The sequence below is a fragment of the Carassius carassius genome, chromosome 18 (genome assembly GCF_963082965.1).
Source record: "Carassius carassius chromosome 18, fCarCar2.1, whole genome shotgun sequence".
Taxonomy (NCBI): domain Eukaryota; kingdom Metazoa; phylum Chordata; class Actinopteri; order Cypriniformes; family Cyprinidae; genus Carassius; species Carassius carassius.
The window spans coordinates 21,761,565-21,833,653 of NC_081772.1; the positions used below are offsets into that span (position 1 = coordinate 21,761,565).

Here is a 72,089-nt window from a genome sequence, read left to right on the forward strand (position 1 = left end):
GCTTTTTTACGTGTGTTGTTTTTTTTTGTTTTTTTTATGAATTTGCCACATTGAAAACTATAGAAAAATGTATATTTTTGTATAGGCCCATTAGGCTTGTATTATAGAACTGAATGATATGGTTCCAATCAGCCACACTGTATATAGTGTCGGGTTGCATTCAGTGACAGGAACTCTACTTTGGTGATCTAAAGTAGATGTAATGTGGGGTGTTTACAAAAGCCATTTATTGAAACAGACTATGTGAGTAGTGTGGTGTAGAAGCGTAGAACAAAGTTCCATCGCTTGCTTAGATCATGGAGCAGGTTTTTTAAGTTGGAGCCTTTTTGGCTCCAAGACTGCAGTTATTTAGGAATAATGAATAATAATAATTATAATAAAAAGGTTATTAATGAAATAATAATAATTTAAAATAAGAAATACAAAAGGTTAAATCATTTTACATAATATTAAAAATGAATTTAAATAATTGAAATTAAATAGATTAACATATATATATACATACACAGGTGCTGGTCATATAATTAGAATATCATCAAAAAGTTTAACTGAAACTTGTATATTATATTCATTCATTACACACAGACTGATATATTTCAAAGGTTTATTTCTTTTAAGTTTGATGATTATAACTGACAACTAAGGAAAATCCCAAATTCAGTATCTCAGAAAATTAGAATAATACTTAAGACCAATACAAAGAAAGGATTTTTAGAAATCTTGGCCAACTGAAAAGTATGAACATAAAAAGTATGAGCTTGTACAGCACTCAATACTTAGTTGGTGCTCCTTTTGCCTGAATTACTGCAGCAGTGCAGTGTGGCATGGAGTCGATCAGTCTGTGGCACTGCTCAGGTGTTATGAGAGCCCAGGTTGCTCTGATAGTGGCCTTCAGCTCTTCTGCATTGTTGGGTCTCACATAGCACATCTTCCTCTTCACAATACCCCATGATTTTCTATGGGGTTAAGGTCAGGCGAGTTTGCTGGCTAATTAAGAACAGGGATACCATGGTCCTTAAACCAGGTACTGGTAGCTTTGGCACTGTGTGCAGGTGCCAAGTCCTGCTGGAAAATGAAATCTGCATCTCCATAAAGTTGGTCAGCAGCAGGAAGCATGAAGTGCTCTAAAACTTCCTGGTATAGGGCTGCGTTGACCTTAACCTCAGAAAACACAGTGGACCAACACCAGCAGATGACATGGTACCGCAAACCATCACTGACTGTGGAAACTTTACACTGTACTTCGAGCTGACCCCAGCTGCAGTCCACTTTTTGTGAATCTCCCCCACATTTTTGAATGGGTTTTGTTTCACAATCCTCTCCAGAGTGCGGTTATCCCTATTGCTTGTACACTTTTTTTCTACCACATCTTTTCCTTCCCTTCGCCTCTCTATTAATATGCTAGGACATAGAGCTCTGTGAATAGCCAGCCTCTTTTGCAATGACCTTTTGTGTCTTGCCCTCCTTGTGCAAGGTTTCAAAGGTCATCTTTTGGACAACTGTCAAGTCAGCAGTCTTTACCATGATTTTGTAGCCTACAGAACTAGACTAAAAGACCATTTAAAGGCCTTTGCAGGTGTTTTGAGTTAATTAGCTGATTAGAGTATGGCACCAGGTGTCTTCAATATTGAACCAGACACAAGATCAAGTTCACAAGAACGAGACTAGACTAGATTTTAACAATTTTTTAAGAAATCTTCAATGATGAAAAACATGCCTGGAAAAAAATAGGCTGCAGGTGCATTTGAAATGTTTTAACTAATGCCATCTCAGTTCTGCTTTCTGAGTATGAATTATAATATGCAAAAACAGACAATACTCAAGCACTGTAAAATATTTTTCCACAAGCTCAACTAAATGACTTCTCCTTTGTATGATTTCATGAGTCTTTTCAGACCTATAGAATTGTATTTGCAGGCTATGAGTTTTTAAAATGTTTGACTTCTTATCTGAATTTTTTTCCCACAAACTGATCACTGAAATAAAAAAAACAGTTACTTCTTAGTCTTATTAAGTGCAACCATTATCAAAGTAGGCTATACTCTCAATATTCAAATCTAAACGCAAACACAAACCAAAATTTTCTTCAAGCATGATAGAGAGCTAAGAGTTGGTTATAATAAATACACATTATATTATATTGTGCATACTAATTACAGCCTAGATATTGTATACAGCCAAATTTTCATGCATCAGGTAGCCGCAGCCACTGTCAAACTGTTGGTACTAAAATTGCATTTGAATGCGCGCACAACCTTTTTAGTTTGACTTTCGATTTCACAAGGACTAAAGGAGCTCAGTGCGCATTGCATTCTACGATTTGTCGGACACAGTGCATGTCCACAAATCTTTTTAATTAGATCACATGGAAGTGCAGCTTCAGAGAATGCTCCAGCTCAGCTCTGCTGTTGCCATCTCCACCATCATCTCGCCTTAAGCCACGGTCACACTACAGTTCGGACACTGCGATGATCGTGATATGACAATTCATTGCAACACAATAACAATACTAATGCACCTAAAATGTAAAAACATACAATCTACTCTACTTTCCTGCAGTGCTGCAATTTTAATTTTAAATACTTTTAAATCAGATAGGAGGTCATGCTGTGACATATCGATCTGCCGTTGGTCACATGGTGTTATGCGGTCACATTTGGTGATGCGAATCCCTAGGCCAGAGTTCACCAAGTTTTAACGAAATGTGAAAACTTTTCCCATGGGCTTGCTACAGTGTAGCAGCTTTTTAATCAGAGATGTTTCCTCTTCCACTGCTTCAGCGAGAGAAACTTTAATTGGATACAAAAATCAGCTTTCCTTGGCTAGTTGTTTTGCTGTTTCAGAGACAAAAGTGCCCATGTTCCTCAAAATATGCTGACTCTTGGCGTTCCAGTTGAGCGGTTTGTCTCAAAGAGAAGAACTGTCACCAAGATGCTAATCACTGCAGTAATCAAGACTGGGGACATTACTGAGGAGGGCTAAATGGATCACATCTGACTCGATTTATTAGCTTGGAACAAATGCAGATGAGTGTTACTCAACCTGAGCGTTTTCTTAACATAAGCCATTAGGATTGTGGTAATTATTTCTGTTTAGAAATATATTTTAAATAATCCATTGGATAACTGAGCCCCTCAGCACTGACCTTGGAGCCAGGAAAGATGTTATGACATTTTATTGGACATTATATTGGTAGCCACAAAATTGTAAGATGTCATTTCCTATTATGTAATTTGTCTGGTTAAATATTATTAAAGCATTTTGACACTGTAGTATACTTATGTGGATTTAAATTATTTTAAATGACATGGACTGCAATTTGGAACAAAATGTCAATTATTAAACTTTCAAAATCAAACTCTTTAATTTTCACCTGAACTAATGTGTGTCTTTGCAGTGTCAGTAATTTTCAATGTAATTGCAATGCAAACCAATCACTGAACATCAACTAAAAACAAGGTGTTAGTTGGTGAAAATAGTTCCCTTTCGAGAGTACTCTCGTACTGCGTAAGCTAGCTTACGCTGTGGGAAAAGGTCCCCTTTTCTCGAGAATATGAAGCCAAAAATTATCCTTAATTTTTAAATAATGTAAAACGCAGTGCTGCAGCACAGCAGACCCAAGCGAAGCGGCTCGCGCGCTTATTGGCTGTGCTGCGGCAACTGCAGCAACCTATGGTGAGGCGGCGGAGAGTAACGAACCAATGGGGGCGCTTCGCGCCCATTGGACGTCAGAGCGCGCCAAAATAGGCGTGGCTGGAACTATATAAGCCACCGCTTCACCATAGGGATCAGATTTCATCTCCTTCAGCGATCTCACCTGCACTTCGCTGTCTTCTCCGGAGAAGCCTCTACACGCCGTCGAAAAGCCTCTCAGCGGGATAGCACTGCAACGCAGATCTGAGGACGCCGGCTCGTGCTTCATCTCGACGCCGCCTTCAGCACTCGCTTCCTGCTGCGCCATCCGGCGTGACTATATCCTTTTCAAAGCTAGTGTGTTTGCCGCTGCATCACACTTTTTTCCTCCAGAATTCGAGGCGTTGTTTCAAATGCCTCGGGCCTGCGCTTCCTGCCGAGGCCCTCTGCCCAGCGAGGACCGCCACATCATCTGTGTCTCCTGCCTGGGCCGCGAGCATGCTGAGAGCGCACTCTTCAAGGGCGGCTGCCCTGAGTGCGACGACATGGCTATATCGACCCTGCGGGCTCGATTAGCTCAAACCAGCCACGATGCTCCACCCGCTCCGCCTCTTCTCTCTCAAGTGCCGCGTAAGAAACGCCGCGATCAGAGAATGCCTGAGCATACTGTTACACGCGAGCTCACGCCGGAACACTCCCCGCGTGCCTCGCCCGCTCTCGCTCCTTCGCCTGTCCTCTTCGTGGACGAGCAGCGCCAGTCCCTGCTCACCAGCGCCCCCTTCTCCTTCGGAGCGCCTGAGGCGGAAGAGGACAGACACGACAGCCTTTCTCTCGCCGCGTCCAGTAGTGAGGAATGGTCGGGCTCCATTGCGGACCCCCCCCCTCTACAGCACCCAGCTGCACCGGACAACGCGCCGATATCGACGCGGAGCTTACTCGCGTGCTTACAAGGGCTGTCAGCGACCTTCAGCTCGACTGGTCTCCTCCAGACGAGCCCGCTAAAAGCAGGCTGGATGAATGGTTCCTGCAGGGGCGCCCTTCGGCCCCTCCGCAAAGAAACGCCCCCTTCTTCCCGGAAGTTCACAATGAACTCACGATGTCGTGGAAAGCCCCATTCTCCGCACGCTTGAAGACTTCTGTCTCGTCAGCGCTCTCCTCTGTCGACGGCGCCCGAGACCACGGTTACGAGAGCCTCCCCCCTCTCGAGGAGGCTATTGCTGCACAACTCTGCCCGCCCTCAGCCGCTGGATGGCGGTCGAAGCCTGTGCATCCATCCAAGCCGTGCCGCACCACCTCAGCTCTCGCTGGCCGAGCTTACACCTCCGCTGGTCAAGCCGCTTCGGCTCTACACACCATGGCTGTGCTGCAGGTTTTTCAGGCCAGACTTCTCCGTAACCTGGACGAGTCTGCCCCAGATACCTATGACTTTAAAGATCTCCGCAGCGCTACTGATCTAGCCCTGCGTGCGACAAAGACCACAGCACAAGCGATCGGCCGAAGCATGGCAAGCCTCGCTGTTTTAGAGCGACACCTCTGGCTCACGCTCACGGAGATGAAAGACGCCGACAAATCCGCCTTTCTCGACTCTCCTATCTCGCCTTCCGGCCTCTTTGGCCAGTCGGTTAAGGGTTTCGCTGAACGCTTCACTGAGGCTCAGAAAACGTCGCAGGCAATGAGACACTTCCTGCCGAAACGCTCTAGCTCTGCTGCGGGACGCCGTAGAAACGCGCCGCCCCCTCAGACCTCGAAGCCATCGCAGCCAGACTTACAGTCTCGCCCAGCGACCAAAACCCAGCACCGCTCTCGCTCTACGAGCCGCAAACCGCCAGAGAGACGGGGACCTCGGCCCAGGATTGTGCTGAACCCCGAGCCTCCGAAGCCCTCCTGACCTTCGGGCTGAAAAGACCGTGGTTAAGTCCCGCTGCGGCCGGACCACCACACAAGAAACCTCACATGCTTCCTCCAATCCCCTCACTAAAGGCGGTTGGAGATGTCTATACTGCAGTAAACGAGCCTGTTACAATGCACGCACGCCTGCACACAAACGCCGTTTTTACGGCGACCTCAATAAAGCACAAAAAGAGCTTTTTCTAAGTAGGCAGTGTGCCCACTACACAGTACGCACCCCTACATGTATACACACTCCCCCAAGTGTCACAAAGACTCACTCAGGTCTCCTTTCATGCCCACCTTCCCGCTCGCGCCGGAGGTGCTCTAAATGTAGCGCGCGTGCCCACTTCTCAGTGCGCAACCCTACAAATAAGCGCTGTCACCACAGTGTCACAAGCACAGCATACTCGAGCTACTGGTCCCCTCATAACAGGCGGCCAGTGCCCGAAGCACATTCAACCCATAGCCGCACGAGCCGCTGCATGGCAGGCCATCCCCGGCATATCAGATTGGGTTTTGAATATAATAAAACGAGGTTACTCGCTCCAGTTCGCTCGCAGACCGCCGCGCTTTCGCGCCGTGGTCGAAACGAAAGTGAAAAGCGAAATGACACACGTCCTTCGCGCCGAACTGATAAACCTTCTTGCAAAAGGGGCGATACAAACTGTCCCCCCTGCGCAGCGCGAGTCAGGCTTTTACAGCCGCTACATCTGAGACATAGGCGGTCTCAGACCCATCCTAGATCTCAGACGTTTGAACAAAGCGCTTATGACGCGATCGTTCAAAATGTTAACTACCAAACAAATACTCGCGCAAATTCGCCCGAGGGATTGGTTTTTCTCAGTGGATCTGAAAGACGCTTACTTTCACATTCAAATAGCACCCCATCACACGCCATTCTTGAGATTCGCCTTCGAGGGGCAGACTTATCAGTACATGGTTCTTCCATTCGGCCTCTCCGTAGCGCCCCGTACGTTTACGCGGTGCATAGATGCCGCTCTCGCACCCCTGAGAATGCGGGGAGTGCGAGTATTGAACTACCTCGACGACTGGCTAGTTTTAGCCCATTCTGAGGAACTACTGACGACACACAGATCCTGGATCCTCAGCCATTTAGAATGCCTGGGTCTCACGATCAACACTGTCAAGAGCGCTCTGTCTCCCAGCCAGAGGATTTCCTTTTTGGGGATAGACATAGACTCTGTGACATGTACAGCGCGTCTGACGTCACAGCGCGCTCTCACTATTCAGCATTTAGCCGTGTCGTTCAAAGCCGGGTCTCTTTACCCGCTCAAACGATTTCAGGAAATGCTAGGTCTGATGGCATCAGCCTCTGCGGTTCTCAAACTGGGCCTGCTGCGCATGCGCCCACTACAGCGCTGGCTGAGAGACCGTGTTCCCGCGCGCGCATCAGGGTGACCCACGGCTGCATCGCAGCTCTGGGCCCTTGGAAAATAGCCAACTGGTATCAGTTAGGCGTAAGCACGGGCGCTGTCTCGAAATGGAAAGTAGTCTCGACAGATGCATCCAACCTCGGTTGGGGCGCCCTGTACGAGGGCAGGTCTGCCTCCGGCCTCTGGTCGAGCCCGGAGCGACTGTTACACATAAACTGTCTGGAGATGATAGCGGTCGAACTATCCCTGAAAGCTTTCCTCCCATTTTTAAAGGGCCATCACGTTCTAGTCAGATCAGACAGCATGTCAGTGGTGGCCTACATAAATCGCCAGGGTGGTGTCAGGTCAGAAACCTTGCACACCCTGACCGAGCGTCTTCTGACATGGGCACATTGCAATCTGCGCTCGCTAAAGGCAGCGCATGTACCTGGCATCCTGAACCGGGGCCCGGACATGCTTTCCAGGGCGAATGTTCCCCCTGGGGAGTGGTCTCTTCACCCACAGACGGTTCAGTTGATGTGGAGCATCTTCGGCAGGGCAGAGGTCGACCTCTTCGCCTCAGAAGACAACGCTCATTGCCCAATATATTTTTCAAAGAGCAGGGACGCGCTGGCCCTCGATTGGCCCAGACGCCCGCTTTATGCCTTCCCACCGGTCGCGATGCTGCCGCAGGTCATCGATCGGGTCAGGAAGAGCAGATGTGCTATGCTGCTAGTAGCCCCACTCTGGACGACCCAACCTTGGTTCTCCGAGCTGATGCAGCTGTCCAGTACAGCCCCATGGCCAATACCGCTGCGGAAAGATCTCCTCACGCAGCTGAAGGGCGCGCTCTGGCATCCCCACCCCGAACTTTGGGCCCTTCATGTATGGCCCCTCAACGGGTACCCGGGAACCTCCCTGAGGGAGTGTTAAAGACCATTACGGAAGCCAGAGCGCCCTCAACCAGGCGCCTATACGCGCAGAAATGGTCAGTGTTCTCCACCTGGTGCGGGACACGGAACCTAGACCCTCACTTATGTGACGTGTCGGAGATACTCTCCTTCCTACAGGAGCGTTTAGATGCGGGCAGATCCCCGTCTACGCTCAAAGTGTATGTGGCAGCCATTGCAGCTTCTCATGCTCCGGTGGCCGGCCTATCACTGGGAAAAAACGAACTGGTCATTCGTTTCCTTAAGGGAGCTCGTCGGATGAACCCTCCCCGACCCCCTTCAATCCCTTCCTGGGACCTGTCTACGGTCCTAGAGGCCTTAAAGGGCCCCCCTTTTGAACCGCTTCAGTCTGTCGATATGAAGCTTCTTTCGTTCAAAACCGCTTTTCTACTGGCTCTGGCCTCAGTCAAGCGAGTGGGGGATTTACATGCGCTATCTGTAAGCGCTGACTGTCTCGAGTTTGGGCCTAATGACTCCAGAGTCATTCTCAGACCAAGACACGGCTATGTCCCCAAGGTGCTCTCAACACCGTTCAGAGCGCAGGTCATCTCGCTGTCAGCCCTTTCCTCGCAAAGCGACGAAAGCAACGCGAGCTTCATCTGCCCCGTCAGGGCTCTTAAAACCTATATTGCGCACTCCGCCTTATTCAGGAGGTCGGACCAGCTCTTCATATGCTTTGGTGGGCGCACCCGAGGTCTCGCCACCACGAAGCAAAGCCTATCGCGATGGATAGTAGACACTATCTCGCTGGCTTACAAATCTAAGGGCCTTCACTGCCCGTTCGGCATCAGAGCCCATTCCACCCGAGGTATGGCCTCGTCATGGGCGTGGTCCTGCGGGATACCACTGGATGATATCTGTGCGGCGGCAGGCTGGGCCTCTCCGTCCACATTTATTAGATTCTATAATCTGCAAGTCCCTGCCCTGCAGGCCAGGGTACTTTCTATATAGACGTGCTAAGCCTTATCACGTCCCCCTTTTTTCGTTCCCTATATAAAGCTCACTAAGGTTGGCTGTTGGGACTGGGATTTCTCCTGCTATATAGCCCCGAGCTCTCGCCTTGGGCTGTGACAGGTCGAAGTTCCCGAGCACGCACGGCGTTTTACATTGTGTTCCCATAGCGTAAGCTAGCTTACGCAGTACGAGAGTACTCTCGAAAGGGAACGTACTCGGTTACTAACGTAACCTCGGTTCCCTGAGATGAGGGAACGAGTACTGCGTAACCTGCCGTGCTATGTGCTCGGACCGGGTGATCGCTTCAGTCGATTTAAAACCTGATCCCTATGGTGAAGCGGTGGCTTATATAGTTCCAGCCACGCCTATTTTGGCGCGCTCTGACGTCCAATGGGCGCGAAGCGCCCCCATTGGTTCGTTACTCTCCGCCGCCTCACCATAGGTTGCTGCAGTTGCCGCAGCACAGCCAATAAGCGCGCGAGCCGCTTCGCTTGGGTCTGCTGTGCTGCAGCACTGCGTTTTACATTATTTAAAAATTAAGGATAATTTTTGGCTTCATATTCTCGAGAAAAGGGGACCTTTTCCCATAGCGTAAGCTAGCTTACGCAGTACTCGTTCCCTCATCTCAGGGAACCGAGGTTACGTTAGTAACCGAGTATGTTTTTCTTGCCCTGTTTTATAAAGAAGTTGAATTATTTTAACTTATTTTTTCTCAGATTTGTAGATGCTTATATTTAGTTTGTTACTTCAGTTTTATTTATTTATTTATTTAATTCTACCCCACTATTTAATTTTTTTTATAAACAATTTGTCTCATAAGGCATCATTTACAATGGAGACGTATTTCGCCAATGCTAATTTTCTCCCCATTGCTTTATAAAAACTCATGGTAAGAAACGTGTTTGGCAGAGCTGAAGTGTCTTTTATTATTCAGCAGGAATTTTTAGTTGCCAGAGTAGTATAATAAGTGGTCATGTGCTGTTGGAGTTATTTTTAATGTTATGCTGAGTGATCAGAGCAGTTGTTACTGAATGTGGAAAGCAACAGTGACAGTATGTTCTCTAAATTCAGATTCTTAAATGCATCTACTTTCGAAGGCCAAATAAAGTGCTTTTGCTTTCAACTAGAAACACAAAGCATCTCCCTGACATGGCTGCTTCAACACTAACTGTGGTAACTGAAGCGACGCCCTCTTTCTTTACGCAAATGTTCACATATTGTGATGTAGACATGTGGGGGCGTGTTTGAATTAGCCATTTTAGTGGGTGTGGCAGAGTCTTAACTTTGATAAAAAATTATCTCTTTGGTTTTGAGACTTTAGTCTTTGCAACTTCAGGGATTTTATTTATGCACAATCAGCTTGTAACACTCCAAAGAGAAAGGAAAACTTGAAATCGCATCATATGACCCCTTTAATCAATGATCTAACATTTATCCAGCTGTGATTTAACACCACCTCTCTCTTGTGATTAATTTAGCAGGTAAAGACAAAGCAGCAATAACTGTCTGCTATAAGGAGCATTAATCAAATAGCGCAATTTTTATTTTTATGGTCACAGTAGAAGAAACAAATCCATCAAGATGTTTTTAACCATTGTTTCTAACAAAAATACATATCATAATCCATAATACTTTAGGCCATCTTGAATGGCCTAAAGAATATTCAGCAAACTTTCATTCTTGGGTGGATTATTCATTTAATTTGATATGCCAGTAATAAGAATGGCCATGTATTGAAATATGTATTTATTTCACTAGGAAAAACATGCCTGTTATATTGCATTGCTTATGCATATACTACACTCAAAGCGTTCAGTGGTGCTAAAAGCATGTTCAGGTTTATCTGAAACAGATGAATGCAAATCTGTCAGTGTTTGATTACAATGGCTATTGTATGTATTGCAACAGTTCTGAAATTAAATGTCAGGTGTGTGGTGATAAAAGGTTAACACTCTATTGCATTTGAAAATATCGCACTACCTATACTAAAAAACCTAACTGACAATGTAAACAAAAGCTACATATGAGATACAAATGCATTTGCTAAAGCAACCATGCCATTTTAGCTTGCTTCTACAATCTTTGAGCTCTTTTTACTTGGACTCATATTTAGGTGCACTGCATCTTAAGTGCAATGCTGTATCGGGTGTGCTACCAAGCAAGTTTACTACATTAGAAAAGCTAAAGATATGAGTCAGAATATGTGAAGTTGTTTTATTTTTATTTTTTTAAGATTTAATACAACTGTTTGGGGTCTGTAATTTGTAAAAATAATAAAATAATTATGGTAGAATACATTAATCAAAAGTGAACCTTTACATTATAGCAAAAATAAACAAATAAATACATGCATAGAAAATAAATAAATAAAATTAGATTCTGCTTCAAATAAATGTTGTTCTTTTGAACTTTCTTTTCATCAAAATGTAACAAAAAATATTAAGCACATATCTTAGTTCTGCCAGTTCTTTTTGTTAAGCAGGCTCATATTCTCTCTCCTTTTACAAAGAACTATACATGGCCATTGTCAGTCCTCATGGAGTATCCAGTGCCCTGCTGTGCATTGTAAACACATATCAGCCTGTGGTGTTACGATGCAGTGCCCTTGTCCTTGTGTTCTGGATATCTAGCTAAGATATCTCTACATGCTCAGGTTAGATTATCACTGATGAGGCTTTAGCTGTGTTCCTCCATTCATCATTTCTGGAGAGACAAGCACAAATAAGACCTTGGCAATGTGTACCGCATTATCATTTATTTCCCAGGGGAGGACTAGCCTTCACTGTCTTCCTTTTCCCTTGTGGGAGAAATAAATTTCAGTGAAAAACCAATAAGTATCATCACCTCTGATTTTTTGTTTCTTCTTGAGACTTTTGAAGCACAGAGTGTTATAAAAACACCAGAATGAGGAGATGGACCTGAACTAAAGTTCCCTTTCGAGAGTACTCTCGTACTGCGTAAGCTAGCTTACGCTATGGGAAAAGGTCCCCTTTTCTCGAGAATATGAAGCCAAAAATTATCCTTAATTTTTAATAATGTAAAACGCAGTGCTGCAGCACAGCAGACCTAAGCGAAGCGGCTCGCGCGCTTATTGGCTGTGCTGTGGCAACTGCAGCAACCTATGGTGAGGCGGCGGAGAGGAACGAAGCAATGGGGGCGCTTCGCGCCCATTGGACGTCAGAGCGCGCCAAAATAGGCGTGGCTGGAACTATATAAGCCGCCGCTTTGCCATAGGGATCAGATTTCATCTCCTTCAGCGATCTCACCTGCACTTCGCTGTCTTCTCCGGAGAAGCCTCTACACGCCGTCGAAAAGCCTCTCAGTGGGATAGCACTGCAACGCAGATCTGAGGACGTCGGCTCGTGCTTCATCCCGACGCCTACGAGCCGCAAACCGCCAGAGAGACGGGGACCTCGGCCCAGGATTGTGCTGAACCCCGAGCCTCCGAAGCCCTCCTGACCTTCGTGCTGAAAAGACCGTGGTTAAGTCCCGCTGCGGCCGGACCAACACACAAGAAACCTCACATACTTCCTCCAATCCCCTCACTAAAGGCGGTTGGAGATGTCTATACTGCAGTAAACGAGCCTGTTACAATGCACGCACGCCTGCACACAAACGCCGCTTTCACGGCGACCTCAATAAAGCACAAAAAGAGCTTTTTCTATGTAGGCAGTGTGCCCACTACACAGTACGCACCCCTACATGTATACACACTCCCCCAAGTGTCACAAAAACACACTCGGGACAACATGGCTATATCGACCCTGCGGACCCTCAACACCGTTCAGAGTACAGGTCATCTTGCTGTCAGCCATTTCCTCGCAAGGTGACGAAAGCAACACGAGCTTCATCTGCCCCGTCAGGGCTCTCAAAACCTATATTGCGCGCTCCGCCTCATTCAGGAGGTCGGACCAGCTCTTCATATGCTATGGTGGGCGCACCCGAGGTCTCGCCACCACGAAGCAAAGCCTATCGCGATGGATAGTAGACACTATCTCGCTGGCTTACAAATCTAAGGGCCTTCGCTGCCCGTTCGGCATCAGAGCCCATTCCACCCGAGGTATGGCCTCATCATGGGCGTGGTCCTGCGGGATACCACTGGATGATATCTGTGCGGCGGCAGGCTGGGCCTCTCTGTCCACATTTATTAGATTCTATAATCTGCAAGTCCCTGCCCTGCAGGCCAGGGTACTTTCTATATAGACGTGCTAAGCCTTATCACGTCCCCCTTTTTTCGTTCCCTATATAAAGCTCACTAAGGTTGGCTGTTGGGACTGGGATTTCTCCTGCTATAAAGCCCCGGGCTCTCGCCTCGGGCTGTGACAGGTCGAAGTTCCCGAGCACGCACGGCGTTTTACATTGTGTTCCCATAGCGTAAGCTAGCTTACGCAGTACGAGAGTACTCTCGAAAGGGAACGTACTCGGTTACTAACGTAACCTCGGTTCCCTGAGATGAGGGAACGAGTACTGCGTAACCTGCCGTGCTATGTGCTCGGATCGGGTGATCGCTTCAGTCGATTTAAAACCTGATCCCTATGGCAAAGCGGCGGCTTATATAGTTCCAGCCACGCCTATTCTGGCGCGCTCTGACGTCCAATGGGCGCGAAGCGCCCCCATTGGTTCGTTCCTCTCCGCCGCCTCACCATAGGTTGTTGCAGTTGCCACAGCACAGCCAATAAGCGCGCGAGCCGCTTTGCTTAGGTCTGCTGTGCTGCAGCACTGCGTTTTACATTATTAAACATTAAGGATAATTTTTGGCTTCATATTCTCGAGAAAAGGGGACCTTTTCCCATAGTGTAAGCTAGCTTACGCAGTACTCGTTCCCTCATCTCAGGGAACCGAGGTTACGTTAGTAACCGAGTACGTTTTCTCTGCTCTGAAAAATCTGAATAACTGAAAACAACACAAGATGAAATAGAGAAATTAAATACCTGATGTCAGGTGATTGTGTCATGTGAAATAAATTATCTATATGAAGAATTTCAGTCTGGTGTCAGGCCCCACTATAGCACAGAAATAGCACTAGTTAAATTAAAAGGTATTTTTTTTGTTTTGTTTTGTTTTTGTTTTCTGATACATTTTTACAATTTCCCACCTAAAGGGACTAAACAATTCAATTTGACACTTGGCTGATACTTTATTAGAAACCATAGCATATGGTTTAAAGAGTAGTCAGCCACTCATGTTTTTAGCAAACATGACATGACTTAAATCACCCAACTTACTGTATTAAAATACTGTACTAAAATAACTTTATTTACTTATAATAAATTTACTTATAATAAATAAACTTGTAAAAAAAATGTTTTGAAACAATATTCAGAAATTGCTAGTAAATTTCACAAATAAGTTAAAAGTAGTATTTTCTTGTAAAACACTAATAATCTTAGTTTTATTTTTTTATTACAGTATAGTACAAGCACTTGTACACTAACATGTGATTTCATACACATACAGTTTGAACCAAATCCCAAAGCCCAAACATTCACATTTGAGACTTCATGAAAACGCACACTTCACATGTGGTTTGGTCTCATATTTCGTAATACTTTTTTCTTTTTGGACTGTCAATTACTTTCTCATCTGAAGAAACTTGGGAGAATATGGCTGTGCTTAATGCCAAAGAGAGTATCCTTATAAATCCTTATTGTCCTTATAAATTACTTTATATCTTTCCATACAATAAAGGGAAGGATTATACAACAAGCTTTATTAAATAATACCAAAATGACAGGCACCTTGTGTTTAAAGTGAGATCCCAAGCTGATCTGCTGGGACTGCTGAATCGATGTGCTGTACACACAACTAACACTACATGTGTGTAGTTCATTGATCTTTTTATCTCCCAGACTTTGGCTTGTTGTTATGTGGTATTGGGGTAGACCTTACGTCTCATTTAACGTTCAGAATTCAACAGCTATTCTATTTATCTCGCCGTCCGTTCTGGCTGTCTCTCTCTCTTGCTGTCTGTGTCAGATACACAAAGAGCAAAAAATATTTCTAACATAGTATAGGGTCAGAGTTTCCACCAAAATGACAGATCCTCGTGATTTAAGGCTCTAAGTTTTGCAGACGCCTCTGAAACAGAGTGAAACACGACACTGTGCTCTTATAAGTGAGCAAGCAGCTCATGATCTGACAGTGTTTTCAGTGTTTCAAAGCAGAAACGGTCGAGAAACGGTCACACAGACAAGATCTCAAACAAACAGGCTTTAATAATCCACAGACAGGTATAATCCAGACAGGGCAGGTTGGTGACACACAAAGTATTGCCGAGACCCAACAAACTCAAACTGAAGAGACAGGAACTTAAGTACACAGACCATATGAGGATAAGTAACAAGATACTCAAATCAGATAACATGACAAAAACTCAGTAAAAATGGAGCAAACTAATTCCAAACAAACAGAAACCATGACAGGTTAACAATAAATCATGCTCCACACAAACTCCAATACTTGTAATGAGAATAACACACACACACACACACACACACACATACACATATATATATATATTATTAAGAACAAAAACATTTATCAAATATAATGTTTAAAATTTAATAATAATAATAATAATAATAATAATAATAATAATAATAATAATAACAATAATAATAATAATAATTATAAAGAGTAATAATAATAATAATAATAATAATAATAATAATAATAATAATAATAATTATTATTATTATTATTATTATTATTATTATTATTATTATTATTATTTGTTTATATTTAGTACTTTTTATGTTTTTATTTAATACTTCTACTACTACTACTAATAATAATAATAATAGTTATTATTATTATTATTATTATTGTTGTTATTATTAGTTAATATTTTTTATTTTATTATTATTATTATTATTATTATTATTATTTATAAGGAAGGTTGGCACATGTTAACTTGAAATACTTGGCTGAATTGCAAGAGCTTGCAATTATTAATCAAACTGTTTTAACTCAATATTAAAGTGGAACAACAGATTTTTCTCTGCTGACGTTTGCCAACTTCTCCACACATTTTGTCCACATAAACCAGTCAACCAAGCTCCCATTCAGCCTCCATCCAATCAACAAACTGGTGAACAGAAGCAAGTCTCCACCCTTCTTTTTCAATAATCTGTTTCAAACAGATATGAGTGTCAATACTACATCTCTGCTTCTGTTGCTTGGGAAATGTAATAAATATTGTTTACTTGATCTCAACCTAAGCTCTTCTTCAACCACCAATCGAAACAGCAAAATACCACTGTAACCGAATATAAAACACTTACAACTCACACACTTTTTCACCTTGCTCAACCAATGTACCTTATTTTCTGTGTTGCTCTTGTTGTTGTAGTTGTTTTACAGCACATTTCAAATCTAGCAGACAAGTGGACATGGCGGTCAAACATTATGTGCATTCTGAATGTCAACACAAGAAAACATTAGGCCCTCCAGGATCTTAAAATTGCCATTCGATTCTGTTACATTCTCTTTTCTCTTTGAAAGCTAGTTTCTTCAAAAACATGACATTACTCCTTCACTGTAGCTGTTAAGGTACAATATAGTCCTTTCAAGAAAAGACAATCTCCTGAACCATCCTCATCTTTGAAAAAAATAGGAGATTGCATATGCTTTAAAGAAAGGACATGAGGTACTACTGAATACAGAGATATTAATTTGCAGAAATTCAAAACATAAACACTGTACACAGTATAAGACAAACAGAGCAGAGAAACAACAACATACATAGCCTTATGAGTTTTGTTTTAACTTGCTTCATAAGATTGTGGTTTTCATCTTTGATCGTATGATCTTAAGGCGGCTTTTGAATGTTCCTCATTGTTTTTGTGTAAATAAACTATGCATTCCTAACATGATGTTTTTAGGCGTGTGAACAGGCATTAATTTGACAGTTATCTGTACATTGAACTTTTCAAAAACAAAAAGTGAATATTGCTGTCATTTTAACACAAGTCTACAAACAAACCACATTACTAAGCAAAATGTTTAGAACTACACTTATAATTTACAGGTATTTATATAATTTATTTATTACCATTCAACTCTCTCTCTCTCTCTCTCACACACACACACACACACACACACACCCGAGAGCCCTCATAGCTTTTCTCAAAGCCAGCTAACTAAAGCAGCCATCAGCTTTTTATCAAATCCTGTCAGGGTGATGGAAGAATGCCAAGTACATCCACACAGACTGTCTGTGAGAGAGGGTACTTGCAGTTTACGACCGCCATTCTCATGCATAACAAATCAGCAATACATTTGGAAATTTGTGGGAGTGAGTTCAGTGGAAGCAAGATGCGTTCTAGGCAAACAGATGCTTTATAAAAATATTTATCTTTAAAGACCGTCTGACTCTGGAGTGATTTTCCATGCCAATATTGTAGATGCAAATAAAGTCATCTTTTAAAAACTAATTGCAATCAAGATTTGCTTCTCAAGCAATGGAAAGATGCATTTAAAAGTCTTTTACTTAAAATTATTTTTTTTCTCTTGGTGAATTTTTCATTATCATCTCTGCAACTCGTATTTAGCAGACACTAGCATTCTAAACATATAAAGTTAGTTTACAGTGAAGTAGAATTTTTAATTATTGTGAATTAACTTTTCCAGCAAATCTAGTCCACATAATCTGATGCCAAATGGCACACTATCATGACATTTAATTAAAGATGTAATATTATATCTGGTGACTTATAATAGACAGATATAATGACTTATCATGTGACACTGCATCACTCAAGTAATTTATATTCTAGAACCTGGAATCTGAATTATTTTAGATGTGAACAGTATTTCTGGTTATCACTCTCAACTAAATGTTGTTTTGACATATTCAGCATGTTTATTAGAAAGATGCTGTAAAAATGGTACATTTTAAGCAAAAAAATATTCAAGAACCAGTTTATTTACTTTGACAGTTGCTTTATGGTTTGCCATCTAATGGGACATATTTGTGAATGTAGGCGTGTGTGCATGTGTGTGAGTGGAAAGGCAGCTAAACATTTGCATCAGCATCTTACTTCGGATTTAAAGAGAATGAAATACAGCCTCATGTAAAATTTGTTTATTTGATGCAGGGAACCCCTGATCAACCACTGTTTAAATCTCAGGCTGTTCATAAGTCTAACAGCTCAGCTGTACATCTACTGGCAGACAGTGTCCATGAATTCACATGAGCATATTTGCATCTATGCAGTAGTAAATCTTACAAAGATATTTTCTAGATTAATAAATCCATTAATAATCTGGACTACTGACAGCAACACCACCTTTAGATTCTGCACATTATTTATCACTGCTTGTATTTTGCTATGTTATTTTAATTATTATTATTATTATTATTATTATTTGTTTTTTATTATTATTATTTGTTTTTTTTCCATGGTTCTCCATGTCTATAATCAGAATCTGCACACTTAAACTAAATAAGCGTTCCATATTTACACTAGGGATGAGTGACACCTCTTATTTTGTTTTCAAAATGATACCGATACTTTAAAAGGCCAGTATCAACGATACCGATATTATACTTCTAATCTAATTTTTTTTAATGATTTAAATTATTAAATTAATTATAGTTAAATGGGTAATGGTATCTACTTAACTTTATATTTGAAATGCATATTACAATTCATTAGGTTATGTTTTTTTTACACATGGTTAAAATTTACTTTAGTGGTAACCATGGAAATCTACAAATATGATAGCTGAATGGTCACTTAAGTAAAAAAAATATTCATTTTCATAAGGCACTGCTAGTGACAGGCTGTTACATGAATAATATGCAACCTTTTTATTCTGACCATGGATGATTTATACTAATGTCACAGAATAAAACATGATCAGTATGAACTTGTAATGTTAAATTTAAACAAATACAATTGGCTACAAACTAAAGGCTACAATTTCAGTTTATTTATTGTGATGTAACTCAAACATATATGTTTTTTTTCTTTTTTTTCTGCCATCTGATAAGCATTGTTCTGGGCTGCCATTACCAAAAGCATCTATGCTTTCTTTTCTAATACTTTTGGGAAAAGCAGCCTTGTTTGAATGCACTGTCCGAATTGAGTGTACACTGTATGATTGATTGGTTCTGTCCTGCAACATTTGATCAGGAAATAAGTTCTATCCTACAGTTATTTGCTTACATACTGTAGGTTATTTGTCCACCTCAATGCATATTGTACTTTTTGTTTTGTTTTGTTAAATAAATATAATCACTGGTCAATAAAACACCTTAGTATTGATATTCTTTATTTGAGTATTGATACCTTTTATACTCGCATCAGTATCGATATATCGATACTTCAGGATCGATATACCCATCCCTAATTTACATTTAATTGATAGTATGTTCATTAAAAATACGGGGCACTTTCCACAAATGGGGTTCTAGAAACAGAATAGAATATTCAGAATATTACGGAGTAATATAATAAAGCTAATAAAGCAAAAAAAAAAAAGATGATAATAATACTACTACTACTACTAAAAATAATAATAATGGATAATAATGGATGGATGAGGATAGATGGAATTGTTGGAATAGATGGATGGATGGACAGAAAGGACACAAGGTCTCAGCGTGTTTTTTTAACTCTTTCCCTGCCAGAGTTTTTTTTATTGTTTTGTTTAGTTATCTAAACAAATTTATTTTTTATCATTTTCTCAAAAGTTTAATGGCATCCATAATATTTTGCTGTATGAATATCTGAACATGCAATATGTCAAAAGAAAGAACAGAGACTTTGCTTAATAATAATAGTAAAAAAGTAAACTGTTTTATTCTAGTTTCATGCATTTATTTATTATTATTAATATTATTATTATTATTATTATTGTTTCATTTTTTATTATTTTTTATCGACACTTGAATGAGGGTACATTTCATGAAAAAGAAAAAGAAAATAAAAAATAAGTATTATCTGTCCTGTTTCAATAAGTCACTCTTGAGCTTCCTTCCTGTCCTTTCTTGACTACAATGATCACCTATGAATCCCTTGACTGCCCTGTCGCATCCAAGGAGACCATCTCTGAACTCTGAGTCTTTCCTATCATAGCCAAGTAGGCCGTTCCTGAATCCCTTCCCTGTCTCTGAACTCTCAGTTGGTCCTGACACAACCAAAAAAGTTGTCTCTGAACTCTCTGACCTGTCTACCTGTCATGTTACAGCCACAGAGACTATTGTTGGAGGACAATAAAGTTGTTCTTGGATCTCCTAAACAAGTCTCAGATCAGTTTTTGACAAGCACTCCATAGCTTCATTATAAAACAATGATCTTGCGCTCTTAGAAAAAAGGGTACAAAAGCTGTCACTGGGGCAGTACTAGAGTTGTTCCGATTCCGATACTAGTATCGGAAATATCTCCGATACCACAACAAATTCTGGCATCGGCATCGGCGAGTACATGAACCCATATACCGATCCGATACCATTTTCAAGACCTAGTTATGAACGCTAGCTTTGCCTAACCGCTGCACGGTTCTTCTTCGCTGCTCAGAATGCATTGCAAACACAGGACGTTGTGCTGTAATGCCACAAGCAACCCCTGTGTAGAGCAGCGAAGAAGAAAAGAAAACGCGTTAGCAGCACTGATCTATATATGACTGGATCGCTCATCGCGTTCTAAACTGCCAACAGACAGTGAAGCCGCTTCTATATTATAGATCAGTGGTTAGCAGTATGTCCGCTGTTTAGCAGTATTTCAGACTGGACCAACCAGACAGTAAAACGGCGACTAGGGACCAAGACGGTGCTGAAAATTTTAAAATGTGATGATACCAGCGTCTCTGTAGAACCGGTAGTAAGTTTGAGTATATTCGTTAGCCGCAGCTGCGTTCAGTCGCTTCCGTGTTAGTCTAAGCGCAGGGCTTCAGACTGTAGCCGAATATATATACTAGTGTCTTTGAATATTAAACTGCAAAATACTATTTAAATATTACTCCTGCAAAGTCTACATCTCTGTGGGAGACGGGCGCAGATGCACGGGAGCTCGCTGTTTTGTGGCCTCTGCCGTTTGTCACTATATGAGGACATGAACGCATAAACCATCACTTCATGAGAATTTAACGTTTCATTTGAGAAAACTGTCATATCATAAACACAGACACTCAAAGATCTTCATGGCGAGTAAATTGACAATATATTAAGCTACTGTTGTAGCCTACAGTAGATTTAGCTACGTCTCTATGTAGTAATAATACGTCTCTATTAATAATAATAATTATGCCTAGACGGTTGCTTGTTTTTTACTTGTTTTGTTGTAAAGAGATTATCTGATTAATATAGAATTTTTTATATTCCTAGACTTATTTGTTGCAGTTTTTTATACACCAATATTGTAAAAATAAAATACTAAAATACCTTTTTTAGTTTGCGGTGTTAGATTTTTGGCTGCATTTGAAGTTCTTTTTCGGTTAAGAAATTAAATAATATTACTGTCAAATTCATGTCAGATAATAAAAATACTGTAATAAATACAGTAGTTAACCATGTATTTGTTCATGTTTTATCAAGGGATAAGTCTGGAGCACACCATAAAATAATTCTAGAAATTTACACAGGGCTAGTAGTATATACAGCTGTATATACAGATACACACCCAGGTATCGGATCAGTACTCGGTATCGGCCGATACCCTGAGCCCAGGTATCGGAATCGGTATCGGGAAGAGAAAAAGCGTATCGGAACATCTCTAATCTAAAGGTACACTTTTCTATCTTTTAGGTACTACTATGTACACTTTAGGTATTTAAAGTACCAATATGGACTCTTTAGGTAAAAAGGTGTGCCGAAAAGGTACCACCCAAGTGACAGCTTTTTAAACTTTTTTTTTTCTGAGAATGTGACATGAATCCAATCTGTCATACTAGGGTAAAATGTTAAGTCAAGTGTCTATTGAAAAACATCCAGACGCATCCTAAATATGCTAAATATTGGCTTTCATCCACAATATGCTGCAAAAGACATACGATGCATGCACAATGGTCAAAAACTTCTGTATAGTGCATGTTTACACAGAAAAACAATGGAAACATATTCTGTGTAAATAACCCCTCAGACCATTTTAAAATGTAGCTATTTGCAGTTTCAGTATGTTCCTAAGCATTGTTAGCACATTTCTATAAAGTTGTATAAGGCATTGCTAGTATGTTGTTAGCATGTTTTAGCATGTAGCCAGCTTTGGTAGTGATTGATTAGGGTTGTCAGTAAAAAAAAATAAGACCCATTTAGACCAACAACAGCTATGTAACGCTAAAATAAATATTCTAATTTTATGACAATGGGGTAACAAACAAACAAACCACTATAATGATAACAACAGAACATTTATATCTTTGGAGTAACTTTCTTTCTTTTTTTTTTGGCTGTTGTTCTGGCACACTTCAGCTTTCTCTGCCTGGACAGAAGACCTCCATAAATAATAGATTCCCTTAAACAGCATCAGAGATTCTAATGCAGGTGGATGCAATCTCAGTGAAGACAAAATAAAACGTCTCTTAAGAGTAGCTTTTATCAGAAGAGACATACAGCACATTTATTACCGGGGTAATCTCCTGGGTTAAGCTGAGGTTAAGTGTCTTGCTCAAGGGCACAGTGGTGATTGCTCAATGCTCAGCCATGTTTGGCCTCAAATGAGCAATTTTCCAGTTACCAGCCCTGAACTTTAGCTGGCCTACAACACTAATGGCCTGCACAAATGCAATGGGATAACTTTTTAGCTATTTTAGCTACATGAATTCATGATTGACTAGTAAGTAAGTAACAGGGTTACCTAAATGCAGTGTTGGGAAGGTTACTTTGGAAATGTAATAGGTTACAGATTACAAGTTACCTTGTTTAAAATGTAATAGTAGTGTAACTTTTTCAATTACTTTATTAAAGTAATGTAACTAATTACTTTTGAGTACTTTTTGATTACTTTTATAAATTTGTGAAAATTAAAGAATAATAAATAAAAGCATATACATCAACTTAAATACAGTTATCTAATAAGCATGTGACGTATTCTGTGTAATAAACCCCTGAAATATTGGTGTTTTTTTTAAACTGCTGTCTCTTTGTATATGATGATAGTTTTCTCAAAATAAGTCAAATGCACATGAAGTGACACAGAGCAGTTTTAGGAATTATGAGGAATATTGAGGCGGCAGAGGTTGAAAACACTGCGAGCTTCAGTAGGCCTATGTGTAGTAAATGAAACCATGTCTTTGCCATTAATTTACAGGAGGGGCGGACTGGGAAAAAAATTCAGACTGGAAAATTCAAACTCATACAAACCAGTTCATGGACAAAACTATTTTTTGTATGGACCTGACATAAAAAAAAGGTTTAAATCTTTAATTTGGGGACACGCAAAATAATTAAAAGTTCTCTCCTGAACTGCACCTTCACTTCCATTTTTCTCTTCAGTCTCTTTATTTTGCCCTGTTATCCATCTCTCTTATGACTTTAATACTCAAGATTGAACAAAACTATACTTTACAAACAATACTCTACAATACTACAATTCCTTTATAGAAAAATCCTAATACTGTACACGATTCATGTTTTTCCCTTACAAAAGTTAAACATGCTTTTATTAGCCTATATAAAAGTAAAATAACCTTTTTTTTTTTTTTTTTTTTTTTGCAAATGGATTTGTATTTATTTTTAAATAAATACATTTGTAAAATAATTTTAAATTTTTGGTTACCACAGTTAAACAATAGTAACCATTTTCTCTGGATTTATAGTAAAATATTACAATGTTAATTTTCGTAAGGGTTGTGTTGTTGTCTGTCGTAGCTCCCCCTAAACCTATTAAAAAATATCGATTCTATCGAAAAATCGAAAATAGTATTTTGCGTGATGACTGATGAGCAACGTGCTGCTGCTTGATTAAAAAAACAAAGACAAAAAAGCATCTTTACAGATGAAACTGACCTGAAACCCTGAACAGTAGTTCTGCTTCTCTGCTCCAGCTGTGCGCTTCCACAGACCACTCTATTCTCTCTCTCTCTCTCTCGCATTGATTACTCTGAGTCTGATCCAAACCGTTTGGCGGAGGCGCGGAGAGCCCGCGAGTCATGACTAACACTTCGTGACTTATTAGAGATTTAATTATCAAATGGCGGATTCACAAATGATCGCTTTAGTACATTCGGCAGGCAATTATACAATAATGATATTAAATAGCGGGCCAAATCATCTGCCAGGCCACAGGGAATTGTCCCGGTTCTCCCGGTGTCCAGTCCGCGCCTGATTTCCACAGACACGCAGAATGTGCAAGTCATATATTGCATTTGTGGGGCTTAATATTCACAGACACTAGTCGATGTCATGTTTAGTTTCAAGTGTACTGACCTACTTTTAGTCATCCAAAATGTGGCATATTCCGTCCGAGTTAGGCATTCCGTTTTTATGACTGGATTCTAGGAACCAGACTGTATTTCCGCATCCGGGAAATTATTAGGGCGGTATGTCTCAGAATAGTCAGTGCAATTTGGGAAAGAAATCAGTTAAATCTGTATGTGGATGTGTGTAAATATTCAAATGTAATCCCTTTGTAATCGTTAAAAATTTCATAAGTAACTGTAATTTAATTACTCATTTTTTCTTAGTAACTGTAACTAATTACAGTTACAATAATTTTGTAATTAAATTACGTAACGCCGTTACATGTAACTAGTTACTCCCCAACACTGCCTAAATGACTAGTTGAGTCAAGTCAAGTCACCTTTATTTATATAGCGCTTTAAAAAAAATACATTGCGTCAAAGCAACTGAACAACATTCATTAGGAAAACACTGTGTCGATAATGCAAAATGACAGTTAAAGGCAGTTCATCATTGAATTCAGTGATCTGATTCAGTGATCTGAGTGTCATCTCTGTTTAGTTTAAAAAGTGTCTGTGCATTAATTTGCAATCAAGTCAAAAATATCACTGTAGATGAACTGACCCCGACTAAGCAAGCAAGAGGCGACAGCGGCAAGGAACCGAAACTCCATCGGTGACAGAATTAAGAAAAAAACCTAGGGAGAAACCAGGCTCAGTTGGGGGGCCAGTTCTCCTCTGACCAGACGAAACCAGCAGTTCAATTCCAGGCTGCAGCAAAGTCAGATTGTGCAGAAGAATCATCTGTTTCCTGTGGTCTTGTCCTGGTGGTCATCTGAGACAAGGTCTTTACAGGGGATCTGTATCTGTGGCCCTGGTTGTCCTGGTCTCTGCTGTCTTTCAGGGATGTAGAGGTCCTTTTCTAGGTGCCGATCCACCATCTGGTCTGGATACGTACTGGATCTGGGTGACTGCAGTGACCCTCTGATCTGGATACAGACTGGATCTGGTGGCTACGGTGACCTCGGAATAAGAGAGAAACAGACTAATATTAGCGTAGATGCCATTCTTCTAATGATGTAGCAAGTACATCGGGTGTTATGGGAAGTGTTCCCGGTTCTGGTTTACCTAACGGTGCAGTGTTGAAAGGATCGGGCTAACATGGTCATACTTCCTGGTTCTAGTAAGAACTCTTGCTGGTGCATTTTGGACTAGCTGTAGTTTGTTTACTAAGCGTGCAGAACAACCACCCAATAAAGCATTACAATAATCTAACCTTGAGGTCATAAATGCTTGGATTAACATTTCTGCATTTGACATTGAGAGCATAGGCCGTAATTTAGATATATTTTTGAGATGGATAAATGCAGTTTTACAAATGCTAGAAACGTGGCTTTCTAAGGAAAGATTGCGATCAAATAGCAGACCTAGGTTCCTAACTGATGACGAAGAATTGACAGAGCAGCCATCAAGTCTTAGACAGTGTTCTAGGTTATTACATGCAGAATTTTTAGGTCCTATAATTAACACCTCGTTTTTTTTGTGAATTTAGCAGTAAGAAATTACTTGTCATCCAGTTTTTTATATCGACTATGAATTTCATTAGTTTTTCAAATTGGTGTGTTTCACCGGGCCATGAAGAAATATAGAGCTGAGTATCATCAGCATAACAGTGAAAGCTAACACCATGTTTCCTGATGATATCTCCCAAGGGTAACTGTGACGAGTGGGGCAGGGCCGAGGGACGTGGGAGCGAACAGGTGTAGCTCATCTCCACCGGCCTCGCTCCCACGTCCCTCGGCCCCGCCCCACTCATCACAGTAACATATAAAGCGTGAAGAGTAGCGTCCCTAGTACTGAGCCTTGAGGTACTCCATACTGCACTTGTGATCGATATGATACCTCTTCATTCACTGCTACGAATTGATGGTGGTCATATAATTACGATTTAAACCATGCTAATGCACTTCCATTAATGCCAACAAAGTGTTCAAGTCTTTGCAAAAGAATGTTGTGGTCAATTGTGTCAAATACAGCACTAAGATCCAATCGAACTAATAGAGAGACACAACCACGATCAGAGCAGGTCAATTGTAACTCTGAGAGCAGTCTCAGTACTATGATACGGTCTAAATCCTGACTGGAAATCCTCACATATACCATTTTTCTCTAAGAAGGAATATAATTGTGAGGATACCACCTTTTCTAGTATCTCGGACAGAAAAGGGAGATTTTTAGATTGGTCTATAATTAACTAGTTATTTGGGGTCAAGTTGTGTTTTTTTTTTTTTTGATGAGAGGCTAAATAACAGCCAGTTTGAAGGTTTTGGGGACCTAATGACAATGAGGAATTAATAATAGTCAGAAGAGGATCTATGACTTCTGGAAGCACCTCTTTTAGGAGCTTAGATGGTATAGGCTCTTACATACATGTTGTTGGTTTAGATGATTTAACAAGTTTATACAATTCTTCCCCTCCTATAGTAGAGAATGAGTGGAACTTTTCCTCAGGAGGTCTATAGTGCACTGTCTGATGCGATACTGTAGCTGACGGCTGAATGGTTAAAATTTAATCTCTAATAGTATCGATTTTAGAAGTAAAGTAGTTCATAAAGTCATTACTGCTGTGATGTTGGGAAATGTCAACACTTGTTGAGACTTTATTTTTCCGTTAATTTAGCCACTGTATTGAATAAATACCTTGGGTTATGTTTTTTTTCTTCTAAAAGAGAAGAAAAGCAATCGGATCTAGCAGTTTTTAATGCTTTTCTGTAGGATAGGTTACTTTCCTGCCAAGCAATACGAAATACCTCTATTTTTGTTTTCCTCCAGCTGCGCTCCATTTTTCGGGCTGCTCTCTTTAGGGTGCGAGTATGCTCATTATACCATGGTGTCATACTGGTTTCCTTAACCTTCCTTAACACAAAGGAAGCAACTGTATTTAAAATGCTAGAAAAGAGGGAGTCCATAGTTTCTGTTACATCATCAAATTGTTCAGATGTTTTGGATATGCTAAGGAATTTGGATACATCAGGAAGATAACTTAAAAAGCAGTCTTTTGTGGTAGAAGAGATGGTTCTACCATACTTGTAACAAGAAGTAGAATTTACAATTTTGGTCTTAAATGGATAGTTCACTCAAAATGCAGTCATTATTCACTCTAGTTTCTGTGCAAAGATAAGAGATTTTATTCTTCTTCTCTCCATACAATGAAAGATGTTCTAGACCCCAATTGGATACAGCATCTTCTTTTGTAATTAACGGTAGAGTAGGCGATTTCAAGAAGGCTAGCAATAGAAAGACAGCTTTGAATGTGTAAGATCCCACCCTCCCTAAAAATCCCTATATAAAATCCCTATATAAAAATCACCTTCCCTATAAAGCCTTGCCTCATCCAAAACACATAAATGTGCTCAGGAAGACCAGATACTAACAAGCAACAAGATGCAAGATGGCATTGGTGGATCGCTGAATGTAATGCTGTCAGATTACCTCATGTCTCTGTGAGAAAATCCTACAATACAAAGCACATGATATTGCCATAATAAAAGCTTCTATTCTCACTCAGTCTGCAATAGCGTAATAGGACGCACTCATGACGTATCATGTCTGCGCGAACAGGGTGCGAGGAGGTATGCAAATACATACATTAAAAGACAGGCAGAATGGCCTATCATGGCACTCAGACCAAGGGATATGATTGGACAAACATGTTATGGTACTACGCTTTCCACAGACAATATAAATACATATAAATAAATGTAGACCACTTAATTTAGTGATTGCTATTATGATGTTAAGAGACTTTCAACTAGCATAAAAAAAATAAAATAAAAAAATCCAAATCCAAATCACCTACCCTGCCTTTATAGCAGGGGTGTCAAACTCAATTCCTGGAGAGCTGAAGCCCTTCAGAGTTTAAATTCGACCCTAATGGGCTCAATGCATGATCATGTCTGCGTTTTTCGTCAGGATTCTTATTTACATCTAGTGCTGCACCGGAAGCCATTGTTCCTAACAAAGAGCAAAATGACAGAGGAGATGATGACTTTTCAGCTTACAAGAACTTCCTCGGATATAGCTAATAAGGCTGGATAATACTTCATGACTTTTGTGGTGATTTGATCAGCACTTAAATCTTATATATACTTAAAGCTGCAGTAGGTAACTTTTGTAAAAATTAGTTTTTTACATATTTGTGAAACCTGTCATTATGTCCTGACAGTAGAATATGAGACAGATACTCTATGAAAAAATCAAGCTCCTCTGGCTCCTCCCAGTGGTCCTATTGCCATTTGCAGAAATACGCCGCTCCTGGTAAGAAACAACCAATCAGAGCTGCCGTAAATTTTTCAAAATTTACAAAATGTATATAATAAGCGAGTACACCATGAATCCATTTTCCAAACCGTGTTTTTAGCCTGTCCTGAATCACTAGGGTACACCTATAATAAGTGTTTATATTTGGACTATTTTAGATTGTTTCGGGTTACTGCAGAAGAGTAACTTAGTACCTTTGTAATTCTTCATAGACATTAACAGAGAGAAGTAGCTCTGGCTACAATGTTTTCCCGCAAGACGCAAGCAGTTCTGTTTATTAACCGCTATAGCGTCAAAAGTTACAGACTGCAGCTTTAAATATACTAAATGTGTTTACTGTCATTGTAAATCAACTGAATTCACACACACACACACACACACACACACAAAGTTAAACTAGATATGTTTAATGAGGTCTACGAATATATGTCGTTTGTTGGACTAGTCAATTAGTCACCATTTTGACTCATACAGTATCTAGTTTATTTCACCTTATTGTTAAAGAGAAGGAGTGAATGGAAAATCTAACTGAAAAAGTCACAGGAAGTCCACAGTTCGATTTTAACAAAGATGAGATCACAGAGCAGGCCACGAAAACAAGCTTGAGGAACAATAATAGTTTGGCCATTGTCTGGTTTTGTATAATAAATACTGTTCATATACAGAAGATTCAAGATGATTTAAAGTAAATTGGAATGATTGTGGCCAGCATGCTACACCCAGCTAAATGGCTGCAATCATCCTCATAGATCATTTGGAGAAGAAACTGTCTGTAATATAATGGATGACACCTTATTTCTGAGGGCCCATGGGAAATTATGTTCACTCTGTGTGCCTCCTGATGGGACGCAGGAGCATATGGAGAGATGGAATACAAAGACTCCAAGTTGACAAGAGATTTCTTCGGAGCCAGCTGGAAGAAACATTGTTTACATGTCATTACAAAACCTGTGAAATAAGACCATAATCAAGAAATCGTTCCACATGTGCTTATACTGAGAAAGAAGTGCTGGCAAAACCACTAATGTAAACAGGGGAAAGAAAGTTATATCTGCCAGGCAGTACACACACATGGACACATTTACATTCTTTTCATCCTAAAGCACAGGGTAAATTATGGAGCAACAATAGTCTAATTAAGTAGACTATATCTGATAGTCAAACCAGTTAACATCTTGACAAGTTAATGTGATGAAATGTGTTTTATGAATATATATATTTCTATTTTGTGCATGTGTATTAGGTTTCATGTGAATTGGGCTATACGTGTGTGCATCCTGGCTTTTGCAAATCTTGCTCCATATCAATCTCAGTCTGTGCATAGGAGCACACACACCTGGTACTGTACATTCACAGGTAATTGTGATTGACTGAATGTTGGAATCATGCAAAATCATGCATTCCTTAAGTCTGCAAAGAGATTGGATTGCTTTCATCTCTCTCAGTATGTAAATCGGCCTCATAAGTGGAATGGTGGTTGAAGTACATCTACATTATTATCATTGCATTATCATTATAGCACTTTAAAATATGGGGTATGTTGTAATTAGTGCTTTAGAGAAATATAATGCTTTTATTTTTTAGGCAATTCTTCTTATTATTATTATTTATTTTTATTTATTTTTTGTGGTAATGTTTATGAGACTGTGCATCTGATGTTGTCATTATAAATATACAAACAAATAAGAAAAAAGTTAGGTTTATTCTAAAATAAATAAATAAAAATAAACAGAAAAGAAAAGAAGATTCAGAAAGAAGGATGGAGTGACAGATAGATTGATTGATATTCAGACAGACATGAATATATATATATATATATATATATATATATATATATAGAGAGAGAGAGAGAGAGAGAGAGAGAGAGAGAGGTTTTGATTTGAATGCACACTTTTTTTTTCATTGAGGATGAAATAATATTGTCTCATCCATCAGTTCATAATCAAATCTATCATTAAATCAGTTTCTGTGTTTGCCTTAATATTTAAATGATGTATTTGATTATCATTTCTCATGTGGCATGAAACTCAACGTTACCTTTCACCAGCTTTAGTTTGTGCTTATAAGAAAGGACGTGCTGTGCCATTTTATTTATTTATTTTTTATTTTTTTATTTTTTGTGTGTGTGTCAAAGAGAGAATCTTAGCAGGTGAAACTGTATACAGGAAATAGAAATGCCAGTAAAACCCCACATTATCTACAGTGCTTAGAGTGTCAAAAAATTTATAAAAACTGCTTCTATCTTATCAACTACAAGTTGCTTATCAACTAACAAACTCTATGCAGAAGAATCCTGCTCAGAACGCTACAGACCTTTATATGGAAGTGCCTTTCAGCCGCTGTTTATACAAATGAATAAGGTAATTGTGACTTTTTATCACAAATCTTTTTTTTTCAATTATTTATGTCTTACAATTCTGACTTCTTTTGCCTAGATATGCCTGACATAAACTCACAATTGTGAATTAAAAAGTCAGAATTGTGAGATAGAAATTTGCAATATTTACTTTTATAAAAATAAAAATATATATAAATACAATATTTTGAGTATGTCTCACAATTTCTGACTTCTTTTTTCAGAACTGTGAGATATAAACTTGCAATTGCATGATACAAAGTCCAATTCTGATGAAAAAAAAATCACAATTACAACTGCAAGTTAACTCACAATTATGACTTTATATACTTGCAATTGCATAAAGTCAGAATTGTGAGATATAAACTCTCAAATCTGAGAAAAAAAAATATATAATTTGAAATGTTTATAATATTCATTCGCCTCTCACTTGCATGAAGTTTTGAATGACTCAGCTTTTTGATGTTTTCACCAGCGCTTCTCCGTCAATATCACAATTCCCAGTGCGAGCCTGTCGCTCAGCTTCCATAGAGAATGCATTAAAAGCGGCTGCTCAGTTCCACACCGGTGAATATGTTTGGTAAGCATTTTCTTGGGAGTGATTCGTTATCATTAAAGAGATGTCACATGTCATGTTGTGCCTCAGAGTGCTTCACACATCTGATTCATAAAGACATCAAATAAAGTTTATAATTGCCAAGGAACTGGGAACAGTGCCAGTATGAAGCAAAAAGGAATGTCAGTGGAAATCATCTTTAGCTTTTTATCATCACTCCACTGAGCAGCACTTTAATAGCACACCTCCATCAGGCACAAATCTTCCAGACCGACACACTTCACACATCAGATATAATTCTATTTGATAGCTTTATATCTCACTTTTCTCCTTCCAACAGATACAGAGCTGATTAGGTCTGATTCCCAGACAGAAAATTGGTACAGGGATGCTCTAAGACCCCATAATTCAGATTTTTTTGTATTTTCCAGTGGCGATACTAACAACATGTTTTTTGACTTTCCTTATTCTGTTTTGCTCTTCTTTATGCCCATATTATCCACTTGAAGCCTTTACCTATCTATTGTCTTGCCCTTTCTTGTGTCTGTTTCCCCTACCTTTCAGTCCTGCTCTGCATTTCTCTGTGGGTGTAAATACTCCCACTCAGAAAAATTAATTCTTAAATACAATGTCTCGAATAAACTAATGGTGTCTGACACAGCTGTCTCACTCATGTGACTCAGAGACGCCAGCATTATACCGTTATTTTTACGGTATTCATACGTAAAATTACTTTATGGTAGTAGTCTGTAAACCAGAAAAACGGTATGTTTCTGTATTTCTGTAATTTACAGTAAAGAGCTGGCAGCAAAGACGCCAGCAGTATACCGTCATTTCTACGGTATTCATATGTAAAATGACTTTACGGTAGTAGTCTGTAAACCAGAAATACAGTATATTTCTGTAGTCACACTGTTAAATGACTTCACAATCTAATACAGTAAAAAAAATGCAGTATATTTGTGATTTATTTGGAAACTAAAATAATATTGTTTAGATTGTTACTTTAACTTATCACAGTTTACTTTAGACAGGCACATCTACTGCGCCGGTCTACAGTAAACTGTGAGAAGTTAAAGTAACAACCTAAACACTATTATTGTCATTTACAAATAATCACAAAGATGTGCTGAAATATTTTTACTGTATTATAAATAACATACAATTAGAAGTTTCCTAAAATATCAGTCTTCATTGATATTTAAAATATCAAATGTCTCCCAATGAACTCCAGGACTAAAGACAATTGCTTAAGAATTATTGTGATTATTATGCAACATAAGCAATAAAAACTTCAAAATCAAATACCTTTATTTAAAAGAGCAATGTCAATGTCAAAATGAATACAAAAAAAAAAAAAAAAAAACAATGGAAGAAAAATAAACCCTGTTGGACGATGCAGAGAAGAGCTTTTTAGTAGCAAACAGAAACGTCTCGGTTACCTTACCTCCATCAGTGAACGAGGGTTACGTACGTAACCGAGACGTTCCCTATCTGTCGGTCACTACGAGTTATGTCGAACGACATATGGGGTCATATGGAAAACGCCACAACCTGAACATCGTCACAACCCTGTGGCGCTGCAATTGTCAACAAGCCCTGGCGTGCCACAAAAGCTACGCTTAAGGTCCTAACATTCCCAAAGCCCCAGCGCAAATTCACTGACCTTGGTACCAAAGGTTGAGTACATCACTGCTGGAGAAGGCCAAGCTGCTGTTCCGCCCACATAAAGTTAATGGAAGGGGTTTCAACCTTCAGAGAAAGATTGCTTCAAATCTTCCCTATTTGTTCTTTCAGCTGGCAAGACAATGGGGAAGCGAGCCTAGGAAAAGGTCGCTACGGAGACCACATCCTACCCGTAGGGAGGTGACATGTGGATATACCGATATGGACTGACCCAGGGGGCAGTACTACATATGGAAGGGGTCTCTGAGGCAGGTCCTACCTTGGAGTAGGGATGGAATGGCTGCCAGAAGAGACTGACAGAACGGGTCTGTCAAGGGAAGACACGGGTTTGCCAAGAGGGAAACCTTACCATGGAAGAATACACATATGGGATTACCCGTAGGGAACCAAGCCATATGAACACCTAGCCCAGTACAGGGGCTGACCGGACTGCTCCGCCAAGTCTGACTGCCGAGGGTGCTGGAGGATGCTCGACCAGGGTACGCCAACCGGGGAACTCTACTGGGAGAAGAAAGGGGCTCACATCCCCGTGTTAGAGGGAATGGCGCAGCAAGCGTGACACCAAGCCAGCCCTTCCCGCCAATTACCTGTTACCCAACACACGGGAAGAAACTGGCTCCACACGGAGGTTGTAAAACCTCGCAAAGGTGTTAGGTGTCGCCCAGCCGGCAGCTTGACAGATGTCTGCCAGAGAGGCGCCGTGCACCAGTGCATAGGAGGAGGCCACACTCCATGTGGAGTGGGCCCTCACCCCCAGGGGGCACGGCTCGCCTTGGGAATGGTAAGCCAAGGCGATGGCATCCACTATCCAGTGGGCCAACCTCTGCTTAAAGACAGCCTTCCCCTTCTGCTGACCTCCAAAGCAGACCAGGAGCTGCTCAGAGCTTCTAAAGCTCTGGGTGCGGTCCACGTATATGCGAAGCACTCTTACGGGACACAGCGACGCCAAGGCTGGATCTGCCTCCTCCAGGGGCAGCGCTTGCAGGTTCACCACCTGGTCTCGGAAGGGAGTGGTGGGAACCTTGGGCACGTATCCAGGCCGGGGTCTCAGGACAACGTGAGAGTAGGCCGGCCCGAACACAAAGCACTCTTCACTTACCGAAAATGCTTGGAGGTCCCCGACCCTCTTGATGGAAATGAGCGCGATCAGGAGCGCTGTCTTGAGAGACAGGAACTTAAGCTTGACTGAATCCAGCGGCTCAAAGGGACCCCTCTGAAGTCCCGCCAGGACAATAGAGAGGTCCCAGGAGGGAATCAGGGGTGTCCTAGAAGGATGTTACCTTCTGGCACCCCTCAGGAACCTAACGATCAGGTTATGCCTCCCCAGGGACCGGCCGTCCACTGCATCGTGATGGGCTGCAATGGCAGCCACATACACTTTCAGGGTGGAGGGTGACAGCCCACGCTCCAACCTTTCTTGCAGGAAAAAAAGCACGACTCTGACCGGGCATCTCCGGGGGTCTTCTCGGTGAGAAGAACACCAATTCGTAAACAGACTCCACTTCAGAGCATAGGCCTGCCTCCTAGAAGGGGCTCTAGCCTGAGTGATAGTGTCTACCACCGCTGGGGGCAGATCACTTAGGTCTGCCGCGTCCCATCCAGAAGCCACACGTGGAGGTTCCAGAGATCTGGACGCGGGTGCCAAATGGTGCCGAGCCCCTGAGAGAGAAGGTCTCTCCTCAGGGGGATGCGCCAGGGAGGGGCTGTCACGAGGAGCATGAGTTCCGAAAACCAGGTCCGGGTGGGCCAATAAGGCGCAACCAACAGGACCTGTTCCTCGTCCTCCCTGACCTTGCACAGTGACTTGAGCCGCGTCTGACTCCAGTGGAGGAGATTGCGGGCGAGTTGAGACATGCGACGTGATCGTAAACCACCCTGTCGGTTGATGTACGAAACAGCCACAGTGGATGAGCCAGCGTGACGGGTTGGGCAGTGAAAGCCACGCTCCCAGACTCCGTACAAGTGGCACCAAAGGGACAGTCGACATACCCGCAGTGGTGCAGCGATGGGGAGTTGTGTCCGAAGGCCTAGAAGGCATTGCGTCCTGAGTCATCACAGCCACACTCCCAGTGTTCCCGGAGGAACTGGCCAGAGATGCGTGGAGAGACGTTGCGTCTCCGAACCGCGACTTCTCGACCGCTGGCGAAAGGGGGCATCGTGGGTGAGAGTGATGAGGCTATGCGTCGCTCATTGTCAATCCACGAGCCTTGCAACTCGGAGGAAGGGGAATTTGCTCTTTTTTTTAAAAAGTGGGTGCCACTGGCCATTTGACAAGCGGCGGAACAGAAAGAAACATAAACTGAAGATTTTCCACCCGGCCCTCCTCCGGGGGAAGGAGTGGCGCTGTCTTCGCCAGCTCCTGAAGAGCAGTTCCCCACATCTCCGAGTTGCCCGTGTCAGGGCCGCTTAGTCGACTTCCTTGAGGACTTCGCAGCCGGGAGTGACACGGCGACGAGCAGGCTGAGGCGCTGCCCGCGACGGAATGGTGGCAACCGGAGGCACACGTCGGGGCAAGATGAGTTGGATGGCCTCAGTCTGCTTTTGCACCGCCGAGAACTGCTGGGCAAAGTCCTCGACAGTGTTGCCGAACAGGCCTGCCTGGGAGATGGGAGCATCAAGAAAGCGGGCCTTGTCCATGTCCCTCATCTCAGCCAGGTTCAGCCAGAGATGCCGCTCCTGGACCACCAGCGTGGAAATCGCCTTCCCGAGGGACAGCGCCGTGACCTTCGTCGCCCGTAAGGCGAAGTCAGTCGCCGTGCGCAGCTCCTGCATCAACCCCGGGTCGGTACCACCCTCGTGCATTGCTTTGAGCGCCTTGGCTTGGTGTACCTGCAGGATAGCCATGGCATGCAGGGCGGAGGCAGTTTGGCCTGCGGCACTGTAAGCCTTGGCAGCGAGCGCGGCCGACAGTTTACAGGCCTTGGACGGGAGACGCGGATGATTGCTCCAAGTGGCGGCATTTTGTGGGCACAGGTGCACCACAACCGCTCTCTCCACCTGGGAAACATCCACGTACCCCCTGGCTGCCCCGCCATCGAGGGTGGTGAGGATGGAAGAGGGAGACGAGCGGCTTCTGGCCATGAAAGGGGCCGTCCACGACTTCGTCACCTCTTCATGCACCTCCGGGAAGAAAGGCACCGGAGCAGAACGATGTTGTGAGCCGTGTCCCGCGCCGAGAAACCAATCATCCTGCCGCGAGGGCTCAGGACTGGGCGGTGTAGTCACCTCCAGCCAGATACTCACGGCTGCCCGGGCAAGCATGGCCGACAACTCCAAGTCAGATTCGGCAGCAGTGACATCACCCGAGGGGGGCAGCCCCGCTGAATCCTCATCCTCAGAGGTCGATAACCCATCCCCCGATGCAGCGATCGACATCTGATCTTCGGGCGGCCCACCGAAAGACACGCTGGGACCGCCATGAGACGGCCCAGCAGAATCAATCGGCAGCTGCACGGGACAGGCGCTGCGGGAGGAGTGAGAGGTCCGTGGGGCGTGGCCCGGCGGAGAAGCTCTCACTGTAACCCTCAGATCTCCCAGAGCGCCAGCCGGCGGTCCTCTGCTCGAGCCAGAGAGACAGGGACGGGTGGCGACAGAGGGGTCTGCTGCACTCCCCTTGAGGAGTGAGAGACGCTATCGCAGCGCTGCCATGTTCATACGCCCACAGTAGACGCATGAATCATCCACGAGCGCAGCCTCAGCGTGTTGGACGCCCAGACACTGCAGACAACGCTCGTGACCGTCCACCGAAGACAGGAAACGACCGCATCCAGAAGGACACGGACGAAACGGCATCTTGAAAAAGACGCGAATCGTCCGTGATTTGCTCTTTTAGAAAACTGTCTCTTTTAGCCGAAGCGCCCAGGGGAATCGCTGTCACAGGGACACCGTTGTACCGCGCCGTCACACCGACCAGGAACAGCTTCTTTAAAACAAAGATGAATGGCTTTGTAGTGACTGCTCTCATCGACTACTCGGCTCCGAAGCAAAAATCTAATGAGTGGATGCCCCTGTCGCCCTATTTATACCCGTTGGCACGGGGAGTGGCTCAGGTGTGTTAATCCACTAGCCAATTTTCATTGGCGTTTTCTCTTAAATTCAGAGATGATTGGCCTCCCAAGTGAGACCCCATATGTCGTTCGACATAACTCGTAGTGACCGACAGATAGGGAACAGTAGTGTCTGCTTTAGACTAGGGCAATAAACTTACATTCTTAAATTGCTCGTCAGAGACTGCCCCAAATCGTCACCAAATGTGAAGGGCATAACCTATAGTTGACTTTTTTTTAATTATTATTTAAGACAAGTTTGAACACTTACCAAATTCTTGTCATAAGTGATTTATCTTACCTAGTAATTTAAGTTTTACCTTGAATAACACAATAGGTCTAAGAAAAGGACCAAGGCAACAAATACAAATCATTAGCAATATTTGGAAAACTAAACTATTAAGACCTATTTGTTACATGAGTAAGAACATTTAGCATGCAAGAATCTTTGGCACATTTTGGGGACTCTTGTTTTTCCTCCCAACATAGTCCTGTGAGTTAGATTAAAATTTCCTCAAAAGTCAATTTAAAATATTTCTATTTGTAATCTGCAATATATACTTTCATAATAACATTTGAACATATGCAGAATTGGCAACATTTTGAAAACATACCTAAGAACATTTTGAAAATGCGCATTAAGGCCATTTTGAAACTAGAACATTTTAGCAGGATGAATCAATAATATGCATCAATAAAAACATTTAGGGATGAAACTGTAAGGTAGGCAACTGTGCCACTGCAAGCTAGACTTGCAGGTTACCTCTTAAAATTGTCCTGTGAGGTAGGCTTGTGTTTTTACATCTCAGTTGTTGATCCAGGAGAGATAAACATCACTTTGGTAGTTGCTGTTCCTCTGTGCAGCATTATTCCAGTACTTCCACTGTCAAAAACAACAAATATTCATAATAATAAATAAACTATACAATCAGGAATGTACAGCTAATGCACTCCAAGCTAATGCTTATAAATGTAATAATTCAGTGTCATAGTAGGGCAAATAAGACAAGTTAAATACTTTTTAAAACCTTGCACCTACTTTACCCATAATGCAATTTAGCAACTGTGTGACAACATGGAGGTAATTTATCAGCTTACACGCAGCTTGCTCTAAGATACAAAATAATTTACACTTCTGTTTTCACATATGTAGTAGTACTCCCCAAAACTAGTACACACATAAGGTGTCAGGACACTGAAGACTGGTGGAGTCACCCTTTAAAACACAGGGTTAGAAAGAAAAAAATAAAACGTACAGAAGTAACTGTAAGAAGGATCAGCCCAGTTATGTCCTCTCCAAAGTGTGCCATGAGCAGCTGAACAACACGAAGTGCCGTCTCATTATCTTCACCATTAGAGAGGATATCCTTGACATTTTTGTTGGTAGGTTTTCCCCTGAAGTATTCTGTGATGGCTCTTCCACATTCCTCCATGCTGAGTTCCAAGCTACGAAGCACATTGATGTCTGTGTGCAACTCAAAATGCGCGTATATATACCTTGGCGTGAAAAGAAAAGGCCATTTGCTTTTCCCATCTTCAATGTCAGGTGGTGGAAGTGTATTTATATGGCGACGTTGTAGAGAGAATGTGAGCTCCATTAGATTTTTAAATTCTGCTCTTTCTGCTCTACCTGATCCCTCCTGTCTATAAATCTCCTCCAGTCTATGGCGGTGCTGTTCCACAGTGTCATCAGTTTCTTCTGGGGGCAGCTCTGGCTGAAATCGTGTACATACATATGTGTCAGTTGGACCCCTCTTGGCTGTAGAGGATCGGTGGAATGAGAAGCTTCCATCACGGTTCACATTCTCAATGCGGTTTTTCAATTGAATCAAAAGTGATGTGTAACCTCCACACAGAAGTGACCCATCTGGTGCAATATCAGCAAAACTCTTTGGGTACTGCCTGATGATATTTCGAACCACAGTTAGGCATTGTGCGCGAGTGGGGTTAGCCTCATACCTTCTCATTTCATCCACGAGTACTTGTACCATCTGGCGTCGCTCCACTGGTTTAGGTCTCTTGCCATCTGCAATTGCAGAACGAATTTCCTGTGGCATTTGTTCCCAAGGGACCTGGAAAGTTTCTGGCCATGTTTTCAGTATCTGAGATGTGGAAGGTCTGTTGCTTGGTTCACTGTTTCTTGACTGGCTTGAACATGAAGAAATGGCTGATAGCTGTGATGAGCTAGAATTAGGCGGAGTGCATGTTGGTGATGAAGACCCCGACACCGACCAATCGCTACTCATTGGTGACGAAGTTGGAATGACTTGTAAATCCAATGCAACTTTCTCGGTTTCTAAAAAACAAACAAACAAACAAACAAAAATATTTAGGGTACATAACTAATAAGCTATATCAGAGTCACTGCAGACATTTGGCCAAAAGTCTTCTAAACTCTCGTTATATTAGGCATATTTGAAAAATTCACAGGTGCATTATATAGTTTCAGAAAAAGAAATTCCACAACTGAATAAACAAGAAAATATAACAAGAAAATGTCACACTAGATTAACCATATATTACCTAATTTGAATGCATCCAGGAGTTTTCTGCACTGGATAACAGGTAACAGATCAGCAATGTCTTCCTGTTGTACATATTTTAAGTCTTCTTTTGACTCCAAGCCGGAGCTCTGAAGTTTCGATATTATTTAACACTGAGTCTCTTTAGACAGATTTGGCAAGATCTTAGCAGATGATCTCTTTGATTTCTTCACTCATGTTCGCCATCATTCTGGACTAGAGGGAAATAATGGTGAAGAATTATCAGTTGTGTGCCATGCACAGTATACTCAGGCAAGGGATAGTAATCAAGCAGATTCTCCTGATTAATACAACAGTAGTTTCTCTGCATCAGTGTGAGGCTGTAAACACCCATGTCAGGAAATACGCAGGGCAAGATACTTTTCAGCTATAAAATATACTGTTGAATCCTTACGAACGAGAACCACTTTGAATTTTCCAGTAAGAAGCCCCTCATCATCATCATCATCAATCACAATTTTCATGTTCTTTCTGTATTTTGTCCCCTTCACAGTCACTTCACTGGCTATCAGAGTGTTTGTGGACTCAAAATTGTGATGTGCAACTGCTTTTATGATTACATCATTGTAGTCATCTGAGAAAAACTGTGTGCCCCTCTCCACTGAAACATCTGGAGGGAAGAAGGTACCTGCATTCAGAAAGGCCTGCAGAAGCTGATGTCTCTCTGCAAGAGTAGAACATGGATTCTTAAAGTTGCGCAATTTTCTCAAACACTGCTTAAAATATGTGTGTTTGCTCTCGAATCTTAAAGTCCATAGGCAAATAAGTGGCCCAAACTGGATAATGAGCTCAGGATAATGACTGACATAATGATGTTTGGGCTTCAGTGGTTTGTCAGGAAAGGTTTGAATTCGGCAAAGTAAATATTCATCAATCAGAACTCGTAGGCTATCTGGCCATTTGAAATTGCAGGTGCACAACTGAGATCCACGACTTCTCTAAGTTGCAAAACCAACTGCCAAACTTGGTTGTCACTTGGATTTTTTACTTTGTCTCCGATAAAAATAGGCAACTTTCTTAGCAAACACCAATTCTGCACAGCATGTCCCCCAAGTTTTCCACCGTCTGGATTAACCTCACACGGTTTGTCATTAGCATCCCTACCGAGATACTTGAACTGATTGATTCGTCGATTCAACTCATTCAACTCTCCATCTGGAAGAGCACATTCTCAGACATATTTTTGCCATCCCAAACATCCTTAAGAATATCCTTCAAACCAGTACTGGAGTGTACTTGCTTATATTGTTCCTGCACTGATTGGCAATGGAATAGAGAATCAATTGTCTGTTTAATAGGAACATACTGGACAAAACACTCTTTGCCTGCCTCATTCTGACCTAGACAGATCTGAACTGGCTCAACATAATTGAAGCTGTTCTTGAAAATGTTTTTTTCTTTTCTGATCAGTTTTTCAGTGGCCGAGTGTTGCAGGTCCTAAAGAGATCCTCAGTTTTCATGAATTCAATCACATTGTTTGTGTCTGCTTCAGAAATGCCAAGTGTAATCAACTTCTCTTTGAGTTTAACCCTTGTGGATTGTTCAAATTCACTACCCTTTCGAGTTGTTCGGGATGAAAACATCCACTCAATTAAACTGCTGTAAAAATGTATCAGATTCATATTTTTTTTTTTTTAATTTTGCATAAATCTGTTAATCAACCTCAGTCCTGATCAAAACTACCAAATGTTTTTAAAAAATCCAAGATTTTAACTCTTTAATGGCCAAGTTCATAAATGATGTCACTGATTTTGGGGAAAAAAACTTGTCAAAGATTAGTAGCAACATTGTCTTTGATGCATTTTTAGTTTTTGTCCAACATTAGATTTAATTTTGTTCTCCCTAATTTGTTGTTGGTGGCCGTTTTTGCCCCATTGACTTCCATTATAACGACATTTTTTGATTGCAAAGCCATGACACCATGTAATCATGCATTCTTGATTGTTTGTGGTTTTCCCTTTTGGGAAGAGGTAAAATTTGTTAATTTTACAGTTGATCACTAGGTGGGACCATTAACCCTTTAGATAGGCCTGTGCAAAAAAAGGCTTAGTTTCTGGCTTGTATATGGAGTTATATGGAGTATAACAGCAAATTATAGTGTTCGTGTGTGTGTGAGATTCTTGATTGTTGGTGGTTTTCCCTGTTGGGAAGAGGTAACATTTGTTATTTTTACAGTTGATCACTAGGTGGGACCATTAACCATTTAGATAGGCCTGTGCAAAAAAAGCTTAGTTTCTGACTTGTATATGAAGCTATATGGAGTATAACAGCATATTATATTGAGTGTGTATGTGTGTGTGTGTGAGAAAGAGAGAGAGAGTGTGTGTGAGAGAGACCTTTGCGCACTTACCTTAATGTATTTCAGAAAATCACAATGTACACCTCAGCTCTTAGAACTACATGGAGTAAACAAAAATGTATTAATGCACCTGCTGCCTTTTAATGGTGGTAAAAGTATTCGGTTGTTAAGTGATGACGTAAGAAGCGCTGTTTCCGGGTCCAGGCCTCAACTCGCTTCACTTGAGAATATGACCTCAGCAGCCGTTTATGAGCACTGTTTATTCATATTGATAATTTAAGTTAAACGCTTTCAAACTTACGATATACACTACAGCCTCCGTGCTCACAGCGTCCCAAACACAAATCATTTTTATATATTTTTTTTATATTTATATTTTCGTTGTCTGGCTATCTGGTACTTGGGTATGGAGTTAAAGGTTAATATTATAACTTTTTCACTAGTATTCTATCACATTGTGAGTGTATATTAGCACCTTTTGTTGTTTTCTCGTGGTAACTGATAGAGCGTTTGGACACAGAAGCGCTGCTACGTGACATCAGACTTAACAAGCGAATAGACTAAACAAAAGCAACGTACCTGGATTTAAATACTTGCATGCCATCGTGCTGGATATTTAATGGTGAGAAGAGCAGCAAGCAACACGAGAAAGGGCTTGACTTGTACCAAAGTTTTAGAAATGATTATGTAGCGTGACCCCCTCCAGCGAGCTGCAGCTTATTTGAAGTTGGTATTGCATTTTGGTTCATAATACATTATGTTCATAAATTTGATGCGAAGTAGATTTTTTACAGGATTTTAAGGTTTTAAACTGGCTTTACCATCAAGAAAAGAGGAGCATTTCACATATAGGCCATCTGTACTTTTCACCATCAAAACAAAGCAGGTGCATAAACACACTTCTTTTTTTATTGTTTACTCCATGTAGTTCTGAGAGCATGAGGTGCATATTTTGATTTTTTCAGATACTGTACATCAAGGTAAGTGCACAAAGGTCTCTCTCACACCCTCTCTTTCTCTCTCTCTCTCTCTCTATCACACACACACACAAACTATAATAACTAAGCCTTTTTTTTGCACAGGCCTATCTAAAGGGTTAATGCTCCCACCTAGTGATCAACTGTAAAAAATAACAAATGTTACCTCTTCCCAACAGGGAAAACCACCAACAATCAAGAATCTCTCACGCACACAAACACTATAATTTGCTGTTATACTCCATATAACTCCATATACAAGCCAGAAACCAAGCCTTTTTTTTGCACAGGCCTATTTAAAGGGTTAATGGTCCCACCTAGTGATCAACTGTAAAAATATGTTTTTTTACCTCTTCCCAAAAGTGAAAACCACAAACAATCAAGAATGCATGATTATATGGTGTCCTGGCTTTGCAATCAAAAAATGTCGTTATAACGGAAGTCAAAGGGGCAAAAACAGCCACCAACAACAAATTAGGGAGAAAAAATTTAAATCTAATGCTGCACAAAAACTAACAATCCATCAAAGCCAATCTTGTTACTAATCTTTGACATGCCCAAGACTGTGATAAAAGGTAAAAAAAAAATCCAGTCCACAATCACTTTTTATATTGAAAATATGTAATTTTGTGTTTTTTTTCCCCAAATCAGTGACATCATTTATGAACTTGGTAATTAAAAAGTTAAAATCTTGGATTTTTTTTTTAATTTGGTAGTTTTGATCAGGACTGAGGTTGATTAATAGATTTATGCAAAAAAAAAATGAAAACAATATTTATCTGATACATTTTTACAGCAGTTTAATTTAGTGGATGGTTTCATCCACGAACATCCCGAAAGGGTAGTGAATTTGCCCACAGTGTACCGTTGAGTTTTTGAAAAATTTCAAAGCATTTTCCCAAAAATATGGGTCAAAATAAGATTTGTCCCCAAAAATCATTCCATTAGCTCAAACACAGAGAAAGTTGTGGCCAAAATAAGACTCAACTCTACCCCCTAATGGACGAAAACGTCCCCAACAACGCACAACGGTTAAAAAGCAAATGTGACTGGCTTATATCATGTACTTCCTGAAAATCTTCAATAATTGTTTGGATGACAGAGGATGGAAGCAAACCATTTGCTTGCAATTTCAAATAAAAAAGGGCAAAATTTTTAAAGAACTGTGATTCATCAGCAATTTCTGGGTAAATCTCTTGTTCATCACCTGCATCACTGGGAGGATCAATCTGCATATCAGACTAATCTTGTTCACTCTCATGGGAAACACCAGGATTCACATTGGACTCAGCAAAAATTTCCTCAGCACCATTTTTATGTTTCCTACTCATGTGTGATGTGAATGTGGATAAAACTGTAAAGCTCTTGCTACAGTGTCTGTAAGGACACGCAACTTTTTCCCCTCTCTAATGTGTGTTTTCAAATGTAACTGTGTTAAAGAAGATGTGCTGTCCTGATCTAGAAATGCAGTTTATCAACTGCAAGCCGTTCTATTCGCCGCGGGAGTTTCATTCGTTCATTCTGGTGAGTGTTTACATCCCTCCACAAGCGCATGTGAGCTCAGCTTTGCAGAAACTCACTGATCAGATCACAGAGACAGAACAACAACACCCAGACTCCGTTTTAATCATTCTTGGGGACTTTAATAAAGCCAATCTCTCCCGTGAACTGCCAAAATACAGACAGCATGTTACATGTCCTACCAGAGACAGTAATATACTGGATCACTGTTACACCACAATAAAGGATGCATATCACTCTGTTCCACGAGAAGCTTTGGGACGTTCTGATCACTGTCTGGTTCATCTTATACCATCCTACAAGCAGAAACTTAAACCTGTAGTAAGGACTGTGAAGAGATGGACCAGCGAAACAGAGCAGGATTTACAATCTTTTTTTGACATCACTGATTGGAGTGTTTTTGAAGCTGCTACCACCGATCTGGACGAACTCACAGAGACTGTAAAATCCTATATTAGGTTCTGTGAGGATATATGCATTCCTACCAGGACTTATTTAACATTCAACAACGATAAGCCATGGTTTACAGTAAAACTCAGATATCTTCGTCAGGCCAAAGAGGATGCCTACAGAAATGGGGACAGAGTCTTGTACAATCAGGCCAGGAACACACTAAACAAAGAGATTAGAGTGGTTAAAAAGACGTACGCTAAAAAGTTGGAAGACCAGTTTACTTCCAACGACTCAACTTCAGTTTGGAGAGGACTGAGAGCCATCACAAACTACAAGACACCATCCCCTTGCACTGAGGCTAATCAACCACTTGCTAACGATCTCCATACCTCCTGCTCTTCAAATCTGTGAAGATGATGTGCACCAGGTCTTCAGGAAGAACAAAAGAAGAAAAGCACGAGGCCAAGATGGCGTTACACCAGCCTGTCTGAAAATCTGTGCTGACCAGCTGGCCCCCATCTTTTCACAGATCTTCAACAGATCTCTGGAGTTGTGTGCAGTGCCTTCCTGCTTCAAACGCTCCACCATAATCCCCATTCCAAAGAAACACAAGATCACAGGACTTAACGACTACAGACCTGTGGCTCTAACGTCTGTCGTCATGAAGTCGTTTGAAAAACTGGTTCTGGCTTATCTGGACCCCCTGCAGTTTGCTTACCGAGCAAACAGGTCCGTGGATGATGCAATCAACATGGGATTGCACTTCATCCTGCAATATCTGGACAAAACAGGGACTTATGTGAGGATCCTGTTTGTGGACTTTAGTTCGGCTTTCAACACCATCATCCCAACAACCCTCCAGACCAAACTGACCCAGCTGTCTGTCCCTAGCTCTATCTGTCAGTGGATCACCAGCTTTCTGACAGATAGGCAACAGTTAGTGAGACTGGGGAAATTCATGTCAAACAGCTGCTCCACCAACACTGGTGCCCCTTAGGGATGTGTTCTCTCCCCTCTGCTCTTCTCCCTGTGTACCAACGACTGCACCTCTAACCTCACAAGAGGTTGAGCAGCTGGCTGTCTGGTGCAGTCTCAACATCCTGGAGCTTAACACACTCATAACAGTGGAGATGATCGTGGACTTCAGGAGAAACCCCCCTGCACTCCCCCCACTCACCATCATGAACAGCACTGTGACTGCAGTGGAGTCATTCAGATTCCTGGGAACCACCATCTCTCAGGACCTGAAGTGGGACAATCACATTGACTCCATTGTGAAAAAGACCAAGCAGAGGTTGTACTTCCTTCGCCAGCTGACAAAGTTTAACCTGCCACAGGAGCTGCTGAGACAGTTCTACTCAGCCGTCATTGAGTCTGTCCTGTGCACTTCAATAACTGTCTGGTTTGGTTCAGCAACAAAATCAGACATCAGAAGACTACAGAGAACTGTTCGGACTGCTGAACGGTTTATTGGTGCTCCTCTGCCCACCCTTCAAGAACTGTATACATCCAGAGTGAGGAAAAGGGCTCAGAAAATCACTCTGGATCCCTCACATTCAAGTCACCCCATCTTTGAACTTTTGCCATCTGGCCGGCGCCTCAGAGCTGCAAATACCAGAACAGCAAGGCACAAGAACAGTTTCTTCCCCCAGGCAATCTACCTCATGAACAGTTAAATGCTCCCCACTTATGCTTATGCAAAAAATGTGCAATATTCATATATTTATTTGTTACCCCTCCATCCTAGTACGTCCCTGCATCTTACTCAATCCTATGCCATTATCATTTATAGCACAATTGTTTATACTGTACACTTATTTATTTGCCAATTTATTTATTTTTTATTTTTTCTGTGTGTTGTTGTCTCTGTGTACTGGAAGCTTATGTCACTATAACAAATTCCTTGTATGCGCAAGCATACTTGGCAATAAAACTCTTTCTGATTCTGATTTCTGATTTTGAAATGGGAGTAAAATGCAGTCAAAGTCTCACACCTTGCACTGCAGATATCAACATGACATGTTAGTTCAACACCAGACAAAGTAGGCTTAACTACACGTTTGTTATGTCTGTAAATGTGACACTTAAATGTTGAAATTTTTTTAAAAGTCTGACTGCAATCTGGCAAAACACACTTAAAGGTTAAATTAGGTGTATTTTTATGAATTCTCATGTGCCTTATGTATGTCACTATTGTGGCACAGTTATGACAACAGATCTGACAGGGGAACATTTTGTTATTGCCCAATGGTAAATTCCTTGTAGATGGAAAATTTTCATCAACAAACATGCATTAGTCTTGATTACGGCTGCTGGCTGATTTTTAGTGAAACCGTATCAGTCTTCATTCAGAAATGTTTAACCTTTACCGAGTTGCAATGTTAATATTGTGAAAGAAAACCCACAGATGATGCAAAACGCATCACGTATGACGTATGACGCGCAGTGACAGATAAATAAACAAAATGCATTCACAAAGAGTCCAGAAATATATTTTCACACCAATTTGGCATTTAAATAGAAAAATGCAAAGCCTTGACGATTCAACTGTCTTTAACCGAACTACAATTAGCTTAATTCTCTTGTTAACTGAAAAAACACTTTTAAAACCAAATAAAACTCACCAAAACCATCTTGGTTAGTACAAAAAATCCTATGGTTTGGTTGAAATAATTCACTGGGCAAAATGTACCATTAGGCTAATTATTTAAGTATCCTAACGCTATTTTCCTGCTGCCTCCATCTGTCGATTGGCCGCTCTCTCGCTTGCTGGTTAACAAGTGTTGTTCCTCGGAAGCAGAAGTTCGGCTAACGTTACTGAAATTAAATAAAATACCACCCAAAAGTAATATTGTTTTGGCTTTTCAAATCTAAGCCCCACTGTCAAATAATGTTCAAATCCCTAGCAAGACAAGCTCCTATCAGTTTTATATCAAGCATTCTTGGCAATATGAATAAAATTTGAATTACCGTTTAATTTGTAGATGCAAGACCCGATGGATGTTGATGAAAAACACTCGACGATGTGTGCATGTTCTGGAAAATCTCCTATCCGAATGATGGTTCCCGAAGTCCATCCAGGAGTAAATGTTAAAATATTTTTGTATTTGTACAGAAAATTGACCAAAAGCAGTAGCCTCAATTTAAAACGATTAACGTTGAATCAAGCTTTTGACCGTGCTCCAAATTCCCCAGTCAACACGCAGTTTCCAAAAAATACTGTATTGTCCTGTAATTTAAAACATCAGCATATGGTTTTGGGCCTCTGTCTTGTTGCTCCAATTTAAGCAACCCAGAATGCATTGCGAACTACAGTACTAAACTGTTTACTGTAACATGAAAACAGTATTTTAGTGTTGAAAATCGGCTGTAAATTTACAGCAATTGCTTACAGTGTAATTATCCTCCTCCTTTTGAATTGCCGTTCATTGTTCTGTTATTACAATTATAAGCTTGTGCAGAGATGTAAGCTTGTGCATACCAAGAGCAAATTTTTCCTCTAGCAGATTTTTTTGTAAAACTAAAAAGGAAATCGTCATTAAACCCATACATAAAATAATAAATAAAGAGACGGACTGGCATTTGAAAAGGACAGTTCCCGGTCTTAACTGTGTGAAGTATCAACCTGTTCTCATTCCCCGGCAATGTATATTTAATCGCAAACAGGTTTTTTTTTTTGAATGGACAAAACTAAATTACTGAATTTGCATACACTTAAAAATTAAATTGATGTTTTGGCATCTATGTTCCCATGAATAAATGAAGACCCTTTGGCTGTACATTCTACAAAAATGCTGGGTTATTTCATCCCAACTTTGGGTTATAAATATGGACTAACCCAACCATTGGGTTACATTTTTTATAACTCTCATTTATATATCATTAACAAACAGTATAATGTTTAACAGATTATATATAATGTATATATGTATATATTATTAGTTTGCTGAGTTCATTTGCTGAATTTATAACCCCATACTAGCATACGGTGTCTGCCTCTAAATATAATATAAAAGAAGTAAGCTTATGCTAATATTCCTTTCTGAATAAGTAACTTGCCTGATCCTGAATGAATCAGCATTATATATATATATATATATATATATATATATATGAAGAGTTCAGATGCAAAAGCCTCTAAATGCCATCTTTAATTTTCATCTAAAATTAGGATTTTTATCAGGCTCCTATATTTATGTTCAGTTATTTCACTTTAATAGCTAGGAAAAGGACCTGCACATTACCATTAACGTAAAATGACTCAACCTAAGCATAGGAGCTTGATAAAAATCCTAATTTTAGATGAAAATTTCAGATGGCACTTAGAGGCTTTTGCAGATGGCACTTAGAGGCTTTTTTCGTATATATATATATATATATATATATATATATATATATATATATATATATATATATATATATATATATATATATATATATATATATATATATATATATATATATATACGACTCACTCATAAAACACAGTCACTGTCCCCACCTACTGGTCTAAAAAATGAGCCTAAAATAATAATAATAATAAATGAATAAAAAATACTCAACTGTGATTTATGAATCTGCTTTACATGATTGTAAATCCTAGAAATTACGATTCTGTCTGAAGAAATATAAAGTAAATTTCTCAAAAAAAAAAATTGTCAAATTGTTTTATTGTCAAAAGAGATGCAGAAGTCATGCTATTGACATTCAATAATAGTTTGTGAAGCCTTCCAAAGAGTCTCCACTGTACCCTAGAGGAAGATATTGCAGTTTTGACTGAGTTTAAATTCAAACCTTTAATAAATTAATTGAAAATCATACAGTCTTCTCTATCAACTTCATAAGTTCATAAGTTTGTCTTTTTTTCAGATTCCCAAAAGAACATTATCAGGCACATTTTACTCTCACTTTAAAATCTGTTAGTACATTCATTTAGACACATAACTATGACAAAACACATGCCACTGAAGTTCAACTATTAACAAGACATAGCCTTTGAAGCTGAGATAGAATATTGTATTCATTTTAAACAAATTTATGCATTTGTTTAATTTTCAATAGAATGCGTTCTATTATAGCTCTGTTGTTAAAACCCACCATCAAAAATGTTGTTCTTTAAACACCCTTTGGACTTGGGATACAAGTCGATATGTATTTTATATACAATTATTACATTAAAATCTCATTATATTTAGCGCGTATCACGTATGATATTAAAATCAATTGTAATCATTTAAATTAGGATGTAGTAACAGGACACACCTTTTGTGTTCGGCACTGAATGCACGATACAGTATATGTTTTTTTATTTTTTTTTTTGTAAATATTATAATTATTAGTAGTAGTAGTAGTAGTAGTAGTAGTAGTAGTAGTAGGATGAGTACAATTCTTTACATAATCACGTAACATGTATTGCATTATTTAGCAAATAAGAATTAGGTGTTTGTGGGTGCTTTTTTCAATGGCTTTTGTATAAAATGTTATAGATTTTTGTCAACAGCTAATCAGCTTGGATGTGAAACCATTGACATTTTATTCACTTCGTTTTATACTTAGATGGTCCATATGATGTGCCATTGCATTATAAAATCAGAGTTTTGATACATTAATGCAAAATAAGACACATACACTACAAAGAGCAATGCTCTTCTACATTTTAAAACAATTAAAACACGTTTTTATTCTAAGCTAAGTTTTTCTAGGCTGAATATCTGTCCAATATCCAACATAAAGTATCAAACCATGTTTATTCTCAGTCAGCTCACTAAACAGTAGGGACAAATGAAGTAGCTTACATTCTAGACAAAATATTACAACTTTGTCAGTTTTTGCTCCACTTTCAATTCAATTCAAGTTTATTTGTATAGCGCTTTTTACAATACAAATCGTTACAAAGCAACTTTACAGAAAATTATGTTTCTACAATATTTAGTAGTAGCTAGTAGTTTGTGCACGTTTGACAGGATTTTAGAAAAATAAAAAAAAAATAATAATAATACAAGACGTAGTCAGCTAGATGATGAACTATCAATATTATTAATTAATAGTAATTATAGGATGCAGTCACACATGTAGCAATAATTGTTAGTTCTGTTTGTTGATTCAAGGTTAGGATCATCTGGGGTCCTCTGAGGGTCAGCATCATCTCTTCTCAGGTGTTCTGGATCCAGACTGGAGCTTGTGTAAATCCTAGTTACCACGGGATGTAAATCCCGTGGCAAAACATAGAAACAAAATAGAGACATCATTAGCATAGCTGCTGATCCAACAAAGTAAAATTAGTTTAACCCAAGCTAAAGAATAAAAATGCAGATGCAACTACACTCACAATTTAAGAGATACATTATTCGAATGCTTGGCGAAAGAGATGCGTTTTTAATCTAGATTTAAACAGAGAGAGTGTGTCTGAACCCCGAACATTATCAGGAAGGCTATTCCAGAGTTTGGGAGCCAAATGTGAAAAAGCTCTACCTCCTTTAGTGGACTTTGCTATCCTAGGAACTACCAAAAGTCCAGCGTTTTGTGACCTTAGGGTGCGTGATGGGTTGTAGCGTGGTAGAAGCCTAGTTAGGTACGCAGGAGCTAAACCATTTAGGGCCTTATAGGTAAGTAATAGCCAGTGCAGAGACTGTAAAATAGGGGTAATATGATCATATTTTCTTGACCTGGTAAGGACTCTAGCTGCTGCATTTTGGACGACCTGTACCTTGTTTATTGACGAAGCAGGACAACCACCTAGAAGTCCATTACAATAGTCCAGTCTAGAGGTCATGAAAGCATGAACTAGCTTTTCTGCATCAGAAACAGATAACATGTTTCGTAGCTTGGCAATGTTTCTAAGATGGAAGAATGCGGTTTTTGTAACATTGGAAATATGATTTTCAAAAGACAAATTGCTGTCCAATATAACACCCAGATTTCTGACTGTAGAGGAAGTAACAGTACATCCGTCTAGTTGCAGATTGTAATCTACAAGATTCTGTGTGGTGTTTTTTGGTCCAATAATTAATATCTCTGTCTTATCCGAATTTAATTGGAGAAAATTATTTGTCATCCAATCTTTTACATTTTTAACACACTCTGTTAGCTTAGATAATTGGGAAGTTTCATCTGGTCTCGTTGAAATATATAGCTGAGTATCATCAGCATAACAGTGGAAGCTAATTCCGTATTTTCTAATAATATTACCAAGGGGCAACATGTATATTGAAAATAGAAGGGGACCTAGGACGGATCCTTGTGGCACTCCATATTTTACTGATGATAAATGAGATGACACCCCATTTAAGTAAACAAAATGGTAGCGATCGGACAGGTAGGATCTAAACCATCTTAGAGCCTGCCCTTGAATACCTGTATAGTTTTGTAATCGATCTATGAGTATGTCATGATCTATGGTGTCGAACGCAGCACTAAGATCAAGTAAGACTAGAAATGAGATGCAGCCTTGATCTGACGCAAGAAGCAGGTCATTTGTAATTTTAACAAGTGCAGTTTCTGTGCTATGGTGGGGCCTAAAACCTGACTGAAATTCTTCATACAGATCATTTTTATGCAGGAAGGTGCTCAATTGAGCAGACACAACTTTTTCTAAAATTTTAGACATAAATGGAAGATTTGAAATAGGCCTATAATTTGCCAGTACACTAGGATCTAGTTTTGGTTTCTTAATAAGAGGCTTGATAACCGCCAGCTTGAATGGTTTTGGGACGTGACCTAAAGATAACGACAAGTTAATGATATTGAGAAGCGGTTCTTCGGCTACAGGTAACAGCTCTTTTAGTAATTTAGTGGGTACAGGATCTAATAAACATGTTGTTGGTTTAGATACAGTGATAAGTTTATTTAGCTCTTCCTGTCCTATATTTGTAAAGCACTGCAGTTTATCTTTGGGTGCGATGGATGAAACTGAAGTGTTAGACGCTGTAGAATCTACATTCGCTATTGTATTTCTAATGTTATCTATTTTATCAGTGAAGAAATTCATAAAGTCATTACTATTTAACGTTGGTGGAATATTTGAATCAGGTGGCGTCTGGTAATTTGTTAATTTAGCCACTGTGCTAAATAAAAACCTTGGATTGTTTTGGTTATTTTCAATGAGTTTGTGGATATGCTCTGCCCTAGCAGTTTTTAGAGCCTGTCTATACCTGGACATACTGTTTTTCCATGCAATTTTAAAAACTTCCAAGTTAGTTTTTCTCCATTTGCGTTCAAGACTACGAGTTACTTTCTTGAGAGAGTGAGTATTACTGTTATACCATGGCACAGTACGTTTTTCTCTAACCTTTTTCAATTTGATGGGGGCAACAGCTTCTAATGTATTAGAGAAAATAGTGCCCATGTTGTCAGTAATTTCGTCTAATTCATGTGTATTTTTGGGTTCAAATAGCAGTTGAGATAGATCAGGCAGGTTATTTGCGAATCTGTCTTTGGTGGCTGGAACAATAGTTCTGCCCAGACGGTAACGCTGAGACATATAGTTAATATCAGTTTTACGCAGCATGCACGATACAAGGAAATGGTCTGTAATATCATCACTTAGGGGTACAATATCTATAGCAGTAAGATCGATTCCATGCGATATAATTAGATCTAGTGTATGATTAAAACGATGAGTGGACCCGGTGACATTTTGCATGACTCTAAAGGAGTTTATTAGGTCAGTAAACGCAAGTCCTAATGTATCATTTGCATTATCAACGTGAATATTAAAATCTCCCATGATTAGCGCCTTATCAACTGTAACTAGAAGGTCTGAGAGGAAATCTGCAAATTCTTTTAGGAATTCTGTATACAGCCCTGGTGGTCTATACACAGTAGCCAGAGCAAGAGATACATTAGACTTCTTTTGCATGTCTGACAGTGTAACATTTAGCAGAAGTATTTCAAAAGAGTTAAACCTGTATCCTGTTTTCTGGGTAACATTGAGAATATCACTATATATTGTTGCAACACCTCCTCCACGACCAGTCTGACGGGGCTCATGCTTATAACAGTAGTTTGGTGGAGTAGACTCATTTAGACCAAAATAATCATTTGGTTTTAGCCAGGTTTCAGTCAAGCAGAGTACATCAAAACTATTTTCTGTGATCATTTCATTTACAATAGCTGCTTTGGGTGTGAGTGATCTAATATTTATGAGCCCAAACTTTAAAAATTGTTTTTGTTCATTTAATTTACATTTTTCTGGTTTAATTATGATAAGATTTTTTCTAGATCCTACATTATATTTTGACCTCACTATTCGGGGAACAGACACAGTCTTAATAGTTTTTACAGCACAAGTACTTTTATCATTTAAGCGGGTGGAACAAAACTCATCATAATAGTTATTAGAGAATTGTCTTACTAGTCACATGGAGCGAAGTGTCCTGGAGATGTTGTCAGAGAGCAGCTCCGCTCCGATTCTGCTGGGGTGTAATCCATCAGCGTGAAACAGCCTAGGACGCTCTGAGAAAAGATTCCAGTTATTAACAAATAGCAGTTTCTGTTCTTTACACCATGACAACAGCCATTCATTTAAAGCAAAAAGTCTACTGAACCTTTCGTGTCCTCGTCGATACGTGGGCAGTGGTCCTGACACGACGATCGTTGCCGCGGGCGTCGTGCTGCGAACCGTCTCGATCAGGCTGCTGAAGTCCCTCTTCAGCGTCTCCGTCTGCCGCAGTGTGGTGTCGTTAACCCCGGCGTGAAGCACGACCGTTTTGGGGCTCTCGTCGACCTTCAGGATCGCGGGTATCTGCGCAGAAACATCGAGAACACGAGCACCAGGCAAACAATGAGTGTGCACTTTACCTTCGGCTAACGTAGCACTTACGTGTCGGACGATGGAGTCTCCGATGATCACAGCGTCGCGTCCTGTCTCGCAGAGGGGAGCGAAGCGGTTCCGGATGGAGATGTCGAAGGCAGGAGGGGGAGAAGTCGTCGCCCGGGACCCGGCTCGCGTCCTCCGCTGTGGATGCACCCAGGGTCCGTGGTGTCCCGGCATCGCAGTGAAGGACATCTGGGAAGATCGCGTCCTGGGTGCACCGGGCCTGTGCAGAGAAACACACGGAGTAGACGTGGTGGGACTGTTAGCAGATCGCTGTATACTTACCCCGGACTTGTGAGCGTCAGCCCGGGATGATTCCAGCGCGGTTCTCCGCTCTCTCAGCTGGGCCTGCCTCACCTCCAGGTCGCGAATCTGCTTTCCCACGGCCTCGAGCTCGAGCTGCACAGAGTGGAGACATTCATCCGCCATTAAAGCAAGTAACAGTGAGTACAGCAGTGGTAATGTGTGTGAATAGAGTATTAGCAATGTTAGCGCAGTTAGCTGCAACCACGCCGCTGATGCTAACGGGCTAAAAGCTAATAGCGGACCCGGGAGATCAAAATAAAACTAGTGATAGCGAGGCGCTCTGATTGTTTTTGTTGTAGAATACAATAGAGGATATATTCACACGTTATATAAACGGAAACGATGATGTATAAAATTGATTTTTGAGTTAAAAATAGTCAATGAAAAGAATATAGTGATGGAGCCACCAATGAAGATATTTCCAAACAGCAGAACAGCTGAAACACTGCGCTTCAATCTGTGGTGTTTTGTTGCTGCATGATTCAGTGTTTTTGAACAAATGGATTGAGTAAATGATTATATAATCATTCATAAACACATTTGCTGAATTTATAACCCCATACTAGCATACGGTGTCTGCCTCTAAATATAATATAAAAGAAGTAAGTTAATGCTAGTATTCCTTTCTGAATTAAACAAGTAACTTGCCTGATCCTGAATGAATCAGCATTATATATATATATATATATATTTTTTTTTTTTTTCTTTTTTGTAAATCTGCTAAAATAAGACTAAGCAAATGCAAATGATACAGCGAACTGTTGAATTTGCATGGAATCATGTGCACAAAATTGGTTAGGAATATTGGTCAAAATTAAATGAATCTCCCTCAATATTCTGTGTCAGTTTGACAGTGAGAACCTGTTGGAATTATATGCATAATAATGGAAAAGATGGTTGTTGATGTTCAGAGCCTCTGGATCTATCCCAACCTCTCTTACTATAATGATTATCCATCCATGATTACTACACACATTCCAGTGTGTTCATGGGAGCCAACCTCAGCAGAGTGCTTATAGTGGATTAACAGTGCAGCTAAGTAAATACTCATTTTCATTCTCTTTGTTGCAGATATTCATATTCTGAGGGTATAAAGCACCTCAGAGTTCAATAAATCTCAGCCTGTCAGACGGTGACGGTGAGTTGTTTGATTTAAAGGTGACAGGTTTATAACCCGCTATTCCTGGTTTTAGTTTAACTCCTTAACACGCACATACCTATAGCCTACACACTACACACACAGAGATGTTGTGTTGTGCCCATTCAGATTGGCACATCTCTCACCAGTTTCTGAACCATATATATAATAATAAATAATAATTATAATAATAATAATAATAATAATAATAATAATAATAATAATAATAATAATATTTTCTATTTCTTGCATTTGCATTTTGCATTTGCAAGGAGGTGATAACAGTATCATTTTCAAAAACTGCTGTTGTCATGTAAAAGGATGGCCAAAACATCTCCAAAAGTTACAATTATGCAATTGCTTTATTCTGTGGCAGAAACAGGTTTCCATATCGACAACTACATGGTAGATGAATATTAATTGTGAAAGTGAAATTGTTTATATATATATATATATATATTACCCTTCAGGAACGTGAGCTGCGTCGGAAAACCCTATGAGACCTCCCCCAGCATGATCATGCTCTGAATCACATGTAATCAGTCCAATGGAATGGTGAGACATCATAGGCGGGTCACATAGCAACCAAGAGGCTATAATAGCACATGAAGTGGAACCAGCGTAAGCTTTCTGTCATTCAGCAAAGCGTCAGTCAAAATATCTTTTGTCAAGTCTTATTTGATGTTATTTGTCCAAAAAAGAAAGAAATAGAAACAATGTCCAAGGCCACAGAGAAAACAAAATATAAGGGCAAAAGTGAGTGCGTTTCGGGCTGTATGTTTCTCCCTGCCCTCACTACATCACGAGCGGGGATGCACATGGTCTATGTGTTGTTTGCTTGGGGACGAAACATGCAGAGTCAGCTCTCAAGGGGGCTGACTGCCCACATTGTGAGCGAATGTCAATGCATTTGCTTCGCTCCCGGAATGCTCTCTTTGAGGAGGGAGTCAACACCAGCGTTCCTCGCAGTGTTGGTCCTGCTTCAGTCGAGGCTGAGCGGTGGCTGCATTCGTTGGGTTTGCAATTGGATTTGGCAGAGGGAATGGAGATGGGCTAACCCCTACCTACTCCCTCACCTGCCAGATCGGAAGCCCACACTGTGGTTTCTCCCCCCCCAGGGCAACAGGCTCCACCTATCTTCCTCCGAGGAGGTTAATGTGGAGGGCATTGATGAGGATTCGCCCCTCATTCAGAACAGTATGAGGGATTGTTAGAGTTGGTTACTCATGCCGTGGCTAAGTTAAATACTGATTGGCCTGCTGAGAAACAAGCTGAACCACAGAAAAGCAAGCTAGATGAACGCTTTCTGCAGAGTAAGCAACCACCTCCGCGCCGGAGCCTGCCGTTCTTCCCCGATTCTTGAGGTGTCAAAATCGTGAGCGAGACCATTTTTGTCACATTTATTTACCACTGCTTCCTCTCAGTATGCAAACATGGTGGGGGTTAGTGACCATGGTTATATGGCAATGCCCCAGGTGGAACACATGCTTGCGAGATATCTGTCCCCTGGCACGTCATCATTCTTGAAGGCCTTATTGCCCCCCAAGCCACTATGTACAACATATAGCTTGGTGGGCAAGGGTTATATGGCAGCAGTTCAGGCTGCTGTGTGTCTGCACACCATGGTTGTGTTATAGGTGTACCTATATAGACCGCGTCCCATTTTAGATCTACATCAGTTGAATCACTTAGTCATGAGACTGAAATTCAGAATGATCAACATCAAGCAAGTTGTGTCTCAGATCAGATCTAAGGACCATTTTTTTACGATCCATCCTTCCTCATCACAGGAAGGTCCAAGGGTTTGCTTTCAGGGGTGAAGCTTACCAATATCGGGTTCTTCCTTTCAGCCTTGAACTCTCACCCCGTATTTTCACAAAGTGTGTGGATGCTGCTCTGGCTCCCCTGCGACTCCAGAGCATCCGCAAACTGAATTACATCGATGATTTGTTGATTTTGGCTAAATCAGAGCAGATGGCCGTTTGACATTGAGATGTTGTTCTTGCTCACATGAAAGAATTGGGGTTAAGATTAAATACCATGAAAACTGTGCTTTCTCCATTACAGAGGAACACTTATGCTGGGCATGGTGTGGGATTCGACCACTATGCATGCACAGTTATCTCCTGCTTGGATCAAGTCGATCCTCTATCTCCCAAAGAGGAAGCCCACTTTACATTATCAAGGTCACACGGTAATGCCTACGTGCCTTGGACATGTGGAGGAAGCCTTGGTTATTGTCTCAGGTCCTGGTGTTAGAAGCTCCTTGTCGTTGTGTTAAGCTAGCAACAGATGCATCCCTCACCGATTGGGGTGCGGTCATGAGTGGCCTCCCTGCGCATGGTCTGTAGAGTGGTTGCAATCTCACGTACACATCAACTGCCTGGAGATGCTGGCCGTGTTTCAAGCTCTAAAACACTTCTTCCCAGCCCCTATAGATTGTCACGAGTTAGTATGCACTGACAACACAGTGGTGGTCTCTTATATCAACCACCAGGGAGGTCTGGGAGGTTTGTCCTCCTCTTTTCAGGGAGCCCGACCAGTAGAATTGGGAGAGAACTGGACACATACATCCACAGAGCTGCCCTGTGGAGAAGGGCGGACAAACTGCTTGTATACTATGGTCCCTTGAATAAGGGTCTTCCTCACTCGGTGGATAGTTGATGTCATTACTATTGCTTACAAGTCCTCTAATCTCCCCTCACCAATGGGAGTCAAGGCTTACTCGACCTGAGGTATTGCAGCCTCCAAGGCCTTCTTATCAGGTGTGTCTACACAGGATATCTGCAACATAGTGGGATGGGCCACACCCCTCACTTTCGTCAGATTCTATGGACTAGATATGCGAGCCACTCCTGGCTCTTCTGTTCTCTTGTCTTAGCTTTGCTCCTCTACACTAGACAGGGATTTGCAAGACTGTCGGTGTGGGCATTTTCATTTCCATAGTGTTTCCAACGCAGCTCAAGTAACTTAAGATGAACGTCACCAGGTTACTTATGTAACCATGGTCCCCCGAGCGGAATGAGATGTGTCTCAGGACCATACTTTCCTGCAAGCCTTTTGCCTTATTCTTAGAAGCTGATGCTGGTTTCACTTAACATGCTTTTACTGATTCCAGGTCACTACGTTTCCTGTCTATGCATCTCGCCCTTCCATTTGACTGATTAATCATGTACTTCAGACCATGGTCATGCTGGTGGCATTCCCTCAACATTTCCAACAAACCGTCTTTCTCCCTTCGGGGAACCATGGTTACAAATGCAACCTGGATTTAGTTTAACAAAAGTTTATCCTCATACAAATCTAATGATTTTGACCTGGAAAAGTTTATCCTCATACAAATCTAATGATTTTGTGTAAACAAAATTATACAATACAATAACATAAAATTAAATTAAATTAAGTTAAATTAAGGAAATTCAAGAAAGAGGTCTTGATTGGACAAAGAAGCTTATTCAAAACTATTGTAAAGAGTGTAACAGAGTAAAGCACAATAAAGAGTGATGAATACAGATCTCCACTGAAAAGAGAGCTTCAAACCTAGGGATAATTTATTTGTCTGTGGAAAGTGCTTGTGAAGAATTTAAGAGAAAGCTGGTGCTGTTTTTTTTTCTTTTTTTCTAAAATGTTCAGCAAAGGTGCCATGTAACCTCTTGAAAATGAAACCATTAAGTTTAGCTGTGCCAGTAAAATGATTTATGGCATACGCATGATTTCAGAGAGGATGTAGAGTTAAATTAGGTCAGTGCAGTCAGTTTTATTATTCATGCATTCATATTATGTGTAATTGTGAAAAAGGAAATAAACTGACTTCTTACAATTCAAATTGCATAGCACTCCCACCAATAAGCTGTTTTATGTTATATAATCCTATCAAATAAAATCAAATAATCCTATGCTGATTTTATCACGGTTGGATAGCTTGATACTTTATCTTTAGTTATTTTGATAACACTCCCTATTTATTTGTTTGCTTGTAGACTCAACTATTTTCTGCACATATCATTGGAGAGTCTTTGGACACTCAAACTAAAAAAAAATGGATTATACTTTAGATATATTATATTCATAATAATTTCTAAGGGTGTCAAGAATTGTGGACAGCATGTCTTAGATTAAAACATTTATTTAATTATATTACAATTATGTAATCAATCTTGTGTATTGTTTTAACTGTTAAAATGTTAGAATAAAGGTTAGAAAGTATAGTGACTTTGTTTTTATCGAAAGATCGAAAGGATAAACAACACAGATTTTCATAGGCTTCTTTAGTCATATTCACCAGAGGAACCAATATTTCTGAATATGACTGTATATAGTGAAATTACCCAAATTCACTCTTACAGTTTTGGCAACTAAACCCCTCATTTCGCCTTTAGTTTAAATTAAATAAATCATAATAATAATCAAAATAATAAAACAGACTCACACCATCTGGGAATTTGGGTTCTCCATTGTGTTGGTGAAAAAAAAAAAATCACAAGATCTGTTAAATTATAGAAACGGCAAAATAAATCATCACAAATAAAAAAAAATTCTCACAGTCCAGGTGTTCATTCACTATGGATGATTTCCATGATGATTGATGATCAAGGATGATTTCCATAATGCAACTGTCCCAGTCTCAATACATTCAGTCGGCCACATTCTACGTTACGTCAGAAAGAGACTGACGAATGGGGTTCTCGCCCGAGAGCCCAAACACCTTCGAGTGGTAACAAAACAAGCCAATGGTACACAGAGTACCTTGGACTGCGGAATTTGCATCGAGAGCTCCGCCGCGGTGTGCGGGTATATAAGGAGCAGCACGAGCAACTCGCACTCAAGTCTTCACTTCGGAGCCGAGCACATCACTTGCTGCTTTCACCGGAGTGTTTACAAGTGAGTCAGCTGGAATTGGGTTGACGGCGCGATTCAGCGGTTCTTCTGGGCTTACTGCATTCAGCTTCAGCGTTCCCCTGAGCGCTTCAGCACCACTGAAAAAGCTTTTTTTCTCTCACTGAAAGAGTAAAGGGGTTGAATTTGCGTCTTTTTAAAGATGTCATTTTGCCCCTGTGTTTCTGTGTGCGGTTGATATACGGCCCCTCGTGACGGCCACGATCACTGTGTCACAAGGCGGGCTTAAGTCTTTGGAACATGAGGATTCGGCTGCGTTGCCTCCCTCAGTAGTGCCAGTGTTGCCTGAGTCTGATCCTAAGCTGACAGCCGTGCTTTCCCCGGCAGCTGAGAGCATCGGCTTGAGTAGAATCCTCCACCCTGTCCCGAAACGCTCGAGGCTGGAGGATTGGTTCGTGGGGGCTGCTCGTGCTGATCACCCACCCCCGGTTACTTTCTTTCTGGAAGTGCACCAGGAAGTGACCAGTTCATGGAAGGCTCCTTTAACTGCCTGAAACCGTTCTGGTGCTTTCTCCGCCTTCACTGCTCTCGTTGGCTGAGCAGCCAAGGAATATGCAGGGATTCCCCCAGTGGAGTGTTCTGTTGCGATGCAACTGTGTCCTCAAAGCACCTCAGCATGGCGTGGTGGTCCCAAGCTTCCCTCCAAGGCCCGTAAGTTCTCATCCACACCTGTGGCCAAGGTTAACAGAGCTGCGGGTCAGGCCACTTCTGCCCTGCACACCATGGCTACCCTTCAGGTCTACCAGGCCAAAGTGCTCAAAGAGCCGATCGGGGGCAGTGCTGACCCAGAGGTTTTGCAGGAGGCGTTTAGAAAGGTTACTGCACGCTCCTTGGGTCAGGTGATGTCCACTTTGGTGGTCCAGGAGCACCACCTATGGCTAAACCTGGCAGACATGAGGGAGTCTGATCGGACTCACCTCCACTACTCCCCGGTCTCCAAGGCTGGCCTGGCCTCATCGGCGATGCGGTGGATAATTTTTCCCAGCAGTTCTCTGCCACCCAGAAGTAGTCTGAGGCCATTAAACACATCCTGCCCCGGCGGTCCGCTGCTGCCTCCACATTGCCACTGGCGCAGCCACCTCAGTCTGCTCGTCACCGAGGGTGCCCCCCTGCGTTCTCCACCACTCCCGCTCAGCCATAGCAGCAGCCTTCAACCCGGCCACAGCGAGGAGATGGCCGCAGTTGGGGATGTCAGCTCAGCAGGAGATGGTAGCAGGACCACTACTTCCCTGAAGAAGGGCTGGGGAAGAATCCTTTGTTCTTGTTTTCTTTTTGTTCCGCCACTGACCCCTCGGCCAGTGGTACCCAAACCTTCCCTAAAAGAGCTGTTTCCTCTACCTCTGGGTCACAAGAGGCCGCAGACGACAGTTGGCGACGTGCTTCCTCGCTGCTTTCGTTCCCCTCTCCCCTTGCCAGTTTCCATGCAGAGCTGGCTCAAGATCGCAGTGCCATATCGTGCCCTCTTTGCCACTTGGAATCAGATGAGTGTTCACACTCCGCCCCCGCTAAAGGACGCGATGTCTCCCATGCCGGGGCTGTCTGTTTCACCTCGCTGCTCAACTGTGGGTACTCCTGTAGTTCCCTTGACCCCGCTGGATCAGTTTCTGGGAGCCTGGCTAGATCTCCCCAGGCCATCCCGCTGGCTCTTCCGAATGATCAGGCTCAGCCACACGATTCAGTTTGCCTGGCATCCCCCCAGGTTTCGGGTTGTTCACGCGACAATGGTGGGCAAGGATGATCCTGTCATGCGCACGTAGGTCGCGACCCTGCTGGCAAATGGCCAAAACTGAAACTGTTTCAGAGGCTCCTGGGGCATATGGCATCCACATATATCCATGAGACCACTTCAGCACTGGCTTCATGACCAAGTCCAAGTGACCGTCACTCCGGCCTGCCTCCGAACCTTCACCCCATGGTTGGACCTCTCATTTCTACAGGCTGGTGTTCCCCTACAACCTGTGTCCCGACATGTTGTGGTGTCAACAGATGGCTGTGCCATGTACAACGGCGTGCTGTGTCAGGTTCCTGGACAAGACCGCAACTTCAGGGGCATGTCAGTTGCCTCGAGTTGCTAGCATTACAGCTTGCTCTGCAATGTTTTAGGGCCATGCTGAAGTACAAGCATGTTCTGGTCTATACAGACAACATGGCCACTTATGAGTGGAAAGACATCTTTAACGCAGCCACTCCTTATATTTCTCCTGAGCTTTTCTTTCAATCTCAGCATGTTTTGTCTCCTCTTGAAGCTGGTCTTTGCTCTTCTGAAACTCTTTGGACATCCTCTCTTTCTTTTTTAAAAAGACACCCCATCACTCGTGGAGCTCTTTTAGAATTTGCTCTTTTAGTTGTGAAAAAAAAAACACAGAAGTGTTCAAGCACCCAGGGGGAGTTGCAGCGTGACTGCAGAATGGGAAGCTGCAGCAAGCTGAGAAAAAGCAGCAGCACTGGCAACCCCTGCTGACGTGCCGTAACGACGACACTCTGCTCAGGAAGCTGAAAGCTCGGCTCCGAAGCGAAAAGCTGAATGTGCGACTGCACGAAATCTCCTTTTATACCCGATGCAAATCTCGCACACCAATATTCATTTTCTTGTTTTATTAACATTCAAAGGCGATTCGTCTCTCTAGCCAGATCCCCTATTTCATCAGTCACTGACAGTCACTGATTGCTTGTGAATTATTGTGATGTTTTAGCTTTTTGGAGTATTTAGGACCTCTTCAATTCAAAGTTTGTTTACAGAAGCAAGAGAACCATAACAGAAGGCTGAAACGTGCTCTCAACTGTGCAGTTAAGCTAAAAGGCAAGGCAACCCAAGGCAAATTTATTTATATAGCACATTTCGTACACAATGGTAATTCAAAGTGCTTTACATAAAAGAAAGTAAAATAATAATGAAGAAAAATAATAACAAGAATAAAACAAGCAATTTTAAAACTTTTAAAGTTATTACTTATTTAAAATGAATTTAAAACAGTTAGAAAATTATTTTACATAAAAAAAAAGAAAAAAGTGAAAATATAGTGCTATCATTTCGGACATTGCACAGTGCTCATTCAATAAATGCACAGCTAAACAGATGAGTTTTAAGTCTAGATTTAAGTGTGACTAGTGTTTTAGCACATCTGATCTCTTCTGGAAGCTGATTCCAACTGCGTGCAGCATAGTAACTAAAGGCGGACTCCCCTTGTTTTGTGTGAACCCTTGGTATTTCTAATTGACTCGATCCTAATGATCTGAGTGGTCTGTTAGGCTTATATTCAGTGAGCATGACTGCAATATATTTCAGTCCAAGGTCATTTAGTGACTTATATACGAGTAAAAGTACTTTAAAATCAATCCTAAATGTAACTGGAAGCCAGTGTAAGGACCTGAGGACTGGTGTGATATGCTCAGATTTTCTGGTTCTAGTCAGAATCCTGGCAGCAGCGTTCTAGATGAGCTGCAGCTGTCTAATAGTCTTTTTGGGAAGGCCGGTGAGGAGCCCATTATAATAGTCCACCCTGCTGGTGATAAAGGCATGAACAAGTTTCTCCAAGTCTTGGCTGGTAACAAAACATCTAATTCTTGCAATGTTTTTTAAATGATAGTATGCTGATTTAGTTACTGCTGAAACTAAGGTCTGTCTCCAGAATCACACCAATATTCCTGACTTGATTTTTAGTTCTTTGACCCCTAGAGTCAATGTATGCATTCACCTTGAACACTTCATCTTTGTTTCCAAATGCAATGACTTCAGTTTTTTCCTTGTTTAACTGAAGAAAGTTCTGGCACATTCAACTATTAAATTCATCAACGCATTGGCAGAGAGAGTCAATGGGGCTGTAGTCATTTGGAGATAAGGCTAGGTAAATCTGAGTATCATCAGCATAGCTGTGATAGGCGATTTGGTTCTTTCTCATTATTTGACTTAGTGGGAGCATATACAGGCTAAACAAGGGCGGTCCAAGAATTGACCCTTGTGGGGACTCCGCATGTCATGGACTTCCACTTAGACTTATGCTCACCTAGACTCACATAATAGCCTCTCCCTTCTAAGTATGACCTGAACCATTTGAGTGCCATCCCAGAAAGCCCGACACAGTTTTCCAGTCTCTCTAGCAGTATGTTATGATTGACAGTGTCAAACGCAGCACTGAGATCTAGAAATATCAGCAGCGATATTTTGCCAGAGTCACAATTTAAGCGAATATAATTTATTATCTTAATGAGTGCTGTCTCTGTGCTGTGATGCATTCAAAAACCAAATAGAAAATTGTCCAGGTATCCATTTGAGTTTAAGTATTTGTTCAGTTGATTAAAACTACCTTTTCTATAATTTTGCCTATAAAAGGAAGATTAGATATTGGTCAAAAATTGCTCAAAATGGTGTTATCAAGATTGCTCTTTTTCAGGAGGGGCTTAACAACTGCAGTTTTTAGGGAATTTGGAAATGTCCCAGACAGAAGTGAGGCGTTCACCACGTCTAAATGATCTGCTTCTAAGCAGTTAAGGACACTTTTGAAAAAAAGATGTGGGAAGTGTGTCAAGATAGCAGGTTGACGATTTTAGGTGCTGCACTATGTCTTCCAGAGTTTTGCTATCAATTGCTTCAAAAATAGACATAGTATCTTTTTTTGATATTGTGGCCTAATCTGTCTGAACTCTGCATGACTTGAGGATGTCCTAATCACCTTCCTGATATTGATGATCTTCTCAGAAAAGAAGGATGCAAACTCATTGCATTTGCTGTCTGACAGCATTTCATTGGGAATCTGACTTGGGGGGTTTGTCAGTCTCTCAACAGTGGCAAAAAGAGTGCAAGTGTTATTTAAGTTACTGTTTATAAGGTTTGAGAAGAAATTTTGTCTAGATGTGGCTAGTTTCACATTAAAAGCATGAAGGCAGTCTTTATAGATGCTATAGTGAATTGCAATTTTCTTCTTCCGCCACATCCGCTCGGCTTTTCTGCATTGTCTTTTCATAGTCTGAACTGCTGTTGATCTTCTCCAAACTGATTTCTGTCTATTATTGGAGCAATATCATCAATAACTTTGTGTTCTCGTTAATGCATCTCCTTCTGACAGAGACAGATCTAGATTCAGTTGTAGCAGAGTTCAAAATATCTCTGCTGTGATCAGATAGTGCTATGTCCTTAATAAAAATGGAAGAAATGTTTAGACCCCTACTGATGATTAAGTCTAAAGTGTGTCCACCTTTGTGTGTGGGTCCATGCACATGCTGAGTCAAGTCAAAAGTGTTTAGAACTGTTATCATTTCTTTTGTAGTTTTGTTTTCTGCATTGTCTATGTGAATATTAAAATCCCCTGCAATAGCAAAACAGTCAAACTCTGAGGAAATCATTGATAACATTTCTGTGACCTCTTCAACAAAGGCTGGAGAGTATTTTGGAGGCCTGTAAATAATAATAAACAGAATGCGTGGATCACCTTTGAGCACAATCCCTAGATATTCAAAAGACAAGGACTGACCAAATGGCACTTGCTTAGATTGATAGACATCTTTAAATAGAGCAGCTACACCTCCACCTCTCCTAACAGTCCTGCAGACACTCATGTAAGTTAAGTTAGGAGGGGCTGCTTCATTGAGGACTGTTGCATTGCAGCTGTCTTCAAGCCATGTTTCGATTAGAAACATAAAATCCAGATTGTTTGTGGCTATAAAGTCATTGATTAGAAATGATTCATTTTTAGTGAGCGAATGTTTAAAGATGATAACTTGATGACGGTGCTTTGTGTCTTTACATCAATCTTAGTTTGATGTATAACAGGCCGCAGATTAGATGAGTTTGCCCTTCGGCTTGAGATGGCCTTAGACTTTCTATCACGTGGTAAAACTGAAATAGAGAAAGCTACAGGCACACTGGGTTCCCGCAGAAGGAGCAGAGTACAACCTGAATTCCGGAAAAGTTGGGACGTTTTTTAAATTTTAATAAAATGAAAACTAAAAGACTTTCAAATCACATGAGCCAACATTTTATTCACAATAGAACATAGATAACATAGCAAATGTTTAAACTGAGAAAGTTTACAATTTTATGCACAAAATGAGCTCATTTCAATTTTGATTTCTGCTACAGGTCTCAAAATAGTTGGGACGGGGCATGTTTACCATGGTGTAGCATCTCCTTTTCTTTTCAAAACAGTTTGAAGACGTCTGGGCATTGAGGCTATGAGTTGCTGGAGTTTTGCTGTTGGAATTTGGTCCCATTCTTGCCTTATATAGATTTCCAGCTGCTGAAGAGTTCGTGGTCGTCTTTGACGTATTTTTCGTTTAATGATGCGCCAAATGTTCTCTATAGGTGAAAGATCTGGACTGCAGGCAGGCCAGGTTAGCACCCGGACTCTTCTACGACGAAGTCATGCTGTTGTTATAGCTGCAGTATGTGGTTTTGCATTGTCCTGCTGAAATAAACAAGGCCTTCCCTGAAATAGACGTTGTTTGGAGGGAAGCATATGTTGCTCTAAAACCTTTATATACCTTTCAGCATTCACAGAGCCTTCCAAAACATGCAAGCTGCCCATACCGTATGCACTTATGCACCCCCATACCATCAGAGATGCTGGCTTTTGAACTGAACGCTGATAACATGCTGGAAGGTCTCCCTCCTATTTAGCCCGGAGGACACGGCGTCCGTGATTTCCAACAAGAATGTCAAATTTGGACTCGTCTGACCATAAAAAACTATTCCACTTTGAAATAGTCCATTTTAAATGAGCTTTGGCCCACAGGACACGACGGCGCTTCTGGACGTTCACATATGGCTTCCTTTTTGCATGATAGAGCTTTAGTTGGCATCTGCAGATGGCACGGCGGATTGTGTTTACCGACAGTGGTTTCTGAAAGTATTCCTGGGCCCATTTAGTAATGTCATTGACACAATCATGCCGATGAGTGATGCAGTGTCGTCTGAGAGCCCGAAGACCACGGGCATCCAATAAAGGTCTCCGGCCTTGTCCCTTACGCACAGAGATTTCTCCAGTTTCTCTGAATCTTTTGATGATGTTATGCACTGTAGATGATGAGATTTGCAAAGCCTTTGCAATTTGACGTTGAGGAACATTGTTTTTTAAGTTTTCCACAATTTTTTTACGCAGTCTTTCACAGATTGGAGAGCCTCTGCCCATCTTTACTTCTGAGAGACTCTACTTCTCTAAGACAAAGCTTTTATAGCTAATCATGTTACAGACCTGATATCAATTAACTTAATTAATCACTAGATGTTCTCCCAGCTGAATCTTTTCAAAACTGCATGCTTTTTTAGCCATTTGTTGGCCCCGTGCCAACTTTTTTGAGACCTGTAGCAGGCATTAAATTTTAAATGAGCTAATTAAGTGGATAAAAGTGTAAAATTTCTCAGTTTAAACATTTGCTACGTTATCTATGTTCTATTGTGAATAAAATATTGGCTCATGTGATTTGAAATTCCTTTAGTTTTCATTTTATTAAAATTTAATAAAAAACGTCCCAACTTTTCCGGAATTCGGGTAGTAGACAAAAGCCCCTTTTCACAGTTCTGTACGGGCAAATGGAACAAAGAGCAGCAAGTGATCTTTGATCACAATGAATAAGAACCAACACTTCTCCATGTGATTAAACTACAGATGTAGGATCGCAAAAGACCAAGCATGGCCTTATAGATAAAACGATGGCCATCCCACTCTGGAATATAATTCACAATGATGGGTCAAGTTTTTACAATTCGTAATAAATCTCAGAGACGCATGATAAACAGTGTCAATCTTATACAGACATTTTGCTGAAGCGGTCCTATACACCAGGTCTCCATAATCTAAAACAGATAAAAATGTTGCAGTGACTAGCTGCTTTTTTGCTTTAAAAGAAAAACAAAATTTATTTAGAAAGAAAAAGGACAATTTAAGTTTGAGTTTCTTCACAAGGTTGTCTATATGAGGATTAAAAGTGAGAGCAGCATCAAGCCAGATACCAAGGTACTTATAAGAATGAACCACCTCTATGACACTTCCAGTCAAAGTGAACACAGGAGGAGGAGCTTGAGAAACCTTCTTAGTATTACTAAAAAGCATCAGTTTGGTCTTATCAGCATTGAGAACCAGTTTAAGCTGCATAAGCATACGTTGAACCACATCAAAAGCTTTCTGCAAAGACTCAACCGCTTTAGCTGGGGACGATCCAAAACAATAAACAATCGTGTCACCAGCATAGAAATGCATATTAGCATCCGACACTTTGTGGCCTAGTTCATTTATATAGATAATAAACAAGAGAGGACCTAATATTGAGCCTTGTGTCACCCCCTTGTGGACCTTCACTAATGCAGAACATAGACCATCACATTTAATGCACTGAGTCCTGTCACTCAGATAATTCATGAACCAGGAAACTACACAATCAGACCATCCCAGACAAAGAAGCCTTTGCTTTAAAACAGCATGTCCACTGTGTCAAAAGCTTTCGACAGATCAAGAAAAAGTGATGCACAGAATTGCTTTCTATCAAGAGCGACAAGTATGTCATTAATTACTTTTGTAACAGCAGTGATGGTACTGTGCTTTTTCCTGAAGCCTGACTGCAGTTTAGAAAGGAGTTCATTTGAGTATAAAAACTCTTTTATTTACATTACATTTATTCATTTAGCTGACCCTTTTATCCAAAGCGACTTACAATTGCTATATATGTCAGAGGTCGCACGCCTCTGGAGCAACTAGGGGTTAAGTGTCTTGCTCAGGGACACATCGGTTTTTCACAGTGGATTCGAACCCCGGGTCTCTCACACCCAAGGCATGTGTCTTATCCACTGCTCTAACACCACCCCTATTTGGTCTGAAACAAGGGATTCTAAAATGTTTGACAAAACACACAAATTAGATATAGGCCGATAGTTAGTTAAAATTGCTGGATCACCTCCTTTAAACAAGGGAATAACAAAAGCTGACTTCCAAACTGATGGAATTTCATTTTTTTGAATTGAAAGATTAAAAAGAATTGTAAGGGGCTCTGCAAAAAAATCAGCCGCCTTTTTCAAAAAGTAAGGCTCTATTAAATCTGGTCCAGGAGGTTTTCTGTGATCTAACGCTTTAAGAGCTCCATGCACCTGCTGTCACGGCAAAGAAGACTGGATGCAATTGCAAGTTAAATTCTCCTTTAATAGAGCTTAACGCTGAATAAGTCAGATGTACAATCAATGACAAGACAATAAAGCAGCAGGAGAGATGGCAACACAGGGACCTTGATGGGCGATGGTGTCCGTGGTGAGTGAAGTCCGTGAAGTAACTGAGGCTGACGAGATGAACGAGGAAATCCGGAATAATTCCACAGGAACAGAGAGGCAACAGGAAGACACGAACGAACACCAGGACACCAAACGAACGATCTGACAAACATGAGACAAAAGACAAGGCGTTAATATAGGCAAGATGTAATAAGCCGCAGCTGCCGCTGATCAGAAATCAACGGCAACGCCCACACAGAACAATCAGGTGATACACCCCGCAACCTACACACAGACAACAAGATGACACCATATATCTGAGAACCGTGACAGTACCCCTCCTCCTAGGAACGCCTCTCGGCGTTCCCACCACCCCTTACCTGTCGATTGTAATCATCGATAAGGGAGTGATTCAGAATGTCCCGGGCAGGTACCCAACTTCTCTCCTCCGGACCGTAACCTTCCCAGTCCACCAAAGCCCGACACAGTTTTCCAGTCTCTCTAGTAGTATGTTATGATTGACAGTGTCAAACGCAGCACTGAGATCTAGAAATATCAGCAGCGATATTTTACCAGAGTCACAATTTAAGCGAATATAATTTATTATCTTAATGAGTGCTGTCTCTGTGCTGTGATGCATTCAAAAACCAAATAGAAAATTGTCCAGGTATCCATTTGAGTTTAAGTATTTGTTCAGTTGATTAAAACTACCTTTTCTATAATTTTGCCTATAAAAGGAAGATTAGATATTGGTCAAAAATTGCTCAAAATGGTGTTATCAAGATTGCTCTTTTTCAGGAGGGGCTTAACAACTGCAGTTTTTAAGGAATTTGGAAATGTCCCAGACAGAAGTGAGGCGTTCACCACGTCTAAATGATCTGCTTCTAAGCAGTTAAGGACACTTTTGAAAAAAAAGATGTGGGAAGTGTGTCAAGATAGCAGGTTGACGATTTTAGGTGCTGCACTATGTCTTCCAGAGTTTTGCTATCAATTGCTTCAAAAATAGACATAGTATCTTTTTTTGATATTGTGGCCTAATCTGTCTGAACTCTGCATGACTTGAGGATGTCCTAATCACCTTCCTGATATTGATGATCTTCTCAGAAAAGAAGGATGCAAACTCATTGCATTTGCTGTCTGACAGCATTTCATTGGGAATCTGACTTGGGGGGTTTGTCAGTCTCTCAACAGTGGCAAAAAGAGTACAAGTGTTATTTAAGTTACTGTTTATAAGGTTTGAGAAGAAATTTTGTCTAGATGTGGCTAGTTTCACATTAAAAGCATGAAGGCAGTCTTTATAGATGCTATAGTGAATTGCAAGTTTTGTCTTCCGCCACATCTGCTCGGCTTTTCTGCATTGTCTTTTCATAGTCTGAACTGCTGTTGATCTTCTCCAAACTGATTTCTGTCTATTATTGGAGCAATATCATCAATAACTTTGTGTTCTCGTTAATGCATCTCCTTCTGACAGAGACAGATCTAGATTCAGTTGTAGCAGAGATCAAAATATCTCTGCTGTGACCAGATAGTGCTATGTCCTTAATAAAAATGGAAGAAATGTTTAGACCCCTACTGATGATTAAGTCTAAAGTGTGTCCACCTTTGTGTGCGGGTCCATGCACATGCTGAGTCAAGTCAAAAGTGTTTAGAACTGTTATCATTTCTTTTGTAGTTTTGTTTTCTGCATTGTCTATGTGAATATTAAAATCCCCTGCAATAGCAAAACAGTCAAACTCTGAGGAAATCATTGATAACATTTCTGTGACCTCTTCAACAAAGGCTGGAGAGTATTTTGGAGGCCTGTAAATAATAATAAACAGAATGCGTGGATCACCTTTGAGCACAATCCCTAGATATTCAAAAGACAAGGACTGACCAAATGGCACTTGCTTGCATTGATAGACAT

General features: G+C 40.9%; 1 protein-coding gene across 1 annotated transcript; it reads right to left on the reverse strand.

Annotated features, from left to right (window-relative positions):
• Positions 1 to 27,702: 27,702 nt before the first annotated feature.
• LOC132092841 (uncharacterized) lies at positions 27,703 to 39,843 on the reverse strand. Its single transcript, XM_059499276.1, has 4 exons — positions 39,630 to 39,843; positions 38,363 to 39,402; positions 35,785 to 36,507; positions 27,703 to 27,711 (listed from the first exon to the last, which is right to left on the reverse strand). Exons 2-4 carry the CDS (start codon positions 39,350 to 39,352, stop codon positions 27,703 to 27,705), a joined length of 1,722 nt encoding a protein of 573 aa, XP_059355259.1. The 5' UTR covers positions 39,353 to 39,402; positions 39,630 to 39,843.
• Between the last annotated feature and the right edge of the window lie 32,246 nt (positions 39,844 to 72,089).

Coding starts and splice junctions, on each gene's coding strand:
- LOC132092841 (XM_059499276.1), bottom strand. CDS start 39,352: ATGAGTAGCGATTGGTCGGTGTCGGGGTCTTCATCACCAACATGCACT. Junction 36,508..38,362: donor TCCTTCTTACAGTTACTTCT/GTACGTTTTATT, acceptor TGTCCCGTGCAG/CTGCCGATTGATTCTGCTGG.